This window comes from Phacochoerus africanus, chromosome 3, assembly GCF_016906955.1.
Source record: "Phacochoerus africanus isolate WHEZ1 chromosome 3, ROS_Pafr_v1, whole genome shotgun sequence".
Lineage (NCBI taxonomy): Eukaryota > Metazoa > Chordata > Mammalia > Artiodactyla > Suidae > Phacochoerus > Phacochoerus africanus.
Window position 1 is genome coordinate 28,418,507 of NC_062546.1, and position 69,808 is coordinate 28,488,314.

The 69,808-nt window shown below is 50.0% G+C and overlaps 3 protein-coding genes across 5 annotated transcripts in view; 2 read left to right on the top strand and 1 right to left on the bottom strand.

Annotated features, from left to right (window-relative positions):
- Positions 1-13,268: 13,268 nt before the first annotated feature.
- On the top strand, positions 13,269-23,396 carry TRIB3 (tribbles pseudokinase 3). Its single transcript, XM_047771405.1, has 4 exons — positions 13,269-13,520; positions 16,379-16,669; positions 19,242-19,534; positions 21,759-23,396. Exons 2-4 carry the CDS (start codon positions 16,379-16,381, stop codon positions 22,252-22,254), a joined length of 1,080 nt encoding a protein of 359 aa, XP_047627361.1. The 5' UTR covers positions 13,269-13,520; the 3' UTR covers positions 22,255-23,396.
- Positions 23,397-31,363: 7,967 nt separating this feature from the next.
- On the top strand, positions 31,364-48,415 carry RBCK1 (RANBP2-type and C3HC4-type zinc finger containing 1). 3 transcript variants are annotated; one of them, XM_047771406.1, is made up of 13 exons: positions 31,364-31,406; positions 31,812-32,104; positions 33,347-33,491; positions 36,772-36,865; positions 36,972-37,170; positions 38,755-38,876; positions 38,957-39,130; positions 40,278-40,438; positions 41,692-41,803; positions 45,183-45,362; positions 46,164-46,262; positions 46,628-46,771; positions 47,733-48,415. In XM_047771406.1, the coding sequence occupies exons 2-13, from the start codon at positions 32,083-32,085 to the stop codon at positions 47,811-47,813; spliced, it is 1,533 nt and encodes a 510-aa protein (XP_047627362.1). In that variant the 5' UTR covers positions 31,364-31,406; positions 31,812-32,082; the 3' UTR covers positions 47,814-48,415. The 3 variants fall into 3 exon arrangements, with proteins under 3 accessions (XP_047627362.1, XP_047627365.1, XP_047627364.1); XM_047771409.1 differs by having other exon boundaries at positions 31,368-31,406; positions 32,014-32,104; XM_047771408.1 differs by lacking the exon at positions 31,364-31,406 and adding an exon at positions 31,416-31,487 and having other exon boundaries at positions 32,014-32,104.
- Positions 48,416-53,205: 4,790 nt separating this feature from the next.
- Positions 53,206-69,808, bottom strand: part of TBC1D20 (TBC1 domain family member 20) — a 19,732-nt gene continuing 3,129 nt past the window's right edge. The window contains exons 2-8 of the mRNA XM_047771410.1: positions 65,161-65,346; positions 62,145-62,225; positions 58,707-58,893; positions 58,451-58,552; positions 57,102-57,243; positions 55,972-56,159; positions 53,206-55,705 (exon numbers count right to left, since the gene is read on the bottom strand). Of these exons, the coding sequence (XP_047627366.1) occupies positions 55,450-55,705; positions 55,972-56,159; positions 57,102-57,243; positions 58,451-58,552; positions 58,707-58,893; positions 62,145-62,225; positions 65,161-65,346 (1,142 nt within the window). The 3' untranslated portion in view covers positions 53,206-55,449. The remainder of the gene's footprint in view (positions 55,706-55,971; positions 56,160-57,101; positions 57,244-58,450; positions 58,553-58,706; positions 58,894-62,144; positions 62,226-65,160; positions 65,347-69,808) is intronic.

Sequence of the window (69,808 nt, forward strand, 5' to 3'; positions counted from 1 at the left end):
TATTATATATTTGTCTTTCTCTCTCTGACTTACTTCGCTTAGTAAGACCATCTCCAGATCTGTCCACGTTGCTACAGATGAGTCTGGGCATTTCTTAACCTCTCAGTTTCACTGTCTCTAAAATAGGAACAGGGAGTTTCCATCGTAGTGCCTTGGTAACAAAGCTGACTGGTATCCATGAGGACATGGGTTTGGTCCCTGTCCTCCCTCAGTAGGTCAAGGATCTGGTGTTGCTGTGAGCTGTGGTGTAAGTCACAGATGTGGCTCAGATCCCACGTTGCTGTGGCTGTGGGTCAGACTGGCAGCTGCAGCTCTGATTCGACCCCTACCCTGGGAACTTCCATATGCCCAAAGTGCAGCCCTACAAAGCAAAAGAAAGAAAGGAAGGAAGGAAGGAGGGAAGGAAGGAAGGAAGGAAGGAAGGAAGGAAGGAAGGAAGGAAGGAGAAGGGAGGGAAGGGGAGGGGAGGGGAGGGAAGGGAAGGGAAGGAAAGAGAAAAGAAAAGAAAAAAAAAATAGCTGGGATTCAAACCCTTGTCCTGTAACACTAGGAAGCAAAGTTTCTCTCCGCTCCTGTGCAGATATGTTTGTGAGTGAACAGACGTGCGTGGTGAGATTTCCACACTGATGTTCCCTTTGACCTTGGAGACATCACATTCTGTTCCAGGCCACAACCTCACGTGTCTGTTCACAAATATGCTTCATGGGACTGTGTGGTGATGGGACCACTCCCGCTCCAAGTCTCAGCCTGGCTTGGCGTCAACCCAACTGAGGGCTGTGAACTTCCTGTCTCAGCCTCACTGAGTCCCAGAGCACATGACTCACAGCCAAGTCCTGGGCATCAGGCCACCAGGAGCCTGGTGGTGGAAGAACTCAAAGGGTTTCATAAGCATCTGGCCCAGGACACGTGGTCAGGGCAGGGAGGAGGAGGGAGGAAAACAAAGTCCACAGGGTGGGCAGCTGGACGAGGTCCAGGACCAGGTTTGGTAGGAGAAGAGCTGCCAGGACTTGGCATCTAAGAGGCCATCACAGATGCAGGCTGTGTGTGGTGGGGGTTGGGGGGCAGCCCTGCAGCACTGCCCCATCCTGGAGGTCTGAGTGAATGAGTGAAGGGGTAATGAATTAATGATGGAAAGAGAAAGGGAGTAAATTTATCATCTCCACAAGTCTGCTCCCTCTGGGCTGGCCCTGGACTGGTCCTGGGCATGCTTGGTGAACAGGGTGGGTACAGTCCTGCCTTGCCAGCTGAGAGCTCGAATGGGGATTGGAGGACCCTTGACCCGCAGAGTGGCTCAGCCAGTGGGAGCAGTCAGCGTGCTGGGGGAACAAGAGTGTGCCAGGGTACATGGCTGGAGTGGAAGGAGTGAGATGGGGGGAGGAGATGACTGAGAGGGGGTTGGGGGGCGTGTCTGCTCCTGAGAACCCGCTCTCACAGAGAGCGAGTGATTGGCTGATTAGAGGCTGAGCGGGGATGATTCCAGCCCAGGTCTGTCTGGGCTGCCACGGAGACCCATCCATGCGATACGCACCAACTCTGCACCCTGACCCACAACAGGGGTATAGGCTTGACTGAAGTAGCCTAAACGTTTTCCCTGGTTTCCTTCTTTCCTCTCTTTCTTCCTTCCTTCCTCTCTCTCTCTCTATCCCTTCCTTCCTCTTTTCCTCTTTCTTTCTTCTTTTTGGCCATGTCCATGGCACATGGAAGTTCCCAAGCCAGGGATAGAACCCATGCCGCAGCAGTCACCAGAGCCACAGAAGTGACAAAGCCAGGCCCTTAGCCACTGAGCCACTAGGGGACTCCTCCCTGGTTTCTTGAGGGGCCAGGTAGCAGGGTTGGCCTTCCAGAAGCTCTGGGCTTGGGGAAGGTTAAACAGCAGGAAGAGGAAAAGGGCTTCCTGAGGAAGGGGGTGGGAGCTCTGGGGTGGCCCATGGGGGGGCTGAGATGGGGGAGATAAGGGAGACAACCCACGGGTTCATCAGGGAGGAGGTGGAGAGCTGAGAACAGGGGAGGCAGAGGGAGTTGAAACTGTTCTTAGAGGCGCAGCCCCTGCCAGGCCAACCACCTGGCCTCCTTTCACCTTCTCCGGGTCACCTCCCCAAATGGGGGGCTCACGGTCCACCGAGGCAGCCTGGGCAGCACCAACCTTGAGAAGTTCCTCTTCCACATCTCAGTAGCCATAAAATGTGAAAAGATGCATCTGTCAGGACAAGAGAAACATACAAAAGCTTCAAGAAGGCACTTTTCATTTTGGCCAAGTCAGATGGGTAAAGATCAAAAATCTTGATAATACATTGTGCTGTCAAAGTTGTGGGGAAACAGGCTCTCCCATGCTCAGCAGCAGGAGGTTGACTGGCACAATCTTGATGCAGCATCATTCAGAAATCGCCACTAAAAGTGAAAATGTACAGACTTTTTTTTTTTTTGTCTTTTGTAGGGCTGCACCCAAGACATGTGAAGGTTCCCAGGCTAGGGGTCTAATCGGAGCTGTAGCCACCGGCCTATGCCAGAGCCACAGCAACGCGGGATCCAAGCCGCGTCTGTGACCTACACCACAGCTTACGGCAACACCAGATCCTGAACCCACCGAGCAAGGCCAGGGATCGAACCCACAACCTCATGGTTCCTAGTCGGATTCATTAACCACTGAGCCACAACGGGAACTCCAAAAAACTTTTTTTAAATATATTTTAAAATCTCTCCTCTTAAGGAGTTCCTGTTCTGGCACAGTGGAAACGAATCCTACTAGGAACCGTGAGGGCCTCCCTCAGCGGTTTAAGGATCTGGTGTTGCCATGAGCTGTGGTGTAGGTTGCAGATGTGGCTCGGATCCAGTGTTGCTATATCTGTGGTGTAGGCCGGCAGCTGCAGCTCTGATTCAACCCCTAGCCTGAGAACTTCCATATGCCATGGGTGTGGCCCTAAAAGCAAAGAAATAAATAAAATCTCTCCTTTTGAAAGTGCCATGTTCCCACACATTTTCTGCTCCCAGTTAAATTCTGTTCCTCTAGACAGAACATCCTGGAAGAGGAAAAAAACAAACAAACAATCCTTTTTTGCTAAGACAGGAGGCCCAGGTGTAAATCCTGGCTCCATTGCTGACTTATCCTGTGACCTCAGGCAAGACCCTTGCCCTCTCTGCTTTGCACTAGATGACACCCAGACACCAAGGCAATGTCCCCAGCCCTTGCATTCTGTGTCCTCCTGCTTAGACCAGGCACCTGGAGGTCAGGCACCCTGTCTTCTTGCTCTTTAATTCGTTAAATTCACTAAAACTCAGTACCTACCATGGGCCAGATTCTGGGTTCTCCATTACTTTCCCTCTAACCCTCCTACCCCAGGGCCCAGCATGGGAATTGGTCCCCTGCAGGGGTTCAGGACAGACTTCTTAGCTTACGGGTGAGGAGTGGATGTTGGGCAGATGTGTGGTGAATGGTGGATGGACAGGGAGATGGGAGATGGTGGTTGAATGGATTGGTGTGTGGATGATGGATGGATCTTTAAGACAAGAGCCTTCCCTTGATCCGGCAGCCTTCCCACAACTACCATACCATCCTTTTTTTATTTCTAACTCCCCTTTGTAGCAAAGGTCTTAGAAAAAAATCATCTATATTCACTGTCTCTGACTTCTCTCCTCTCTTAAATCTATTCCAATCATACTTCTACTGCCCCCCTCCTTCCCCATTGAAACTGCTCTTATCAAGGTCATCAAGTTGCTAAATCCAATGCTCAGTTCTCAGTCTTCATCTTCTTCTTCTTTTTTCTTTTTAGGGCTGCACCTGCAGCATATGGAAGTTCCAAGGTTAGGGGTCAAAATGGACCTGCAGCTGCAAGCCTACACCACAGCCACAGCAACATGGGATCCGGGCCACATCTGCCACAGCTCACACCAATGCTGGATCCTTAACCCACCAAGCGAGGCCAGGGATCGAACCGGCATCATCATGGATACTAGTCAGATTCATTACCGCTGAGCTACGACAGGAATTCCTCCTCAAAAGCCTCCAAATCTCCAGATAGTCTGAATCCCCATTTACCTCTCTAATCTCCCACCTCTTCCCCTCACTTGCTCCACTCCAGCCACACCAGTCAGGCTTCCCCTTGGAGCCTTTGCATGAGCCATCTCCCCCCCGCCTGAACCGTGCACCCTCCAGACAGTCTCATGGTATCCACTGGACCACCCTACTCATGGCCTGCCTCCCCCGCCGCCCCACCCTCCTGATCCTCTCTCCCCATTCTTTCACTTTCATTTTTTCTTTTTCCCCCTAGCACCTATCTCCTTTTAACATGTCCCATAGTAAGTATTTCCAATGTTGATTATTTCTTGTGTATTTTCTTTCTACTGGGAAGTGAGCACCATTTTTGTTATTTCATCATCTGTTACATCAGATATACACATGTTATTGTCACTGCAGTATCCCCAGCCTTCAGAACAGGGCCTGGCAAGTCCGAGGTACTCAGTAAATATTTGTAGAATAGATGAAGGCATATAGAAATGGTTTGATTGATGCTGGAAAGATGTAGAGGTGGTCGGCGGTTGGATGGATGATGGTTGAATGGAAGGTGGATGGAAGAACGGAGAGATGGTAAGAGGAAGTTGAATGGATAGATGGCAGGGAATGGGTTACAGGTGAATGGTAAATGGATGGATAAGGGGTGAATAAATACGTGGAGGGATTGAATTCGTTCAGCTTCTATTTCCTGAGTACCTACTGTGTGCTAGGTACTATATCGGGTGCTGGAGACATACTGGTGGGTTAAATCCTAAGGATCTGGTGCTTGCCCTAAGGGAGCGTACAGCTTAGTGGGGGTGGCAGAGAGATATACTTAAATGCATATGTAATTCCAAAGTATAACACATTCTATGAAGGGAAAGAATAGGATGTTCTGAGAGAGAATAATATGGATGAACGATAGAAAAATGGGCAATAAATGGGAAGACGGAGGTAGATAGGACTGGGACTTAGCTACTTTATTTTTTTTAATTTATTTTTTTGTCTTTTTTTTTTTTTTTTTTTTTTGCCCTGCACTGTGGCATATGGAGGTTCCCAGGCTAGGGGTAAAATCAGAGCTGTGGCCACCGACCTATGCCACAGCCGCAGCAACGGGGGATCCTTAACCCACTGAGAGAGACCAGGGACCGAACCTGCGCCCTCATATATACTAGTCAGATTCATTTCTGCTGAGCCAGGATGCGAACGCCTAAGCTGCTTTATTTTACTGGTCCCAGCCCACGTACACCATCTGTTTCCAGACCCAGGGCGTGCCCCACCCCCACCCCACCCGTATCTCTAACCTCAAAGACACTGTCCTCCCTCTCCCCACACTGACTCAGCACCTGCCCCAGCCCATCCCCAGTGGCCCTGTCTGACTCCCCACCCTGCTGAGTCACCCTCTTGGACTAGTCAGAGGACAGCTCCTCAGGGGGCCCCCAGTTCAATCCAACCCCATGGCCATCCCCAACCTGGGAGGGGGGGTAGGACCACCAGAAGGAGGCCAGAGGGGCCAAGTTCTTGATGCCTGTGCCTGAGCACAGCCCTCTGGATTCTCAGGAGAGCATCTTGCCCAGACCTGAGGTGAGAGCTGGGGCTGATCTGGACACTGGGGTCAAGGGGAATGATTAGAGTTAAGTCTGTCTGCAGGATCTCAACTCAGTCAGGAGCTGGAATTGGGATTTAGGTCAGGGGTCAGGATGGGAGAAGGTGGGGGCCCAGTCTGTGACCAGGTCAGCACTCAGTCTGGGATGAAGGTCAGGATTTAGCCATGGCTGGGGGTGGTGATCAGGACTCAGACGACATCCAAGGTTTCAGATCAGGGTTCAGTCAGAGTCCACAGTCAGGGAAGAGGGCTCAGTCTGTGACCAGAAAGGATCAGAGCTCAGTCAGTGTCCAGGGCACCAGCCCAGCCTCCTCTTTCTCCAGGGAAGATCTGAGGGGCGAGGTGGGTGGGCTGGACTGACAGAGAAGCATCTTCCAGCCTAACTTCCATCACCCAGGTGAAGGAGCAGCACCTGCCTCAAAGCCTCCCCTCCATCCTCTGGCCCTGCCCAGGTCATGCCCCCGGGGGCCAGCCTGGCTCAGTGTCCCCAGCAAAGCCTAACCATCCTCATTCTGGCATGGGGTGGTGGTGGGGTGGGGGTAGGGCTGAGGGGCAGGGCTCCAAGCCGACCCAGGAGGGTGCCTTGCGCAAGGCTTTCTGATGCAACTCGATGCTGGCCAAACACCTCGGCACCCCCACCCCGCACCCCGCCAGCTTTTCTCAGAAAGGGCCGGCCAGTGGCCTGGATTCAACACACATAATCCCTTTCTTTCCCTGGCCCTGGTGGCTTCAGGACTGGCAGGAGGCAGGCCAGAAGGACAATTTAGATGACTCAGCAACTCAACTCAGCAGCCACTCCAGGACTGGGTCCCTCTCTCCGCAACTGGAAGGTAAAGGAGGGAATCTAAATCCCTGGCAGTTCAGGGAGTTCCAGACGTGGCACAGGGGAAAAGAATCCCACTAGGAACCATGAAATTGTGGGTTTGATCCCTGGCCTTGCTCAGTGGGTTAAGGATCCAGCATTGTGGTTTAGGTCACAGACGTGACTTGGATCCTGCGTGGCTGTGGCTATGGCTGGCAGCTGTAGCTCCAATTTGACCCCTAGCCTTGGGTGTGGCCCTAAAAAAAAAAAAAGAACCCTGGCAGTTCGGAGAGCTCCACCCCCAACACACGCAAAAAACAGTAATTATGTGACTGAGCTCAGAGGAGTGGAACCGGAGGCTGCCCAAGGTCACCCAAACTGTCAGAGGCAAAGTTAGAACCAGAAACCAGCTTTTTTCCTGGTTTTTTTCCAGCTCCTTCCACCACAGGTTGGGGTCAGGACCTCTTACACTTGAGGAGGAAGGGCCTGGGACTTCATCAGGAACTTTCAATCATTCTTTTTTTTTTTGTCCTTTTAGCGCCACACCTGCGGCATATGGAGGTTCCCAGGTTAGGGGTCTATTCGGAGCTGTAGCCACCGGCCTACACCACAGCCACAGCAACGGCAGATCTGAGCTGCATCTGCAAACTACACCTCAGCTCATGGCAACGCCAGATCCTCAACCCACTGAGCGAGGCCAGGGATCGAACCCGCAACCTCATGGTTCTTAGATTCATTTCCACTGTGCCATGCGGGAACGCCATCATTCTTCTTGAGGCTCCTCAAATAGTGGACCGACATGCGCTTTGCGACCACACAGACCTGGGTTCAACACCCTCCCTGCTCCCCACCCCCAGCCCGGCTTACTCTGTGATCCTGGGCACATCACTTCCCTCTCTGACTCCTGGTTTCCTCACTTATAAAATGGGCATAAAGTCCCTCTTTGGTCAGGATTACCAGAGAAAGCAGAGGAGGGCACAGGCCAGGCACACCACACACAGGCCATCATCTCTCAAGGGCTGTGTGTTTGGGGCAGGGGTGGTAGCCAGGGCCCCATGGAAATAATCCTTGTCACTTATCATCATGCGCTGACCATGCACCAGGAACTCTTCTAAGCTCTTTACCTGTAATGAACTCCTGGAACTCTCCATTTAATCCAATAATAGTTCCCCACAACAATAGGCAGTTCAGCAGGAGGGTGCTCTCCTCGTTCCATTTATAGATGAGGCCGTTGATAGCATAGTGGTGAGCAGAGCTGCCTTCCATTTATAGATGAGGACTCTTGGTCTCAGAGTAGCTAAGTGACTTGCCCCTCAACTAGGACAGGCCGAGGAGGTGGTGCAAGGCTGTGGGCAAAGACCCCCCAGGTTTTCAGCCAGACCTGGCTGCTCCAAATTCCACTGCCCTTCTCTCCCCAAGCCTTACCCAGTGATATCACCTCTCTGAGCCCCAGTTTCTTCATTGTCTCTAGGGATGAAAAGAGCCACTTGCTGGGGAGGTTTGTGGAGGCAGGAAGATGATGTAAGGGAAGCACCTGCACAGGACCATGCTGGAGCCACAGGCACCACAATCACGTCCTTCATGAAGAAAACCCAGGCCCACGGGGCAGAGCTGGGCACCTAGCATGGCCGTGGCTGCCACTGGGCCACCACTGAGCTGATGCTGTGCCCGGGCACTGGCCTCCCTGCCTTCGCTGGGGCCCAGCTTGAGCCAGATTCAGATGCTGAGGGATTTCTGGAGAACCCCTGGGAAACTCCAGAGAAAGGGGAGGTGCCAAGATGCCCGACAGAGGCTCCCCAGGAGGACCACAGGCCTGGAGCTGCAACTCTTGAATCACCCATCTTTTTCCCCAGAATTGTTTGGCCTGAATTGATCTACTCATCTGTATTTTTAGTTCCGTAATGCTTTTCTTTTTTTCTTTTTTTTTTTTTTTTTTTTTGCTTTTCAGGGTCACACCTGCGGCATATAGAGGTTCCCAAGCTAGGGGTCTATTCTGAGCTGTAGCCACTGGCCTACACCACAGCCACAGCAATGCCAGATCCAAGCTGAATCTGCGAACTATACCACAGCTCATGGCAACACCGGGTCCTTAACCCACTGAGTGAGGCCAGGGATCGAACCCGCAACCTCATGGATCCTAGTCAGGATCATTAACTGTGTGAGCCACGAAGGGAATTTCCATAATGTTTTTCTTTCAATGGGCTCATTAAAAAAAAAAAATTAAATAAAAAAACTGGACTTCCCGTCATGGCGCAGTGGTTAACGAATTCAACTAGGAACCACGAGGTTGAGGGTTCGATCCCTGGCCTTGCTCAGTGGGTTAAGGATCCCACGTTGCTGTGAGTTGTAGTGTAGGTCAAAGACTCAGCTCGGACTCCGCGTTGCTGTGGCTCTGGCGTAGGCCAGCAGCAACAGCTCCAATTAGACCCCTAATCTAGGAGCCTCCATATGCTGCGGGAAATTAAAATAAATAAATAAATAAACTTAGATAAGTTCATCTACAAGGAAAATTTATATCACTGACCTCAAATGAAAAGCCACCATCTTTTGCCATAGAGAGGAAGTAACTGTAAAATCAAATGCAAAAAAAGCAAAAGCAACATTCTTAAATCCCATCTGAATCCCGTTTCTTGCTGAAGGCTCTGAGGGGAGCTCCGCTCTCCCTTCCTGGACAAGCAGTGCGTTAAAAACATAGACGCTGTTATATGAGACTTTCTCCTCCAGTAATTGCAGGAACTGGAAGAAAATCAAAAGGAAATGCGTGTATCGTGATATGATTCAATGTTATTTAATAGTCATGAGAACTAAAACCATCTGGCATCCTACCACTGCTGTACGTAACATACTTGGGAAAACCCTGAGCCAATCCCAGTCTCTTCTTATTTTACACATAAGAAAACTAAGGCCCCCAAAGAGGACATGACTTGCCCATGATCTCACAGGTCCGTGGCTTCAGCCAGACCTGGAATCCAACCGGAATTCTCTTTAAGGCATTGTTTCACTCTTGTGGGGAAAATCTATAAAGACAAGGGTATTAAGGACACCAGTGGTGGAATTTCAGGCATACAGCAGGCAACAGCAGCCCCTGGGTGGAGAGGACGGACACAGGCGGGGCTGCCATCACAGCAGTCCTCGGACCCCACCTCCCTCCTCCCTCTGAGCAGGGCTCTCTGAGTTAGTTCCTTCCACAGTGCCAAGGGTCCTCAGAACGACAGCAAGGAGAAAGGCAGCTTGCCCGGCTCAGGCACCTGGGTGGAATGATGTCTTGAGCCTGGAGAGAGGAAAATTCATAAAGCCAGACTCTCCAGAAAAGTGCACATTTTTGCATTTAATTCAAGGACGGAGTGTGGGTCGCCATTTGTTTTCTCACTTTTAAACAAATGCTTATACAGCATGTATGTTCCAGGCACTTCACAAATACTGTCATTTAATTCTCAGGACAAACTGATGACGTTGATACTGTTATTATGTCCATTTTACTGATGAGAAAACTGAGGCACAGAGAGTTTAAGTAACTTATGCCAAATCCCCCACTTGGAAGCGGTAAGACTTAAACCCAAGAAATGTGGTTTGACTATGCCATGAGGATGTTTCAGTGTATTTAATTCTCCAAACTACAATGCAAGGGAGGTATAATTAATCCCATTTTATAGATGCAGAAACTGGAGTTCCCATCATGGCTCAGTGGAAATGAAACCGACTGGTAATCATGAGGTTGTGGGTTTGATCCCTGGCTTCGCTCAGTGGGTTAAGGATCTGGCGTTGCCGTGAGTTGTGGTGTAGGTTGCAGACTCAGCTTGGATCTAGCAGGCAGCTGCAGCTCCAATTAGACCCCTAGCCTGGTAACCTACATATGCTGCAGGTGGGGCCCTCAAAAGACAAAAGAGAAAATAAAATAAAATAAAAATATAGATGCAGAAACTGAGGCTATTTGACATCTGTGTTGTTGATCCAACAGGCTCTTCACTTCTTTGCTATACTCCCCAGATCTTGTGCCAGGGATTCTTGGTCTAGGGTATACTACCAATGCGGTAGCCATTTGCTGCAAGTGGTTTATTGATTATTGAAACTGTGGCTAGTGTCACTAAGAAACTGAATGTTTCACTTTTTGGAACTTTAATTTTAAAACAGTTGAAACATTTTATCCATTAAACACAACTTAATTGTTTTGATAGGACATTTTACTTTAGCCACTGACAATGTAGCTTCCATGCTGATTTTTAGCCAACCATGCCAACAATTTTGAAGACATGTGTATGAGAAAAAATTTAGGTTATCTCATCAACAATTTTTTTTTTGTCTTTTTGTCTTTCTGCCATTTCTTGGGCTGCTCCCTCAGCATATGGAGATTCCCAGGCTAGGGGTCTAATCGGAGCTCTAGCAGCCGGCCTATGCCAGAGCCACAGCAACAGGGGATCTGAGCCGAGTCTGCGACCTACACCACAGCTCACAGCAATGCCGGATCCTTAACCCACTGAGCAAGGCCAGGGATGGAATCCGCAACCTCATGGTTCCTAGTCGGATTCGTTAACCACTGAGCCACGATGGGAACTCCCTCATCAACAATTTTTATCATCTGTTGAAATGATAATATGCTATATATACTGGGTTGAATAGAATATATTATTAAAATTAATGACATTTGTTTCTTTTTCTTCCTCTTTAATGTGTAACTAGAGACTTTTAAATTGAGTATTTAGGGAGTTCCCTAGTGGCCTAATGGTTAAGGATCCAGTAATATCACTGCTGTGGCTCAGGTCACTGCTGTGGTGTGAGTTTAATCCCTGGCCTGGGAACTTTGGCAGGCCATGCACATGGCCAAAAAACAAACAAATGACGCCCCCCCCCCCCAGAACATAATATTTGGCTCATCCTATGTTCTATTGAAAAGCACTGGTCTAGAGAATTGGAATTCGATACCTCTAACTGTGATAAGGTTCCCAAACCTGGGGTCCATGCCCAAGGTGCAGTTGCAGTGACCACACCCACAGGTCTCAGAGGAGGCTGCTGGGTTGAAAAGACTGTGAAATGTCCTTGGACATTGTGGGCACTGGAGTCAGCTGCCCTAGGTTCACATCTCAAATCTGCCTCATCTAATAAGCTGGGTGGTCTTGGGTAAGTCCTTCACCTTGACTCTTTCATAGAATAGAAGTGACATGGCCCATCTCACAGTTCCTTAAGTGCCCCAGGGCCTTTTCACTTACTTTTTCCTCTGTATCCCTTCAAATCTTTTTTTTTTTTTTTCTTTGTAGGGCCACACCCACAGCAGATGGAGGTTCCCAGGCTAGGGGTCGAATCGGAGCAGCAGCTGCCAGCCTACGCCACAGCCACAGCAACACCAGATCTGCGCTGTGTCTGCGATCTATACCACAGCGCATGGCAGCGCTGGATTCTTAACCCACTGAGTGAGGCCAGGGATGGAACCCAGGTCCTCATGGATACTAGTCATGTTCATTACTGCTGAGCCACAACAGCCCCTCATGTCTTTGCACTCCTCACTCCTCCTCTTCCTTAAGATCTTAGTTTAAACATCACCTTCCTGATAAGCCCTGCTGAAAATAGCTACTTCCCAGCCATATCTTATAGAGAATAAATCTATGCTATTTATTCAAGAAAATATATGACACATCATCTATTTGAAATTATCTGGGCCTACTGATTTTATTTTCTTGAGAGTGCTCTGTCTCCCCACTGATTTATAAGATCCCTGAGGACGGGGGTGAGTCAAGCTTGTCACCACTGTCATCCAGCAATTAGAACAGGGTCTGACACAACATGAAGCAGTTAAGAATGCATAAGTCAACCCAGCACAATCTTGCTTCAGTGAGGTCCTGGAGAGACAACATCCTGCCTTTCTTTGCCTCTTACGGCTGTAGGAGAGCCCAGTCAGTCTAGCTCCTGGTGTAGAAAATGAGTTCATTCATCGCTCCAGGCTGGGGGAGTCTCCAGGGTTAAATCAAATCCCAGAACCTCCTGGTAGGCTCTAGGGCTCTGACACACACACACACACACACACACACACACTCAGAGGAGGTGATCCCTAAGGTTCTGCAACTGGGGAAACAAAGCTAACTCCACCCACCTCCCCTTAATCTCTGTCTGGTGGAGTTATTTTTTGACACTGGTGAACTCAGACATCAAGGCCTAAAGGGGATTGGACCCTTGGGGCTGCACAGGGATGCTTCTCCAAACAGCTAGTGGCACCAGGGCTTCCCAGCCCAGGCGTGCAATTCCTGTTATAGGTGCCGGCTCTCCTTGAGCCTACAGTTTCCACTCCGTTAGTATCTACCAGATGCCAGGCCGCACAGCTCTAAGCGTTTAACATGTGTTAATTTATTCAATCTATTTCCTCAGGTAACACAGTGGGCATGCTTTGGCCCACTTTTCTTACCTACAGGGCTGAAGCGCCTCTATTATATGCATGCTGTGAAGGCTACCCCACCCCAGTTCTCCCCGGGGCACAACAATGGTTCTATTGAGCTCCTAAGTCCACGGCCTTTGCAGAGCTCCCCCCACCCCGTAGCTGGGCCTCAGGCTGCCCCTTAGTAGAATGGGGAGAATGGAGCTTTCTGCCCACCCAAGGTTCTCCTATACTGTAATGAAACAATGGCGGGAAAGTGCTTTATAACCCGGGAAGCACGCAGAAAACTGTCACTGTTCTTTTTCTCTTCAGGCCCATCCTGAGAAGGTAGGATGTTCTTCCATTTCACAGGTGGGAAAACTGAGGCCCAGAAAGGCAAAAGGCTGTTTCCAAGGTGAAAGGGAAAGTCTGTGGCTTGCCCGCGGACCACACACGAGGAGCGGGGCGGGGCGCGCTCTAGCGGGGACCTCGGGGGGGCGGGGCGCAGGGGATGGTGCAATCCCCGGCCGGAGGGCATCAGGCGGCGGCTGATTAGCTCAGGTTTACATCACCCGGGCTGGAGTTGAAGCCCGGCTCCCTGCGCTCCCGAGACACTCGCGGCGGAAGCGGCAGCGACTCGGCACACATTCCGGCTGCTGGGGACCCGGGCCAGAGCCCCATCCGGAGCCGACCTCAGCCGGGGCCGAGCGGCCTGGGCCATCGTGGGTGCCTGGCGACTCTTGAGCTTGGCCGGCACCAGGACCCCGCCGCTGGCGAGGGCAAGGTACCTGGCGGGTGCGGGAGGCGGTGGATAGAGGGGCGACCCGGAGCCTCCGTCCAGTCCGGGGGGCGATCTAGGCTGAGTGTTCCCGCTCGGACCCGGTGACGCGGCCCCGCGGGGCGTAGGGTCGCCGAGTGTAGCCGAAGCGAGCGGGCGCCGAGGGTGCGCCCCGGCGGGGCGTGGCAGCGTGTCGCCGGGCCGGAGGGAGTGGGGACTGTGTTGGCCCCACGCCGCCCCCGCAGGGGTGTGTAGTGTCTGCGTTTGCTGGAGTGTGGGGCGGGCTGGGGAGCTGTGTGGTTGGGTGAGGGAAAGTCGGTGGGGTCCCTGGGGGCCAGGGGGCCTCTGTAACTGTGGGGTGTGCCGGTGCGGATCTGAGTCCGCGTGGGCCAGTGGGGTCCTGATGAGGCTGTGTCTCCGGGGGTCACGCGAGTTGTGCGGAGGGCTGGGCGCCCGCGGCAGGTGCTGGCGGAGTTGTGCGGTGACCGGCCGGGGTGCTCGCCAGCGGGGCAGGCGCAGGGTCAAGGGCTGCCGGCGCGCGGCGTGCGGGCGTGGCTCGCAGGTACACTCTGCCTGGAGGCCCCGGTTCACACGCTGTACGGTGCGTGCGTATTCCGTTCCTGCCGACTGTGTGTGTTGTACCTGGATTCTGGGGTGAGGGGGGAGCGAGGCCTCTTACCCCAGACCCGGGGCCCAGTCGCCTTCCCTTTGCCCAGTCCCTGCCCCGCCGCCGACCCTCGGCTCCCGCTGAACCTTCTGCCCCGGGACGCTCGCCGCTTCCGCTCCCACGAGAGGAGCCCGGCTGCCCAGGCTGGGGCGAGGCCACCTACTTCTTTCGCGCTGGGGTCGTGGCGGGGAGGGAGGGTCAGACGAAGCCTGTGGCCTTGGTAACTGTCCCGCAGTCGTGAGTACATAGTTAGAGCTCTGCGGGCTTGTGTATGCACATCTGCCCTTGGAGGGCGAGATGTGTGTCACTTAATGATGTGTGCACCCCTCTCTGACCTGCATGTGTGCCTTGACTGGCTGAGGGGCGTGTGTACACCTGTCTTCCCTGAGTCATGTGAGTTATATGCGGTTGGTATGACCCGCCCTTGTTCTCTAGAGAGCGTCAGAGAACAGCAAGAGACAGATACTAGCGGCTGCCTGCATCCTGCTGCAGATTCTAGTCTTGCCTCATGACCTGCAAATTTCCCTTGCTTATCTATAGACTCAGTTACCCCACCTGTCCAGTGGAGCTTCTCCCAGGTGGTACCAGACTCTGAGCCCCGGATAAATCCAAAGCAGCCTAGGGTGCTGAGGTGGCCACAGGAGGAGGTGGAGTGCGTAGGGGTGGGTTACAGGGCACAAAGCATCCACACAGCCAGGAATCATTTTACTTTCCAAAGAGCCATTGCAGCGAGAAGTGTCATCCTAGCCTTATCCCTGGAGAGATTTCTGAGACTCCCAAGGGTGGCACGTCAGCATATTCAGCTATTAATAATAACAATAATAATAATACTGAAATTCAAAATTCCCTTGCCTCCCTACCAAATCCCTTCCTCCCAGGAGGCCAGAAGCTACTGTGGCCAATTTAGTCTGAGTCCTTCCAGACCTTTTCCTGTGCATTTCTACACCTATATATACAAATATGGAGATACATCATCTTATATGATGGTGGGTTTTTATATGTAAAAGAGATCTCAGGTATATCATTCAGCAGCTTGCTTTATTCACTTGACAGTGCATATATTCATTCCAGAACATTCATATGTACATTCAGTGTACACTTCATTCATCATCCTTTGTCATCCATACTCCTCCTCTCCACCTTCCATCCTTCTCCCCCTTTCATAGGAGGGATAGACACGGTACTCAACAGACATAGTGTAACGTCTCTTTTCTTTTTCTTTTTTGTCTTTTTAGGGCTGCACCTGCAGCATGTGGAAGTTCCCAGGCTAAGGTTCAAATAGAAGCTGCAGCTGCTGCCCTACGCCACAGCCACAGCAACGCTAGATCCAAGCCATGTCTGCAACCTATGCCGAGGCTTGTGGCAGCACCAGATCCTCAACCCACTGATCAAGGCCATCGATCAAACCCAGGGATCGAACCCCCCTCCTCATGAATACTAGCTGGGTTCTTAACCCACTGAGCCACAACGGAAACTCCCTATAAAGTCTCTTTTCTTCCCTCTCACCAACCATCAAGTCTATCTCTCCACTTTACTTTTTTTTTTTTTCCACTTAACAGTTCACTGGCCTATACCACAGCCACAGAATGCCAGATCCAAGCCATGTCTGCAACCTACACCACAGTTCATGGCAACACCAGCTCCTTAACCCACTAATGAGGCCAGGGATCGAAGCTGCATCTTCATGGATACTAAGTGGGTTCTTAACCCGCTGAGCCACAACAGGAACTTCTCACATGTTTAATTTTTTTTTTTTGTCTTTTTAGGGCCTCACCCAAGGCATATGGAGGTTCCCAGGCTAGGGGTCTAATTGGAGCTGTAGCTGCCGGCCTACGCCAGAGCCACAGCTACTTGGGATCCCAGCCACATCTTCGACCTACACCGCAACTCCTAGCGACGCCGGATTCTTAACCAATCCACTGAGCAAGGCCAGGGATCGAACCCGCATCCTCATGGATCCTAGTCAGAATTGTTTCTGCTGAGCCATGACGGGAACTCCATTTTTCGATGAGTCTTTTAATTGGAGGATAAGTTCCCAGAAGTGGGCCACCCAGGCAAATGGGTATGTGCACTTGTCGGTTTCATGCACACTGCCAAGTCGCCCTCCATAAGGGAGTGCCAGCATCCTCCCACTGGCAGAGGAAGAGAGGGGCCACCACACAGCCTTGCCTCAGGGCCTTTTTCCTCTTCTTTCTAGATGCGAGCCACCCCTCTGGCTGTTTCCACTGGAGCCCCTTCCAGGAAGAAGCGGTTAGAGTTGGATGATGACCTAGACCCTGAGTGTCCCACCCGGAAACAAGCTCGAAGTGAGCCCCAGCCCAGGCCGACCCCCTGTCCACTGCCTCTGAGCCCACCTCCTGCTCCAACCCACACCCCTGCTGTGACCGCCACCTCCAGGCTTGGACCCTATGTGCTCCTAGAGCCCGAGGAAGGCAGCCAGACCTACCGGGCCCTGCACTGCCCCACAGGCACCGAGTACATCTGCAAGGTACATGTCCCAGGGGGCACTCTGGTACATGCATCATAGGGGGCCGGGCAAGGGCCTTGGTTCTAAAGGATTGCCTGGGCTGAGGGATCCTGATATTAATTTAGTTCTGTGTTTATTAAGGAAGGAACCAGTGAGTCCTCAACTCTCTGTCAAGCCCCAGGCTAGACTGAAACTAGAGAAGTTAACCAGATGGGTCCAGCCCTGGGGCATTCTCAGCTTAGGCCCCACAGTGTGATAAATGTTGCCAGGGTGGAGCTTATGGGCCAAGAGAGCACGGAGAAGCCTCTAGTATATTCAAAGGCAGAGTTAGAAAAGGCTGAGTGGGAGTTAGCCAGAGAGAGGCAGGAGAAGGGAGTTCCGGGCAGGGGAAACAGCTGTGCAGAGGCCTAGGGGAGTGAGGGCGTGGCACCTCATCGAATTAAAAGAACTTCATAAAAAAAAAAATTAAAAAACAAAACAAGGAGTTCCCGTCGTGGCTCAGTGGTTAACGAATCCGACTAGGAACCATGAGGTTGCAGGTTCTATCCCTGGCCTTGCTCAATGCGTTAAGGATCCGGCTCAGATCTGGCATTGCTGTGGCTGTTAAGCTCCGATTGGACCCCTAGCCTGGGAACCTCCATATGCCATGGGTGCAGCCCTAGAAAAGACAAAAAAAAATAGTAATAATAATAAAAGGAGTTCCCTTTGTGGCTCAGCGGTAATGAACCCGACTAGTATCTGCGAGGATGTGGGTTCCATCCCTGGCCTGGCTCAGTGGGTTACGGATCCGGTGTTGCTGTGGCTATGGCATAGGCTGGCAGCTGCAGCTCCAATTCAACTCCTACATATGCTGTGGGTGCGGCCCTAAAAAGCAAAAAAAAAAACTTCATGGAGTTCCCTGGTGGCTCAAAGGATTAAGGATCTGGCCTTGTCACTGCTGTGGCTTGGGTCACAGCTCTGGCACAAGTTCAGTCCCTGGCCCAGGAACATCCACATGCCACAGGCATAGCCAAAAAAAAAAAAAAAAAGAAGGACTTCATTATGGTTGGGGGTGGAGGGGGGTTACAGAACAGACCAGGAGATGACAGTTAGCAGTCACTGGCTGTAAAAGCCTTGAGAAGGAGCCCTCACTAGGCTGTGGGGAGCCACTGAAAGTATTTACATAGGGAAGGGCAAGATATGGTAGAACTCTTGGGACCCCAGAGGTCATTGGGCCTACTCAGGACCATTTTACAGATGGAGAGACTGAGGTCAAGAGAGGAGACAGGCCATGAAGCCACATGGCATCGGACCTGGATCCTAGGGCAAGGTCCAGGGTTCCTGACAGAAATCAGGGTTCTTGGAAGAATCCAGGAAACAGGCAGGGGCAAGTGAGTCATGCAGGACATTGCCAGGCCAGAGCCTGCAAGGACAGGGATGAGAACGCATAATAGTAGGTACTTACTGTGCCCCTGGGAACTGTGTTGCTTGTGTAGTCTGCATCATCTCCTCTAATCTTCACACAGTCATGAGGTGGTTCCTCTTATTGGGCCCATTTGATGGCTAGGGGACAGGCTCTGAGGCACAGAAAGCTGTGGTTACTGGCCACATCACGGAGCCAAGAGGTGTCATGGCTGAGACCGGATCCTGCCTTAGGGCCTTTTTACTGCTATGCCTCCTGCCTGAAAAGGTGATTCCTCAGGTGCCTCAATCATTCAGGTCCCCTCCCCAGAGTCCCTTCTAGACTACACTTTCTCAAATAGGTGCTCCTTCCAAAATATTCTGTCATCTAGCATTCCTTTGCACTGCTTACCAGAATTTGTAAATATCTAGTTTTGTGGCTCCTTTGCTGTCTCATGTATTGGACTGTGGGCACCAGGAGAACAGGGACCACTGCTGTCAGTCAGGTGAGCCAGCGCCCGGTGGCTGGCACAGGTTGGCATTCAATTGCCTGCTTGCGGAATGAAGGAAAGGGTGGGTGGGCAGTGGATTCTAGAGAATGGTAACTATGGTGGTGATCAGCATTCCCCTGCTTTGGGGGTTATTTTTCTTTGGGTTACCTGTTATTTTTGAATTATCTGAAGTTGAAGGCCATCTAAGGTCGCAGTTAAGAGCACAGATGACAGGAGTTCCCGTCTCGGCTCAGTGGTTGACGAATTCATCTAGGAACCATGAGGTTGTGGGTTCGATCCCTGGCCTTGCTCAGTGGGTTAAGGATCCAGCATTGCCGTGAGCTGTGGTGTAGGTCGCAGACGCGGCTTGGATCCCCTATTGCTGTGGCTCTGGCGAAGGCCGGTGGCTACAGCTCCGATTCGACCCCTAGCCTGGGAACCTCCATGTGCCACTGGAGCAGCCCTAGAAAAGGCAAAAAGACAAAAAAAAAAGAAAAAAAAGAAAGAAAGAAAAGAAAAGAAAGAAAGAAGGCGCAGATGACAGAGGACATAGATTCAAATCCCAGCTCTGCCCTTTGCGGGCTGCTTGGCCCTCTTTGGTCAGGGTTGAGTGAAGTGAGGCTGCAGCGCTCAGCACAGGGCACCGTGGTGTCCCCAAGGCTGGCCTGCCCGCCACCACCCCGTTGTCCCCACCTGCGTTCACGCCTTGCTCGGGTCCACAGGTATACCCGGCCTGCGAGGCCCTGGCGGTGCTGGAGCCCTACTCGCGACTGCCCCGCCACCCGCACGTGGCCCGGCCGTCGGAGGTCCTGGCGGGCACGCGGCAGCTCTACGCCTTCTTCCCGCGGCCACATGGGGACATGCACAGCCTGGTGCGCCTCCGGCGTCGCCTGCCCGAGCCGGAGGCCGCCGCGCTCTTCCGCCAGATGGCCTCCGCCCTGGCGCACTGCCACCAGCACGGGCTCGTCCTGCGGGACCTCAAGCTGCGGCGCTTCGTCTTTAGCGACCGGGACAGGTGAGTGTGGCCACGGAGAAAGCCTCTCAGTGTCGACTTGACTGATGTTCTGGTCATGGTTAGACGGAGGTGATGCATTTGGGGCAAGAACATGGCAGAAGCCATAGGGCCTCCTCGGCCCACTGTATCCGGAGATACAGGAAGCTGATACCCATCTCTGTGACAGAACCTCAATCTCTAGTAAGGTGTGGAGTTTCTCCCCTTGGAAGTTTCCTCATTTATTTCCTAATTACAAGTAATGAATTACTGGCTTGAGGGACATGGAGGCTTTGCTTGTGGATGGATATTCTATTTCTCCTCAAACTTTCACTCACTAATTTCAGTGCCGTCCATTCTGCCTGTAGCAGTTATTCACATGATGTCTAAGGGTGGTTTTCTATTTCCTTCTACATTTCATACAGAAATGAACATGTTTTTAGTAAGAAGTAAAATGTAAATTTTATAACGATGTTTAAGCTAATAATACTCAGCTTCAGGTAATTTTGAGTTTAGGGTAAGTTCAATGCCCCAGACTTCCCAGAAGTGAGCGAAGTGCTTTCTGGAGTTCTTGTTGTGGCTGCGGTAACAAATCTGACTCATGTCCATGAGGATGTGGGTTCGATCCCTTGGCCTCACTCAGTGGGTTAAGGATCTGGCGTTGCTGTGAGCTGTGGTACCAGATGCAGCTGGGCCCCTCATTGCTGTGACTGTGGGTAGACCAGCAGCTGTAGCTCCTATTAGACCTCTAGCCTTGGAAACTGCATATGCTGCGGGTGTGGCCCTTAAAAAAAAAAAAAAAGTGCTTTCTTCTCTTTTCAAGGCAATAGTTTGAGAAGCACCACTGGTAGATGAGGGACAGTGGAGTCAGACAGACCTGGGTTCAAATTCTGTTTCTCCCTTTTTTTTTTTTTTTTTTTTTTGCCAAGCCTGCGGCATGTGCAAGTTCTGGGACCAGGGACAGAACAGAACTGAGCCACAGCCGTGACAACTGCCTGATCCTTACCCACTGCACCACCAGAAAACTCCTGGTTCTATTTTTTTAACTTGCTCTTTGGCCTTGAGCAGTGGCTTCACCGGCCTGAGCCTTGATCTCTTGGTCTGTAAAATGAGCCAATAATACTGACACCTCAGCCCACCCTCTGTGCGGTGAGTCACAGGACTGGTCAGCGTTTTCAGACAGGCACCCAGGAAGTGGTGTCATAGGAATAAGATTAATAGCAGTGGTAATAGAATGCTGACTCTTAAAGTAGTCTAGAGTGCTCTGTGGGAGCTGTTTTAAGCAGAAGTTGCAAATGGGGACTATATACGCCTTTTTTTTTTTTCCCCTACATTTTTGTTTGTGTTTTTAATTGAAGTTGGTTGCCCACTTTTTAAAAACTGAGATTTTTGTCATTAAAAATGATTCTGGGCTTCTCTTGAGGCAAAATGGGACCCCAGAGCTACTGAGGGAACCATGTGAGTGGCTCATAGCACTGGCTCTGGGTGGGTGAGAGTGGGGTTCACATCCCAGCCCTGCTCCCCGTGGCTGCAAAATGGCATCGTATGAGCGTGAAATGAGATGAGCCAGGTACCAGCTTAGCCCAGGGTCAGGTACACAATGGACACTCCAAACATTGGCCGAATGCTGTTAGCAGGGCCTTTTAGGTAGGATTTATGTTGAGGTGTTTGACACAATCTCCATATCCTATTTTTCTCATTTTGTCACCTGCCTTGACCCTAAGTTTGCCTCTGGTTTAAGAGGGGCTTAATGCCCTCAGCCCCCCTCAGTCCCCCCGCCCCAGGGACTGTTGGGAAATGTGTTCCTCCTGTTCAAATGTAATTGCTCCATGACTTTGAGAAATGACTTAACTTCTCAGAGCTTAGACTTCCTCATCAGTAAAATGGGATCAATGACACAGCCTCACAGGACTGGCTCAATCAATCTGGCAAATGCCAGCAGGCATTTGGGAGGTAGATGCCATTAAGGGTGCCAGGATAGGGAGTTCCCATAGTGGCTCAGCGGGTTAAGAATCCAACTAGGATCCATGAGGATGCAGGTTCGATCCCTGGCCTGGCTCAGTGGGTTAAGGATCCAGTGTTGCTGTCGCTAGGTCAGCAGCTGCAGCTCCCATTTGACCCTTAGCCTGGCAACTTCCATATCCACGGGTACAGCCCTAAAAAAGAAAAAAATAAGGGGGTGACAGTGTGGGGTGTTGGCATGGTGGTCCCTTTAGCTAACCCCTCTGCTTCTCCCCTTGCTTTTCAGGACAAAGCTAGTGCTGGAGAACCTGGATGACGCCTGTGTGCTGACAGGGCCTGACGACTCCCTGTGGGACAAGCACGCATGCCCTGCCTACGTGGGCCCCGAGATCCTCAGTTCCCGGGCATCCTACTCAGGCAAGGCGGCGGACGTCTGGAGCCTGGGTGTGGCGCTCTTCACCATGCTGGCTGGCCACTACCCCTTCCAGGACTCAGAGCCTGTCCTGCTCTTTGGCAAGATCCGCCGTGGGGCCTTCGCCCTGCCTGAGGGCCTCTCAGCTCCTGCCCGCTGCCTGGTCCGCTGCCTCCTCCGTCGGGAGCCCGCTGAACGGCTCACGGCCCCGGGCATCCTGCTGCACCCTTGGCTGCGGCAGAATGCGGTCCCCACGGCTCCCTCAAGCTCTCGCCTCCGGGAGGCTGACCAGGTGGTCCCCGAAGGGCCGGGACTGGAGGAGGCGGAGGAGGCGGAAGAGGCAGAAAGAGATGTGGGTCTCTATGGCTAACTAACGCACAGACTCTCAGCCGCACACGGCGGGTTGGGTTTGGGGTATCTCCATGCTCTCTCCTGCCTCTTTGAACTGAGCTGAACCTTAAGTGCCTTCTGGGAGGGAGAGAAAGGAGGTGTGCACGGAGCGTGCCAGATGCACAACCCATGGTTCTGCATGCCTGTGCCCATGAACTCGTGCCTCACTGGGTCCTCTTTGGGTGCTCACTGTGCCAAGCCCTGATCTGGGTGCTGAAAACACAGAGAACGACAGAGACAGAACTCTTGCCTGCAGAGTGGACAACACTTTCCATGTCCAGGGGTCAGTGTCTATACACTGTGGGTGGCTCCCTCAGTGCAGGTGTCAGCATCCACTCGTGCTGGTGCCCAGGTACCTCTGACCTGGGACAGTCCCTTTCACAAACAACCCAGCTGCCTTTGTATCTCGCACCTCCTTAGAGAAAGGGAAGCATCACTGTGCCAAAGGCTCCAGGCCTCTCTCCCATAACTCAGGACCCTAGAGCTCAGACTATGCTAGGAATTGTGCTCCCAGCAGCTCTGTCCTCTTGGTCAAGGGATTCTCCATCCAGACCTGAGCCAAGAGTTTAGGCTGGAAGGTCAAGAGTATAAACTGCGAGGCTGAACCTCATCTAACTTAAAGAATGGTTTGGAATGAGGGGTCAAGCCTGTTCATGTCAGTGGCCCCTGACCTGAGCACCAGAGTTGGGGAGCAGGATTAGGCAAGGTCTTGGAAGTCCCAAGCTCTGCTCTGGGGACGCTTGGGGTCCAGGATCCTAAATCAACGCTATGGGATTTGAGATGTCATGAATACGTATTGTTACCATGTGCCTGATAGAGGAATTATGAAATACTGTCATTTCTCCTGGATATTTCACCCATCTTCTCCTCCCCCACCACTTATGAGTTTTCTCTGCCTCCAAAACCAGCCCCAGGGTATAAGCTGGAGGCCTGGTGTCTCAACTTCACCTGAGTGGTTCATGAGAACAGAAGAGCCAGTGTGCCTTCCCTCATTCCCTCTGTTCCTTCTGGGTGTCTTAGTGTCTCAGGGGACTTTTTGGCTGCAAGTAACTGATATCCTAAGTCGAAGTGGCTTAAAAAAGAAGAAAAGGGGAGTTCCTATTGTGGCTCAGTCGTAACGAACCCAACTAGTATCCATGAGGATGTGGGTTCAATCCCTGGCCTGGCCCAGTTGGTTAAGGATCTGACATTGCCTTGAGCTGCAGTGTGGTCGCAGACACAACTGGGATCTGGTGTTGCTATGGCTGTGGTATAGGCTGGCAGCTCTAGTTCCAATTCGCCCCCTAACCTGAGAACCTCCATGTGTCATGGGTCCGGCCCTAAAAAGCAAAGAAAAGAAAAAAGAAAAAAAGGATTTCATGTGGAGCAAGAAGTCAACAGCCTGGGGTGGGGGCTGGGCTTCAGGTCTGGCAGATTCAACTCTCAGAACTGTTAGCAAGGACCCTGGCTCCCTGGACTCATTCTATTGCTTTGCTCTGTTGTCCCAGGTAACTGCTGGCACAATGGCTAGAGCAGTCCCAGGTGTCACATTAGAGAGATCCATGACCAGAGGAAGAAGGTGGGTGGCATGGCAGTACTTGAGACTCTGTACCCTGGAGTCAGGCTGCCTGGAATTAAATCTTGGCTCCAACTCTCACCAGCTATTTGACAGCAAATTTCTTAACCACCTGTGCCTCAAATGCTTAATCTGTAAAATGAGGGATAATAGTACTTAACTCAAGAGAATTGAATGAGTTATTTTATCTGAAGCACTTAGAATAAACAGTGCCTGACATAACAAGCCCTCAGTGTTAGTTGTGTTCTTTCTAAAGCTCTTTCCTGGGTTGGGGATACCTTTTCCAAGAGCATTCCTAATAGACTTCCCATATATCTCATTGGCCAGAACTGGGCCACATGCCCTTTCCTGACCAATCATCAGCAAAAGAAATGCATATATGTTAATTATCACACCAATTCTCTAGCTGAGTCTCATGCTACATGTTGGGGGGCGGTGGGAGGATGGGGAAGTGATGCCTGAACAAAGTCAAATTCTGAGAGGGAGGACGTAGTGGGAGAAAGTATGAAGAAGAGAGCAGAGGTACCCTGGTCAATAGCCTGCTAGTTGCAGACAGGTGAGGAAAGTCACCCTAGATCACCCAGCCACCAATGGAACCACCAGCTGATAGCAAATGCAGAGTTCAGTCAGGCTGACCCAGATCAGAATTCTCCAGCTGACCCACAGAATCATGGGGTCAGTAAAATTGCTGTTTTAAGACATTAAGTGAGTTCCTGTCATGGCTCAGTGGTTAACAAATCCGACTAGGAACCATGAGGTTGCAGGTTCGATCCCTGGCCTTGCTCAGTGGGTTAAGGACCCGGCGTTGCCGTGAGCTATGGTGTAGGTTGCAGATGTGGCTCGGATCCCGAGTTGCTGTGGCTCAGGCATAGGCCGGCAGCTATGGCTCTGATTTGACCCCTAGCCTGGGAACCTCCATATGCCACGAGAGCAGCCCAAGAACTGGCAAAAAAAAAAAAAAAAAAGGCATTAAGAGTTGGGTGTTTTGTTATACAGCAAACACTATCCGATACAGATGGGGACAAGTCAGCCTCATCTCTGTGCACCCAGCATCCCGTAGACAGGGCCCAGTTGAATCTAGAGTCTCATGGAGCAGCCCCCAACCTTTTCCCTCCCCACACCCAGCCTCCAACAGACTCTGTCCCAGCTCACTGGTAAGCTGTGTTTTCCCTGGTGCTCAGGGAACAAGGGCAAGACAGAGGGACAACTCATATAACATGGGGGCTTCCAAGTGGCAGATCTTTATCTGCATCACACAGAGACTCATCTACAACTCCTGACAACCCCATGAGACAGAGGCTCTTGTCATTTCACAAATAAGAAAATTGAGGTTTAGAGAGAGAGCAGAAGACTGGTCCAAGACCACTCACAGAGAGAAAAACTCATCTGGTTTTGCCTTGACACAGCACCTTTTTTTTTCTTTTTATAGCCACACCTGTGGCATATGGAAGTTTCCAGTCTAGGGGTTGAATCAGAGCTGCAGCTGATGTCTACACCACAACCACAGCAACACTGGATCTGGGCCATATCTGCAACCTATGCTGCAACTGTGGCAACATCGGAATCCTTAACCCACTGATCGAGGCCATGGATTGAACCTGCATCCTCACAGAGACATCAGGTCCTTAACCTTCTGAGCCACAATAGGAACTCCTGAAGGAGGAAATTTTGACAAGGCCACTCTGAGGCAGGTGCATGAAAACTTTCAAATAATAATACATATCCAGGGAGTTCCCATTATGGCTCAGTGAGTTAAGAACCTGACATAGTGTCTGTGAGACTCAGGTTCGATCTCTGGCCTCACTCAGTGGGTTAAGGATCTGGCATTGCTGCAAGCTACAGCACAGGTCACAGATGTGGCTCAGATTAAGTGTTCCTGCGGCTGTGACGTAGGCTGGAAGCTGCAGCTCTGATTCAACCCCTGGACAGGGTTTTCTTTCTTAAAAAAAAAAGAAAACAAATCCAGAGTTCCCTTGTGGTGCAGCTAATTAAGGATCTGGTGTTGTCACTGCATTGGCTTAGTGGCTTGAGTTGCTGCTGTGGGGTGGGCTTGATTCCTGGCCCTGGAACTTCCATATGCCTAGGGCACAGCTAAAAAAAAAATTTTCAAATCCACTCTCACCAAGTAATGCATGTAATCATACCCCTGAGTGCAATTAATGGGGATTTCATGCTCTTTTTGTATTCATTGATCACCATATAAGAGTTTTACAGCATCAAAGGTAAAACATATATATTACTGGGAGAGAGGAACTATTAGAAATGTAATTGGGGGAGTTCCCATCCCGGGTCAGAGGAAACTAATCCGATTAGCATCCATAAAGAAGCAGGTTCGGAGTTCCCATCGTGGCTCAGTGGTTAATGAATCTGACTAGGAACCATGAGGTTGAGGGTTCAATCCCTGGCCTTGCTCAGTGTGTTCAGGATCTGGCGTTGCCTTGAGCTGTGGTGTAGGTCGCAGACACAGCTTGGATCCTGCATTTCCGTGGCTGTGGCGTAGACCAGTAGCTACAGCTCCAATTGGCCCCCTAGCCTGGGAGCCTCCATATGCCACAGGAGCAGTCCTAAAAAAAAAAAAAAAAAAAAAAAAAAGGAAAAGTAATTGGGGAATTTCTCTGCAACTGGAAGCTAATTGCGAAAGACCACAACGTGGCCTACCAGATCATTTGTTCAGTCAGCAATTCAACAAATGTTAAGAACACCTGGGGAGTCCCCTTGTGGTGCAGCAGGTTAAGGTTCCAGCGTTGTCACTGCTGTGGCTCTGGTTACTGCTGTGGCACAGTTTGGATCCTTGGCCCGGGAACTTCCACGCAGTCAAAAGAAGAAAAAGAATGCTTACTGTTGGGCAGGCCCCTTGTGAAACAACACAGTTCCTGCCCTCAAGGATTCAGTCTAACAGAGGAGACAGATGTTACACAGACCGCCACATGAATGAAGAAAGTCATTTTATCTGTGATATGTTTGTAGCTGAAACGTGCGTGGCCTCTGTACACTGGCACCAATTAAGTCTCGAAGACAGAGGTTTGGGTGAAGCAGAAAGAACAGCTTTATTGCTTTGCCAGGCAAAGGAGGCCATGGCAGGCTAACGCCTCAAAACTGTGTCCTGCCTTGAGAGGGGACAGCAAAGGGTTTTATAGGTTTAGCTCAGAAGACAGGGTTATTGATTAAGATGTCTATATTATTCTTCATCCATAGATCATTTCAGAGTTATCAAATTCAGCGTGAGTCGGTCCAGTGATGGTTTCTCATTGTCTTCGGGGCTATCATTTCTTGACCTTTTCTCTGGAAAGAAGATTGCTTTCAGGGAAGGGGTGTTAGGGAGTGTTTCAATTACAAAAAACAAACAAACAAAAAAAAACAAAAAAAACCACAAAAAACGAAAAACACGAGGTGCAATATAACTCTAACTAGGAAGTAAATATTAGGGAGTTCCCATTGTGGCTCAGCAGTAATGAACACAACTAGTGTCCATGAGGACTCGGGTTTGATCTCTGTCCTCAATCAGTGGGTTGGGGATCCGGCATTGCCATGCGCTGTGGTGTAGGTGGTAGACCTGGCTTAGATTCTGCATTGCTGGGTCTGTAGCATAGACCAGCAGCTGCAGCTCCTATTCCACCCCTAGCCTGGGAACTTCTGTATGCTGTGGACACAGCCCTAAAAAGCCTTGGTGTGCCCTCTTCCCCCCTCAACGAAAACAATAACTGATACAGGTCCTCAAATCAGCTCTGAGGGAGGGACAATCATGATTGCCATTGACAAGAGGGAGAAATTGAGGCCCGGGGGAAATCTCTTGTCCAAGGTCACAAAATAGTGAACTGTGGAGCTAAACACAGGTTTGAAGGTTTGAATGATTACAGAGTCTACTCACTCAAGTGAAGGATGTGCAAAGTGAATGCCAGCTCTGCCCTCAAAGGGCCAAGGCTAAGACCAGAACACTTGAGAGAATATATCTGCCTCCAGTATAAACTGGTGCAGGTGACCTCAGGGCTGAAAAAAAATGACCATCATAAACCAACAGGCTCAGCAGAAGAAAACAAGGCCATAGAAGTGAAAACACGAAGAAATAGACACTCAGTTCAGACAGTGGTACTATCAGACAGGTTATAAAACAAAGGTTTAGCATGTTTCAATAAATACAGAACAAGCTTGAACCTATGGCCAAATATAGGAAACTAGCAAGTAACATCATGGATTTGAAAACCTAACAGAATTTCGAAAGCAAAAAACACAGAAGTTCTTGGTGTGGTGCACTGGGTTAAGGATCCAGTGTTGCCATAGCTGTGACGTGGGTTGAGGCTGTGGCTCAGATTCTATCCCTGGCTTGGGTACTTCCATATGCCTCAGGTGTGGCCATAAAAAAATTAAAAAAAAAAAAGGAATACAATAACCAAAATAAAAAATTCAACAGATGGGTTAAACCATAGACTAGGTGTGACTAAAAGAGGGAACTAGTGAGATAGAAAGCAAACGTCAATCACAGATTCAAGAGATTCCATAAATTTTTACACACATTCGCATCATGATGAAAATGCAAAACATCACAGAAAAAAATCTTAAAAGCCCTTAGGAAAAAAAAAAAAAGGAGTTCCCGTCGTGGCACAATGGTTAACGAATCCGACTAGGAACCAGGAGGTTTCGGGTTTGGTCCCTGGCCTTGTTGCTCAGTAGGTTGACGATCCGGCATTGCCGTGAGCTGTGGTGTAGGTTGCAGACGTGGCTCGGATCCCGCGTTGCTGTGGCCCTGGCGTAGGCTGGCGTCAACAGCTCCAATTAGACCCCTAGCCTGGGAACCTCCATATGCCGAGGGAGTGGCCCAACAAATGGCAAAAAGACAAAAAAAAAAAAAAAAGCCCAGAGAGATGACTTGCAAAAGAACAGCAGTACAACATGAATGAACCTCAAAAACATTGTGCTAAATAGAAGAAACCAGTCACAAAGAGTCACATATTATAAGATTTAATTAAAATGTCCAGAATAGGGGAGTTCCCACCGTGGTTCAGTAGAAACTAATCTGACTAGTATCCATGAGGACCCAGGTTCAATCCCTGGCCTCCCTCACTGGGTTAAGGATCCAACATTGCCACGAGGTGTGGTGTAGGTTGCAGACAAGGCTTTGATCCGGCATTGCTGTGGCTGTGGCATAGGCCAGCAGCTACCGCTCCAATTCAGCCCCTAGCCTGGGAACTTCCATATGCTGTAGGCGTGGCCTTAAAAAGACAAAAATAAATAAATAAATAAATAAATAAATAAATAAAGTGTCCAGAATAGGAAAATCTATAGAGACAAAAAATAGATTATTCCCAGGGAGTTTGGACAGTAGGAGATAGGGAATGGTATAGGGCTTTTTAGGGGGTGATAAAAATGTTCTAAAATTAGATTTTGGTAATAGTTGTACCACTCTGTAACTGTACAAAAAACCATTAAATTGTACACTTTAAATGGGTAGATCTTATAGTATATAAATTATATCTCAACAAAGCTATTTAAAGAAAGCATAGTGTTTAGACTGACAGATGATGATATCTCAACAGCAATCATGGAAGCAGAAGACAATGGAATTCTATCTTCAAAGTGCTGAAATGCCAACTAGAATTTTATACCCAGGAAAACTATCTATCAAGAATGAGGTCTAAATAAAGACTTTTCAAACAAAAACTGAGAAGGTTTGTCACCAGAAGAGTCCCCCTACAGAGAATTCTGAAACAGCAATTCTCAAACTTGGCTTCTCATTACATTCACCCAAGAACATTCAGAAGTCCTGATGCCTGGGCCGCTTTAGATACTCTGCATCAACTGACTGCAGATGTGACCCGGGTATAGTATTTTTATAAGTTCCCCATGTGATTCAAACTGTATAGCTCAGGCTGAGAACCTCTGTCCTCTGGAACATATTTCAGGCAAGAGATAAGTGGTCCTAGATGAAAGTCTGAGATTCTTTCATTCATTTAACATAATCCTTGAGCACCTGTTTTATGTTGGGTCCTGGTCTAGACACCAGGACACAGCAATGAGCAAAACAGGCAAAAGTCTCCACCCTCTAGAGAAGGGAAACAGACAAAGAAAGATAAAGAAGCAAAATATGTTGTTCCATAGTAACATATGCTTTGGGAAAAAGTGAAGCCAGGAAAGAGACTATAAAATACTGGATGGAGGAGTGGCCGTCGTGGCTCAGTGGTTAACGAATCTGACTAAGCATTCATGAGGACCCAGGTTCGATCCCTGACCTTAATCAGTGGGTTAAGGATCTGGCATTGCTGTGAGCTGTGGTGTAGGCCAGCAGCTACAGCTCCAATTGGACCCCTAGCCTGGGAACCTCCATATGCTGTGGGTGTGGCCCTAACAAGCAAATAATAATAATAAAATAAAATATTGGATGGAGTTCCCATTATGGCTCAACAGTAATGAACCCAACAAGGATCTATGAAGATTCAGGTTAGATTCCTGGCCTTGCTCAGTGGGTTAAGGGATCAGGTGTTGCCATGATCTGTGGTGTAGGCCAGCAGCTGCACCTCCCATTCAACCCCTAGCCTGGGAACTTCCATATGCCGCATGTGCAGCCCTAAAGAGCAAAAAAAACCCCAAAACAAACAAACAAAAAACCAAACTAGATGTGTGTGTGTGTGTGTGTGTGAAATCTCAGAGTGGATAGGGAAGACTTTTGCGTAAAAGGGTGAATCTGGCATTGTCACTCTGCTGTGGTGTGCATTCTATCCCAGGAACTTCCACATGCCCTTGGGCACCACCACACACACACACAATAAAGGGCAAGAACAAACCATGAAGATATTTGGGCTATGGTAAGTGCAAAGAACCTGAAGTGGGAGTGTATCTGCTTTGTTCCAGGACCTAGAGGCCAGTGGGGCTTGAGTGGAGTGCACCAAGGGGAGAATAGTCAGAGAAGCAGCAGGGGCAGGTTGTAGGCCTTGGGAGGACCTCAGCTTTACTTTTGAGATGGGAGCTACTGGGAGTGTTTTGAGGAGTGGCATAGTTTGATTTACAGTCTAACAAGACCTCTGGCACCTGGGTATAAAATAGACTGTAGTGGCCAAAAGGGGAAGCAAGGATCCTAATGAGGAGGCTGGTGCAGGACACCTGACGAGAAGGATGGAGATGGAGTGGGATGGGACCTGGAGGAGATGAGAGGTGACAGATTTTGGATCTGTTCTCCAGGCCAAGCCATAGGATCTGCTGATGAGGGGTGGGGAAAAGTTTCGGCGTGGGGAGACTGGAGGATGCAAAGAGCTTCCAGCTGTGCTCGGCGAATGCAAACTTCATTTGTGGCCTAATCAAAGGGTGGAGAGTGACTGCCGAGAAGCGGTGTTCGGCTGCCTAAGGGTGGGATTCTGAGCCCATCCGACCTGGATTGAAATTCGGCTTCCTGGCCCCAGGCAGGTCAGAAACCAACAGAATTTTGACTTCTCCTGCAAAAGAAGTGAGAATCTTCCCGCGCACAAATGTGGTGGTAGTGGGGCTGCACAGGGGCGGCCTCGGCGCCCCGCCCCACCGGCCCTCCGCCCAATCCCCGCCCCCGGCCCCGCCCCGCTCCCTCCCGCAGGCCTGCCAGCGCGGCTGCGCAGGTGAGTGAGGGTCACGGGGTCCGAGTTCGCCCGGGAGGGGAGTGGGAACGCCGGGCCTGGCGGGACGGAGCGCTCCGGACGGTTGTGTCCCCGGGCGGAAGCAGCTGCTGGGTGGCCAGCGGGCGGGCGCGGGGCGAAGGGGCGCGGGTCCCGAGACAAGCTTCCGAGGCACTTCCGGGGCTGCCACTTTCACTTTCTTTTCCGCTGAGGCGGCTCCGCTCTCTCTCCTGACTGACAGGAGCCGCCCTGAGGGGAGGGAGTTGGGCTAAAATCCCGGGCGCCGGGGGGCGCTCCTGGTCCCAGCAGGGAAAAGGGGCTCCTCTCCGGGGACGGCTAGCACCCGGGCTGTGCGGCGTCGCTCCAACCCCGCCGGGCCTGGCCTGTTTCTTCTGTCGCCTTTTGCAGGCTCAGCCTGGTGCCCCTGCCATTTCACCACCCACTCGGGGGCACCCGGCCGGTTCTCTATCCCAGGCCCCCATCCCTAGCCTTCGGGTAGAGTGATGCTACCCGACTGGCCCCGGGGACACCGAAGCACAAAGAAAGCTCGGACCGCGCCAGAGGCCACCGGCCGGAGCTGAGTTGCTCGTGGTGGCCTGTCCTCTACCAGGTGACCCAGGGACAGCATTTCCCCGGAGCTGCAGCCCCCGCCTGGGGGGGATGGGCACAATCACACGAGATGGACGAGAAGATCAAGAAAGGTGGGCACAGGCTGGAGGCGACTGAGAAACTTTGGGTGGGAGGGGGGCCCTGCCAGGACCAGGCCTCCCCTGCTCAGAAGGGCATTAAACCTCCCCTCCCATTGCCCTCTTGCCCCTCTCTTTCCTCCCTTGGGGCCCGGTTGCTTCCGGAGGCATCTTGTCATTCATTTATTTGATGCCTCTTGAGGCCTCCTGGGCCAGCTATGCTGAGAAGGGAGTGAGGAGTTCTCAGAGGAGACAGGAGACCTCCCCTGCTGTGGGGAACAGACTTCTATTACCTGAATACTAGGGGTCCTTGCCTCCTCTCTGGCCCCCTCTGCTCACTGTGGTAGAACTTAAGTTAGGTCATGTGACCATCCTGCTCTTGTACCCTCCTGTGTTCCTTTGTTCTTAGGACAAAGCCCAGGGCCTTTGGGTAGCCCACAGGCCTGCTAGCTTCATTGGCCTCAGGGTCCCCCCATTTCCCCCCTTATTCTGCTGGAGCCCCAGGGCTTCTGTTCTAATCCACCCATTTCTTGCTCAAGACCTTTCCCTTTCTCTCCACCTGGAACGCTTTTCCCCAACTAGGTCTTCGAATATCCAGCTTCTCCTCTTTTCCGTCTGAGCTTCAGTGTCACCTCCTCCTAGAGGCCTTCCCGGATCTCCTCACCCTGTTCATTTCCTTCTTCAATTTGTTAATTGCTTACTGGGCTAGGAGACCCATGAGAGGGACCCTTATTATTTTGTTCACTGCCGAATCCTAGTTTCTGAGGCATTGATGCATCCATTAAGAGCTCGATAAATGTTTGTTGGGAGAGTTCCCCTGGTGACGCAGTGAGTTAAGGACCTGATGTCACTGCTGTGGCTTGGGTCACTGCTGTGGCACAGGCTCCATCCCAGGCCAGGGAACTTCTGCATGCCACAGTCACGGCCAAAAAGAAAAAATACAATAAAACTGGTATTGCACAATACAAAGATAGGTACTAAAAAAAAAAATGTTTGTTGGATAAATGAGTGTAAGTGTGGGAGACCTGGAGTATGAAGGGAAAACAGAACTAAATGAGCAGGGAGGGAGTCGGGGAGTATCACAGAAGACCTCCCAGAGAAAAGGGACTTTTAAGCTGGATGCTGAAGGATATGTGGGAATTTATCAGGAAGACAGAGGAAGCAGCATGTACCAGGGATCACATCCTTCCTCAGCTCCTTATCCCTGGCTCCTAAAAAATAAACCCTGTGCTAACCTGCTTCTTCTGTGGATTTCAGCCGAGGAGATGGCCCAGAGGCTCACCCGAGCAGTGGCTGGTGGGGATGAACAAGTAGCTATGCAGTGTGCCATCTGGCTGGCAGAGCAGCGGGTGCCCCTGAATGTGCAACTGAAGCCTGAGGTCTCCCCGACACAGGACATCAGGTGAGGAGTGTGTGGCTGACCAGGGACTGAGGGCTTCCTGAACCCCAATGGGCTGCATTATAATCTTGCCTATAGAACAGTTCTTCTTCTTCTTCTTCTTTTTTTTTTTTTTTGGCTTTTCTAAGGATTTGTTTGTGCTGAGCCATGACGGGAACTCCCTACATCAACATTCTTATCAGCAGAAGGGAAGAAGAGCACCCTCCACCCACTCTCAGAAAGTTGCACACACTTCTTTTACTGAACCCCCATGGCCAGAACTTATTCTCACAGCCACTCTCAGCTTGAAGAGAGGCTGTGAACTAGAATTCAGGGGTTTTCTTAGCAAGGGCAGCAAGGGAAAATGGACACTGTTAGTCTGCCCTGGAAGGCTTAAACTTGATACTGAAACACTTAACACATGTTAATCACTTAATAAACATTGGTGGGGTTTTCTCTGCATGATGTGGGGCCATGTTCTAATTTCACTGATTTACCTTTTTATTTTTTTTTCTGCTGCATAGTAAGCTAGTAGTTTTACAGTTTCTGATTTTCACTGGTAGGTCCCATTTGATTTTTTTTTTTCCTTTTTTTCTTTTTAGGGCTGCACCCGCAGCATATGGAGGTTCCCAGGCTAGAGTTCAAGTCGGAGCTACAGCTGCCAGCCTACACCACAGCCATAGCAATGCTGGATCGCAGCCGTGTCTGCGACCTATACCACAGGTCACGGCAGCACCAGAGCCTTAAACCATGAGCAAGGCCAGAGAGCGAACCTGCAGCCTCATGGTTCCTAGTTGGATTCATTTCCGCTGCGCCACGACGAGAAATCCCCCCATTTGATTTTTTAAAAACAATTTTTTTGAGATACGATTGACATATTTAACAGTTTAAAGAATTCAGCAATTTAAAGAGTTCAAAGCTTTAAGTGTATTCACAGTTGTGCAGCCATCACCACACCCAATTATAGAACATTTTCATCACCCCATTAAGAAACCCCGTACCAGTTAGTAGTCACTCCTCATCTCGCTGCCTTTCCCCAACCCCCTAACCTTAGGCAACCAATAATTTCCTATCTCTCTCTAGAGATTTTCCTGTTCTGGAAATTTCATGTAATGAAATCGTATGCTGTATGGCCTTGTGTGACTGGCTTCTTTCACTCAGCATCATGTCTAGATTCATCCATATTGTAGCATGTATCAGAACTTCATTCCTTTTTGTGACTGAATAATAGCCTTTGGATATACTGCATTTTCTTTATTAATCAGTTTATTGACATTTGGATCATTTCCACTTTTTAGCTAACGTGTAATGCTGCTATGAACATTTGTATCCAGGTTTTTTTTTTTGTCTTTTGTCTTTTTAGGGCTGCACTCACAGCATGTGGAGGTTCCCAGGCTGGGGTTTAATTGGAGCTACAGCTGCCAGCCTATGCCCCGGCCACAGCAACGCCAGATCTGAACCATGTCTATGACCTACACAACAGCTCATGGCAATGCTGGATCCTTAACCCACTGAGTGAGGCCAGGGATCGAACCCGAAACCTCATAGTTCCTAGTGGGATTTGTTTCTGCTGCACCACAACGGGAACTCTGTATCCAGGTTTTCATATGGCCATATTTTCCCTGTTTTATTGAGATATAATTGAGTTCGTTTAAGGTATTGTGACTTATAATAAGAAATCTAGGAGTTCCCTGGTGGTTCAGTTCCCTGGCATTGTCACTGCTGTGGCTGTGGTTACTGCTGTGGCATGGGTTTAATCCCTGGCCCTGGGAACTTCTGTGTGCCATGGGTGCAGCCAAGAAAATACACATATATTTTATATATATATATATATATATATATATAATTGATATATATGTGTGTGTGTATATATATATAAAACATATATCTTCTTTCTGTTCTTGGCACAGAGCTCCTGTTTTGTTTTTTTATAGTTGGTTCCTGGTAATCAGGAGCCAGATGAGATTGACACATAGCGTTTCTTAATATTGTCTGAGTTTCTTTTATTTGCATTCCCTGTTTTTATTTTATTTATTTATTTATTTATTTATTTATTTATTTATTTTTGCTTTTTAGGGCTGCACCTGCAACATATGGAGGTTCCCAGGCTAGGGGTCTAATTGGAGCTACAGCTGCCAGCCTACACCACAGCCACAGCAACACAGGATCTGAGCTATGTCTGTGATCTACACCACAGCTCACAGCATCACCAGATCCTTAACCCACTGAGTGAGGCCAAGGATCAAACCCGCAACCTCATGGTTCCTAGTCAGATTCGTTTCCTCTGTGCCATGACAGGAACTCCTCACCTTCCCTATTTTTAGTGCCATTAGTTTTTTTAAGAAACCTGGTCTTTGGCCCCCAGAATTTTCCCACATTCTCAGTTTATGAATTATCTCCTCATGGTGTCACTTATTATCTCTCACTTTCCTTGTAAACTTGCAGTTGGATCTAAAGGTTAGGTTAGTTGGGAGTTACTGCTAAATTTCCAGGAACTCTTCCTCATTTTCTGTTTCTTGCTGTTCTTGCTTTATGGATGCAGCGTTTTCACAGATCAATCTGGAGGTTCTATGTGGACTTGACTGTTATTGTTTTGTACCCTAATTTTTCTGTTTCCTGGGGTCAGTTCTGTTTTTTCATTTTAGCCCTCCCTTTTCGTGCTTTTGTTCTTCCAAAAAAGTTTGAGCATCTTTGAGAAGATTGGTGTTTAAACCACTTTCTCTGGAATAATATTGTTTGGATTGAAATTCTGCATCTAACAGTTAATAATTGTGTACTTGGCAGAGTCAGTGTCACCTCTCTGTGCCTCCTCTTTTGTTTTTTTGGCCCCTCACGTAGGCATATGGAAGCTCCTGGGCCAGGGGGGAACATGAGCCACAGCAGTGACAACACTGGATCCTTAACCACTAGGCCACTGGGGAACTCCTGTGCTTTCTGCTTTTATCTGTGAAATAGGGGTAAGCGCAGTACCTGCCTCATGGGTTCATTGAGAGGATTAAATGAGTTGATACAGGTTAAGTGCTTTGGAGAGTTTTGGCATAGAGTTAATACTAACTGCTGTGTCTTGGCTAAGGCCCGAGGGAGAGGGTAATAGAAGTGACTGGAGAGATCGGGGCGTGGCCGGAGCGTGGAGGCTCCTGTCTGGCACAGTGAGCTTGGATTTTATCCTAAGAGCCGAGTGGAGCTGTTTCAGGGGCCTAAGCAGTGGGTTCGGATACAGAAGGAGGCCCAGGGGCGTGGGAATCCAGGAGCTAGCTGGTGGCTGAGGTGGGACCTGCAGCCAGAGCCCTTGCCCTCTCTGCAGGCTGTGGGTGAGCGTGGAGGATGCGCAGATGCACACGGTCACTATCTGGCTCACAGTGCGTCCTGACATGACGGTGGCCTCCCTCAAGGACATGGTGAGTGAGGGGGCTGAAGGGAGACATCGGGGTGGAGGTTCTCTCTTAGCCTGGTCTCTCTGCTCTGGACTTGTCCCCCACGCTCCCTCTCCTTCTCCCCTGCCAGGTGTTCCTGGACTACGGCTTCCCGCCAACCCTGCAGCAGTGGGTGATTGGGCAGCGGCTGGCTCGGGACCAGGAGACCCTGCACTCCCACGGGGTGCGGCGGAACGGGGACAGCGCCTACCTCTATCTGCTATCAGCCTGCAACACCTCACTCAACCCTCAGGAGCTGCAGCGGGAGCGGCAGTTGCGGATGCTGGAAGGTGAGGCTCTGCTCCTGAGTGGCTTGGACTCACCTGAGGTCGTAGGGCAAGAGGGAGCAGGGAGCAGAGCCCAGTGACTTGGACTTGCCTGGAGGACCTTATCCATTGTGGGGAAGAGAGGACAAAGGACATCCCAGGAGGGCTGTCATTTCGAGAACCATTTAGAGAACAGCCAGCCTGGGGGAGTGGGGCTGAGTTCAGTCCTGGGCCTGGCCATTTATCAGCTGTGTGACCTCGGACAAGTCCCTTCCTGTCTCTGCTCCTCAGTGTTCTAAATCTATAAATTGGATATGATGATAATAGCTGGTTTTTATTCTGAAATTTTGACTTCTTGGAGTTCCCTGGTGGTTCAGCGGGTTAAGGATCCAGTATTGTCACTGCTATGGTGCAGGTTCGGTCCCTGGCCTGGAACTTCCACATGCTGAAGGTGTGGCCAAAAATGAATGAGTGAATGAATAAATAAATAAATAAAACTTTTACTTCTCATTTTGAAGTATTTCAGACTTAACAGAAAAGTTGCAAAATTATACAAAGAATTGTATAATGAGTTCCCGTGTGCCTTTCATGTGGATTCCCCAGATATTAACATTTGATCATATTAGCTTTGCCTTCTCATTCCCTCTGTATAAAGCTATATATGCATACATAATTTTGAGGAACTGTTTGGAGGGTACGGTGCGGACATGATGTCCCTCTTTCCCTAAATACTTTAGCGTGTATTTCCTTTAAAAATGGGTCATTTTCTTACTATGTATAGTATCATGTTTAGGAAGCTAACATGGATACAGTCTACTATCTCAGGTACCGAGCTTGCTCACATTTTACCAGTTCTCTCACTAATGACCTTTCTAGCAAAAGACCAGGCCATCGGCCGTGGTGTCTCTTAGTCTTTCTCAATCTTTGGTCTCCTGTCTTCTCTTGACTAGCCTGATGTTCGAAGTGTCCAAGCCAGTTTTGGTTTTTGTTTTTCTGTCCATTGTGTCCTCATGAATGGATTCAGATTCAGTATTTTGGCAGGACCACCTCAGAAGTCTTGTTTGTTCCTTTAGGTGTGACACTTAGGAGCACAGGAGATGGGTTTTCAAGCAGAGGTGTTTTTTTCTCCGTTTAGGGCCGCAGGTGCAACATATGGAAGTTCACAGGCTTGGGGTCAGATTGAAGCTACAGCTACTGGCCTACACCACAGCCACAGCAATGTGGGATCTGAGCCCTTCTGCGACCTACACCACAGCTCGCGGGCGACGCCAGATCCTTAACCCACTGAACGAGGCCAGGGATGGGACCCGCATCCTCATGGATACCAGTCAGATTCGTTTCTCCTGTGCCACAATGGGAACTCCAAGCAGGGTTTTTTAAGCCGGGAGGACCCTGGAGGATTCGTGGGTGGAGGAGGGACTCTAACCCGGTAGGAGCGGGGACACTCAGCCAGGTCTGGGCCCACCTGTCAGGAGCATGCTGGTGATTCCTCCAAGAGAAGGGAGAGGACAGTAGCGGGGTCAGTGCAGGGCTGCGGTTCCCGGCTGGCAGAGGGTGTAGATGAAATGGGCTGCATGGATCTGCCATCCCCTGAACCCTCCTCCCCAGATCTGGGCTTCAAGGACCTCACGCTGCAGCCACGGGGCCCCCTGGAGCCGGTTCCCCCGAAGCCTGGGGCCCCCCAGGAGCCCGGGCGGGGGCAGCCCGATGCCGCGCCGGAGCCCCCGCCGGTAAGCCGCCCCGTGCGCGCCTCTGCGCCCCTGACCCGCTGGTCTCGGTCTCCCTGCACTTACCGTCCCTCCGCCCCCAGATGGGCTGGCAGTGCCCCGGCTGCACCTTCATCAACAAGCCCACGCGGCCGGGCTGCGAGATGTGCTGTCGGGCGCGGCCCGAGGCCTACCAGGTCCCCGCCTCGTACCAGCCCGATGAGGAGGAGCTAGCGCGCCTGGCCGGCGAGGAGGAGGCGCTGCGCCAGTACCAGCAGGTGGGCGCGGAGGTCCCGGGACAGACACCTGCAGACTGGACGGGGGAGGTGTAGGCCGGGAAGGAAGGCACCTCCACATGGCCGCCCGTGGCTGCCCCTCCCCCGTGGCCGTCCCCTCCTGATCACACCGCTGGTGGTGACCTTGTGCTTGACTGCGACCGGCCTCTTCCGAGGTCATCCTATCGCTAAGACCCTGCGCCCTGGGAGTGATGCACATCCGCGCTTTCGTGCCCCGCCCCCACGTGAGCCGTGGGGCCGCCCCTGTCTTTGGCTTAACTCGCCCGAGGCTTTGACTTACACGTTGTGCACACCAGAGTACCTGGCCCTGACCCCTACACACTAGCTGAGACGCTGACCACGCCCCAATCTGCCACCCCTTTGTCCGCTTGTGACCTGGCTCCTGCCCCACTCAGCCTTGACCTTACCCTGAATCCTACTATTCCTACCTCCCCTTCTCCCCTGCTGTGGCCCACCCTGACTTCCTAGGACCCTGGACCTCGCCCGGCCCGGCTCCGTGGGAGGTTGAGCCCGCCCCCTTCCTGCCCCTTACACAGCCCCGCCCCCACCATGACAGCCGCACGCACTGATTACTCAGATCCCTAACCCCCAGCGTTCCCCCATTCTGATCGGATGCCCCCACCCCTCACTTGTGTTTCCCTTGGACCCAGTGCTGCCCTTGTCCCACCCTCGCCATGATCTCACGGGTCTCATCTACAACCTTGGCCCGGACCTCGACCTTTCCCTACTTGCTCTGCTCCCTTGCTTTACACCACCCCCCCATACCCCTGTCCTGTTCTGTGATCTTGACGTGGCTCTGCCGTCACCCCCAGGCTCCAGCCCTGCCCTGCTTCTTGGCAGGGATGGGAGCCCTGCAACCCTTGACTCTGCCCAGACCCCCTTCCTTTCCCGACACTCTCTCTGTCTCTCTCTCTCTCTTTCTCGCCTGGCTTTGCGGCTCTAACCTGCCCGTGCCTGGCCCGCCCCTGCCACTGCCTGCCCCAGCCCCACCCCAGGATCCTGCCTTTCCCCCAGCTTTGCCCCTGCTGAGTGGTCTGACCCATCCCCTGGTCCTGCCCTCTTCCTGGTCTGGCCCGCCCCTGAGACCCTGACCCTGACCCGTCCCACGGCCCTGCCCCCGTGTGCCCAGCGGAAGCAGCAGCAGCAGGAGGGGAACTACCTGCAGCACGTGCAGCTGGATCAGCGGAGCCTGGTGCTGAACACCGAGCCCACCGAGTGCCCCGTGTGTTACTCGGTGCTGGCGCCCGGCGAGGCTGTGGTGCTGCGCGAGTGTCTGCACACCTTCTGCAGGTGCGGCCCCGACCCCACCCTCAGCGACCTAGCTCCTCACGGCCACAGGTTACCCAGGGCTGAAAGAGGGCGGGGCTCGACCGTCTTTGAACGCCCACGAAAACCTGTGAGGTAGGCGAGGTCTCACCGTTTTGCGGAGGAAAACTGTGAGGTGCAGAGAGGCCAGCAACCTGTTCAAAGCCACACAGCTCAGGGATTTTGGCGGCACGGCTTGCGCCCTTCCCAGGCCCATGCAAGGCCAGTGAGGCCCTAGCCTGACAACCTGCACCGTCGCCACCCCCCACCTCGCTGGTGGATGGATAGTCTGCCCTGTGAGGCTCCGCTGCTGGCCCTGGGCTGTGAAGAATGCGCTCCCCTTCACAGCCCACATTTGATGAACTTCCAGGGTGCCAGGGATTGGGCTGAGCCTGGGGATCCATGAATGAACAAAAAACCCCAGTTCCTGCCTCCTGGAACTTACATTCCCACTGGCAGGGCCCGTGTTAATCAGATCATCACTGATGTAATCGTAAATCATGTCAAAAGCAAAGCACCGCTGGAGTTCCCACTGTGGCACAAGGGGATCAATAGTGTCTCTGCAGTGGCAGGGATGTGGCTTCAATCCCCGGCCCTGCCCAGTAGGTTAAAAGATCCAGCGTTGCTGCAGCTGTGGCATAGGTCACAACTCCAGCTCGGATTCCATCTCTGGCTGGGGAGATCCATGTGCCATGGGGCAGCCAAAAAGAAAGAAAGAAAAAAAAAAAAGCTAAGTACCACTGGATTATGATAAAAGCAACAGGGACCCTGCCCCAGGAGGGGGTCAGGAAAGTCCCTAGGAGGCCTCACTGGGGCAGACCAGGGAGGCCAAAGTGGGTGTGTGCCTGGGCTGCTGCGCAGCAGGGCCTCACTGGGACTGAAGCAGAGGGACGGAGAGGGTCGGGCATGGGGACAGAGAGGTAATAGGGAGGGCAAGCCCCGGGGCTCTTGGGCTTGCTCTGGATAGCAGGGGTGGGGGGGACATGGTAGACCCAGAGAGCCCAGTGAGGAGGCGCCAGTAGTCCCGCAGGTGAGGGGAGATGGGACCTGGGCCAGAGCGATAAGAGTGCAGTGGGGTGGACAGAAGGGAACGTCTTGGTGGCATGTCAGTGGACAGGAAAAGGAAGGGAGGTTTTGAGGAGAAGACCTGGAATCGGCCTCACCAGTGAGGGGTGGATTCCTGGGGGATGGGGATCAGACGACCCTAACCTTCACCCCATCCCCTCCTCCCTCTCCAGGGAGTGTCTGCAGGGCACCATCCGCAACAGCCAGGAGGCCGAGGTCGCCTGCCCCTTCATTGATAACACCTACTCGTGCTCGGGCAAGCTGCTGGAGAGGGAGATCCGGGCGGTAAGACTAGGTCGGGGGGCACAGCCCCGGCCCGGGGAACTGGGCCCTGACCTGGCACGTGGGAACTGATTTGGGAGACCCAGTCTCAGGCCCCAGATGCTTATTAAGAGCCTTCTCTGTGAGCCTTCTCTGGAGGCTCAAGCAGTGGGCAGGACGGGAATTGGGGGAAATAGGTAGTAAGGAAACCAGCCTTATGCAGAAAAGAGAGCAGAGCTGTTAACAGGGGGGATTTCTGGGGCCAGAGTGGCCTGGGCGACCTCAGGTCAGATGCGCAGCCTCTCTGTGCCTCAGTTTTCTCATCTTGTTTGGAGTCAAAGAGTTAGCTTTTATTCTATTTCTATTTCAAGGCTTGTGACGATTATAGTAGGAGAATTTTATAAAGAATTCAGAGTGGAATTTCCATTGTGGCACAGCAGAAACGAATCCGACTAGGAACCATGAGGTTGTGGGTTTGATCCCTGGCCTCTCTCAGTGGGTTGAGGATCCGGCGTTGCCGTGAGCTGTGGTGTGGGTCTCAGACATGGCTTGGATCTGGCGTTGCTTCGGCTGTGGTGTAGGAACCTCCATGTGCCATGGGTGTGGCCCTAAAAAGCAAAAAAAAAAAAGTAGTAATGGATACATTTATATGTATGACTCATTCATTTAGTTGTACATCTAAAACTAATACAATATTGAAAGTCAATTATACTCCACTAAAACTAAAAAAAAAATTTCAGAGTATTGCTTGATGTATGGTAAGCTCTTGTATCAGTTAGCTGTTGCTGGGTAACAAGTCACTCCAGATTTAAAACAACCACAATTTATTTAGCTTAAGAATCTGAAAGTTGGCGATTGGGTAGGGCTTAGCTGGATGTTTCGTCTGGTCCAGGTTGGTCCTGGCTGAGCTCCTCTGGGCTTAGCTGGTGGCTAACTGTGGTGGTCTGGTTATTGATGGTCTTATCTGTGATGCTGGGGCCCCTTTCCTCTTTGGTCTCATCCACCCCAAGCTGGCGAGGGCTCCTCACATGCTGGTATCTCAAGGTTCCAAGAGCAGCCAATGCAAAAGCACTCCCAAGGCTGCTCACTTGCTGCTCTCTCATTGGCTAAAGCAAGTCACATGCTTAGGCCCAGCGTCTGCATGGGAGGGGACCACTCAAAGACGTGGGATTGGGGAGACATGTATAAATTGGGGCCACTTCTCCAGCCACCTTTCACAGTGCTGTATGTGTGCATGTGTGTGTCTGCTGTTATTATTAAGGTTCCTATTGAGCTTTATGCCCCTGATTGCTGTGGTCCTGAGTAAGTGCTTTCCCTTCTCTAGGCCTCCATTTCCCCATCTGTAAAGTGGACTGTTAGATTTGATCAGTGATTTTTTAAACTGCTGGGGAATGGCCTTCCCAGAATTGGGCATCTTGGGATTTCCAGACCAAAACACGAAGGCAGAGCCAAAGGTGGCCAAGGTGCAAATGGAAGATCCCATGGTTTCTCCACTTCACTTCTGCCTCTCTTCTGTGATACTGCTTAGAAGCACATGCCCCCAAACCTTACCAAGTATTTCCTGGAGCCCAAGGGATTCTGCCTCAGGGGGAAAAGGGCCGACAGAGAGGGTAGACTGTTGGAACTCCCAGCCATTACACTAAGAGCAGCCCCATTTTTAACTGCTATTTGTGGGGCGTCTGAGAAGGGCAACTCTGGGTGGATGCTGAGGTTTCTGTGGGAGACCCCAAGACCCTTCCATACATCCATAGGTCCATACATCCTGGCATCCGTCCACCCTGCCAAGGGGCATTGTGATGGGGCCAAGGAGCTGCAGGGCTTAGGCTTCCCTGGAGCCCCTGGGAGTTGACCCAAGCCTCAGAGAATGGTCAGGTGTAGCAGAAATTGAAAGGGGCAGGGACCAGCAGAGTAATGCAGTAAAGGTTGTTTTTACCAAAAACATGCCTAAACCTCATGGAACCAGAACAGAAATCAAAGAGGAAATCACCCACAAGCTGCCGTCCCAGACAGTCTGTACATTTTCCCCTGTTTCCTTTGGTGCCTCTGGGCAGACATGGCTTTTTTTTCTTTTTCAATCAGCTATTAAGGTATACTTTACACACAATAAAATTCATCCTTTGCGAGCATGCAGTTAGGTGAGTTTTGACAAATGTAACTCATGACTACCACCCAATCTGGATATAGAACAGAGGCATGATTTTTTCTTTTCTTTTCTTCTTCTTTTTTCTTTTTTTCTTGCTGTGGCATGCAGCGGCTTGATGTGGGCTCTGAGTTCCCAGACCAGGGATTGAACCTGGGCTGCAGTGGTGAAAGTGTGAATCCTAACCACTAGACTACCAGGGAACTCCCAGGATAAACTTGTAGAAGTAGAATAAGTCTCAAAGGGTCAGGAAAGTTTGGGACAGTTGAAACATGATTGCCTCACGGCTTTCTCAGAGTGCAGTGTACCAGGAGGTGTAGTTTAACCACATCTTCCAGCATCACTTACTATTTTTGTCCATTTTTTTCCCTTTAAAAAATTGTGGCAAAATATAAATAACAAAACTTACCATTTTAAGCACTTTTGAAGTATACAGTTCTGTGGCATTAAGTATAGTCACACTGCTATGCAGTCATCACCACCCTCCACCTCAAGAGGTTTTTTTTTTTTTAGGGCCTCACCCACAGCATATTGGAGGTTCCCAGGCTAGGGGTTGAATCAGAGCTACAGCTACCAGCCTACACCACAGCCACAGCAATGCCAGATCCAAGCCGCACCTGTGACCTACACCACAGCTCATGGCAATGCCAGATTCTTAACCCATGGAGCAAGGCCAGGGATCGAACCCACAACCTCATGGTTCCTGGTCAGATTTGTTTCTGCTTCACCCCAAGGGGAATTCCACCTCAAGAGCTTTTAATCCTCTTTCTTTCTTTCTTTCTTTCTTTCTTTCTTTCTTTCTTTCTTTCTTTCTTTCTTTCTTTCTTTCTTTCTTTCTTTCTTTCTTTCTTTCTTGTCTGTCTGTCTGTCTGTCTTTCTGCCTTTTCTAGGGCCGCTCCCTCGGCATATGGAGGTTCCCAGGCTAGGGGTCGAATCGGAGCTGTAGCCACCAGCCTACGCCAGAGCCACAGCAACGCGGGATCCGAGCCGCGTCTGTGACCTACACCACAGCTCACGGCAACGCTGGGTCCTTAACCCACTGAGCGAGGCCAGGGACCGAACCCACAACCTCATGGTTCCTAGTCAGATTCGTTAACCACTGAGCCACAACGGGAACTCCATTAATCCACTTTCTGAATCGAGTTTTTAAACACTGCTAGGTTGGCCTTTATGGGTTGGGGGCTTCCTGAGGGATGTTTGATGGTAAGGGGGCACAGAGCAGTCTTCTGAACCCTGAGCACCAAGGTTGTGGTCTGCTGGCAGCTCCTGAGCCCTGAGGACTACCAGCGGTTTCTGGACCTGGGCATCTCCATCGCGGAAAACCGCAGCGCCTTCAGCTACCACTGCAAGACCCCGGACTGCAAGGGGTGGTGCTTCTTTGAGGATGATGTCAATGAGTTCACGTGCCCTGTGTGTTTCCACGTCAACTGCCTGCTTTGCAAGGTGGGGACAGGGACCACACTGCCTGGTCCCTCTGGTTCTGTCCGGAGCTCACAGCAGTTCCCTGCTCGTTCTCCTGGGACAGGAGCTGTCCCACTGACCTCGTTGCCATGACTTAGAGCTGCGTGCTAGCAGCTGGGCCTGGCTTGGGCCCTGAACTGAGCCTAAGCCTTGGACTTGAACCTTGCCCCCAGCCCACACCTGGCCTCTGATGGAATCTCAACCTAGACTGAGCCCTGCCCCTCTGAAAAACCCTGGCCCTAGACTGAGCCCCAGACCAGGCCTCTGATTGAGACCGTGATCTCAGTCACAGACCAGCCACAACCCTGGCTCCAGACTGAGTGGCAACCACTGTCCTGAACTGAGCCCTGCCTGACCCTTACCTGCCCATCCCTGCCTCTCAGCAGGTGACCGCTACAGAGACTGGTCTCTGGCAAATAGACAGGGCGGAGCCTGGCTGCAGCCTAAGCAAGCGCACACTCAAGAGTGTTAGGCCTGCCACGGGGGCAGAACCTGGCTGGGGACAAGGGGCTGCAGTCCTGGGGAGGGGGTGATGTAGGGATTTCTGTGCCCATCAGGACTTGGCATAAATAGGTATATGTGATTATCATCATCATATGACTCCACTTTCCTGGCCTCAGTGTCCTCTTCTCTAAAATGGGTGTGTGGTTTACAAAGGAAGACTGTCACTGACAGCAACAGGAGGCCTTAAGGACTGTGTGGATGCCTGCTCTGGCCCTCACCTCCCCTGGCTTCCTAACCTCTGGGGAATCCTCTTACCTCGAGCCCCTCATCCTGCTGCAGGCCATCCACGAGCAGATGAACTGCAAGGAGTACCAGGACGACCTGGCCCTGCGGGCTCAGAATGACGTGGCTGCCCGGCAGACGACAGAGATGCTGAGGGTGAGGCTGGGTCAGGGCTGAGGGCTGGGGGGTTTGAGTTTGAGGAGTTACTGGGAGAGATAGGGGCATCTCAGAAAGGGCTGTGCTTCACACAGCCATGGAGGCTCTGAGCTCCTGCTGGCTTCAATTCCATCCAGAGATGGGACTCAGGACAAGCGGTCAGGTGGCGAGCAGCAGGGAAAGTGCCGGGGGAGGGGGAGGGAGGAGGCTGCAGATGCAGAGAGAGGAGGTGGGATGCTGCCAGGCCTGGGCGGCGCAGCCTGGAGAGTGATTCTGAGATCCAGGAGGGTGGCAGGTTTCTCTCTACAGCGGGGCAGGGGCCAGGGAGCAGGCTGGGCCCAAGATCAGCACCTGCTCTGCTCTAGACCATGCTGCAGCAGGGCGAGGCCATGCACTGCCCACAGTGCCAGATCGTGGTGCAGAAGAAGGACGGCTGTGACTGGATCCGCTGCACTGTCTGCCACACTGAGATCTGCTGGGTCACCAAGGGTCCCCGCTGGGGCCCTGGGGTGAGTCCCCGGGGGGCAGAGGGCTCAGGTGTGCTGTGGGGAGGGTGCCCGGGGAGTAGGGACAAGTCAGCCCACTGGCCAAATCTGACCCCATCACCTGCATTTGTACAGCTCCTGAACAAAGAACTTTTTTTTACATTTTAAAAAATGGTTGGACATATAAAAAAAAAAAAGACTATTTCATGACTTGTAAAAATTGTATGAAACCTAAATTTTAGTGTCCAATAAGTAAAGCTTTATGGGAGCCCCACTCATTCATTTGCAGACCGTCTGTGGCGGCTTTTGCACTTCAAAGGCACAGGCCACCAGGCCAGTACAGCTTAGATAACTGTCTGGCCCGTTACAGAAATGTCTGCCCAGCCCTGCCCTGGAGGATGGTGGCAAAGGGTGCAGGCGGGAGTCACAGGTGGAGGAGAGGGTTCCTGGCTGAGGCCCACGCTGATGTGCGGTTAGGCTGTTACCCCTTCTCTGAGCCTCAGTTTCTTATCTGTAAAATGGAGATGAGAGCAAGGCCTAGCTCAGGCTCACTGGCAGAATCAAATGAAAAAAAATATAAGAGTAGCACTTAGTACATATGGTGCCTGTCACATGGCACACACGGCCGTGGTGGCTGTCATCGTAGGAGTGTGGCAGACAGATATGCAGGCGACAGTGAGACGGGTGGAGGCGGAAAGAGCCAGTGTGTTGACCCATCCTGAAGATGCAAAGATCTGTCAGGTCCTTTCTGGCTTTGGGTCTAGGGGTGTTTCGATGGAGACTACCTCACTGGGGCGCTAAGGGAGCCCAGAAAGGCTTTAACAGCTGCTTCCGCCCAGTAGCTGAAGCCAAGAGGGCCGTTCTCACGGGAGGCGCGGCGCAAAGGCCCAGGGTGGGAGTGTGCACTTTGGGGGTGTGATGGAGTGCCGGGATGGGGCGCTGTCCTTGCTGCCCTGACCTTCTCTTCTCCCCACTCATCCTCTAGGGTCCAGGAGACACCAGTGCGGGCTGCCGCTGCCGGGTGAATGGGATTCCTTGCCACCCCAGCTGTCAGAATTGCCACTGAGCTGAGGATGGCCTGGTCCCCATGCTGACCCAGCCCCACATCTGCAGGCTGCTGTGGGACAGAGCTGGTGCTTTGGCTCTGATTTCTGGCCTGGGAGGTGCCTTTGCTCTTGGCTGAGACAGGAGCCCTGAAGAGGCCCGGGCCTTTGAGCTGCGTGGATGGCCTTGTTTGCTGTGGGTATCGTGGGGGGCCTGCCTGAGCTGGCCGTTGTCCACAGCCCCATCTGTCCCAGTGCCTTTGCCCTTCCCCAGGGGCCTGCCAGCCAGACCTTTCATCTCCTCTCTGCGGCTCCCACTCTGCCTAACCCAGCCTTAAACACAGCCCTGGCCAGAGGCCTTGCTGGATGGAGTCCACAGCCCCCATCCACCCCCTTGTCTGTTGAACCCTGTGCATTCACAGCCCGCCACCTCCCCCGTCAGCTTTCTGGGGGTGACTTTTTTTGGCTTTGCTGTTGGAGGCCTGGGGCCTCTTAGAATTGCTGCTAATCCTGCTCAGAGCCAGGAGGAATACCTGGCAGTTTCCAAAGCACAGCACAGCCGGTCCGGCTTCCGTGGCTCCGTCTTTGCCGCCTGTGTAAGCTAATTAAAATGGTTTCCCAGGAAGGGATGTGCGATGTTGTGAGAGGCAGTGAAGGGGTCGTGGGCCGGGACTCTACACACGGTTCCCCAAGCTCTCCGGGAACTGCAGCCGAAAGATGATGCATTGGTCCTGTCAGTGCAGAACGAGAGTCGGCTAAGCACTGGGGTCCTTGCGCCAGATTTGGCACCTGCATGCCCTCTTGAAGTCAGCATTAGCCTGGACAGGTGACTTGCAGAGGTTGAGAGCCCACAAGGCAGGGTGTGCAGTCAGCCTGGGCTTCAAGGGGAGGGAGGGGCTGAGGCAGCAGCTCAGGCTGGCAGGAAAGCCTTGCAGCACACGTCTGGCCTCTCCGTGGGCATCCAGGGCTGGAGAACAGAGCTATTTCAGGAACAGCTGAAGCTGCTGCAGTTGCAGGGTGAGGTCGTCCTCCTCATTTTTAACATCTCAGTCCCGGTATCGGTCCGGGACTCTTTACTAGGCCCACACTCAGAGATTAATGACACACAGTTCTGGGTGTCCATTCTGTAAGTTTTTACATCATTCTCAGGCCCCTCCTTCCCCCCCCCCCCCCCCGCCCCCTGCCCATGTTGAGATCTGGTCTTTGAAAGGCCAGCAAGCTGTCTGAGCTGGATCTGGGTCATCACTACAACAGGCGTCTCTGCGGTTCAAGGTCTGGCCTCCAGGCTCCAGGAGTTGGGCCATGTCGTTTGGTCGGGTGGGAGGTGGGGAAGGGCTTCTTCTAGACCCTGGAAAGGTACCGCCTCTGTCCTTGGGAGCCAAGCCTCAAAAGAGCTGGACCCCAGGATCTGGGAGCAGAGATCAGAGAACATGAGTGTGTCCTGCTCGGCGGTCTTGGCTGATAAGGGCATCCCCACCTGGGGAGCAAGAACGAGGCAGGGCCGCTGACCGGAGGAAAGAGCAGGCCGAGCAGAGCGGGGCTGCAGCAGGGTGCGGGGCCCCTGCTCTCAGCGGCTCCTCCCGCCTCCCTCCCCTGCCAGGGCCTGTGTCAGCGTCCCTCAGGGGCCTGCGCGGGAGGAAAACAGACCATTCTCTCGGTGCACAGATGCAAACTGGTAAGCCACAGGCTGTAACCAGTCTACCCAGTGTTGTCTCAGAATTTGAATTGGTTGCCAATACACACACACACACGTTCACATATACATATATATATATATATATTATATTTTTATCTTTTAAGGGCCACACTTGCAGCACATGGAAGTTCCCAGTCTATGGGTAAAATCGGAGCTGTAGCTGCTGGCCTACACCACAGCCACAGCAATGGTGCGTGTCTGTGAACCGCATACACCACCGTTCATAGCAACACCAGATCCTTAACCCACTGAGTGGGGCCAGGAATTGAACCTGTGTCCTCATGAATACTAGTCAGGTTCGTTGCTGGTGAGCCACAATGGGAACTCCAGTTGCCAATATTTTTAAATTGGAGAGGCTACATCAAAATCTAGATTCCGGAGTTCCCATCATGGCGCAGTGGAAATGAATCCCATTAGGAACCATGAGGTTGCGGGTTTGATCCCTGGCCTTGCTCAGTAGGTTAAGGATCCAGCGTTGCTCTGAGCTGTGGTGTAGGTCGCAGACGTGGCTCGGATCCTGTGTTGCTGTGGCTGTGGCTAGGCTGGCGACTGCAGCTCCGATTGGACCCCTAGCCTGGGAACCTTCATATGCCACAGGTACGGCCCTAAAAAGACCAAAAAAAAAAAAAAAAAAAAAACAAAACTAGATGCCTAGCTTCTCTTGAAAAAGTCCAAGTCCGGAGCTTCTCGGTCCTCGTTTCCACCTGGCAGGTCCTGTCACGTGATGTCCTCCTCACCGGCCCACTCCTCCCTCGAGCACTCCAGCGCCCTTGTACTGTTCCTTTTCTAGTGACTACTCGGTATTAATGACACATTTCTTTACCCTTGGCTGATGGAAAGTGAGGACAAGACCGGCAGAGAGGGGACCACGTGGGCTGCGCCTTTTCCTTGGCCCACTCCATTCACATCAAGGTGGGCAGTGAGTGTGTGTGTGCTGTGGCCAGATCGGGGGTCAGGAGGGCAAATGGAGGGGTGCAGAGCTGTCCCGGGGTTCTAGCCTTTGGTGCCATGCCAGCAGCTGAAAGATGGGCAGGCTCACAAGTGCTCCCTACTGCTGTGTCAAGCGGAGGTGCCTCCCACTCCCAAAGGGTCACCCCATGCCAGGCCCCAGCCCCAACTCCCCAGGGCAGACTTGAGCCAAACCCCATGGGCTTTGGACCGGGGCCTGCTGAGGAAGCAGCAGGAGGTTCCAAATGTTCTTGTACCACAAAGTCTTTCTCTCCAGGGGCAGAAGGCGAGGGGAAGCATGTTGCTCAGATAAACAGCAGCTGCTGTGGGCAGGAAGTGGCGTGTGGGCCCTGCAGCTCGTGCCAGAGTAGCACGTGTCTTCTAGTGTCTGGGGCTGCCACGAAAGCCGCTCGCTTATAATGCAGGAAGCTGGAGGCCAGCCCACGGCCTTGCCAGCTCTCAAAGGCTGCTGGGCAGATTCCACCATATCTAAGTCTGGAGAAAAGACACTAGCAAGTAAATGGCCTTTGTGAGGACAGGGGAAAGGCAGCAGGAGCTACCAGCAGCAAACATAGAGGGGACAGTAGGGCAAAGGGCAGAAAGCAAGCCAGGCCGATTTGGCAAAAGCCTCCAGCCTATTCTTCTTTCAGTCACCACGTAATCTGGGGCCCAAGTGCAAGGCAATTATAGATCAAAAGATGTTCACTGAAATGGGAACAAAACACTCGCACAACTTCAGTTTGTAAAGCATTTTCACAACATCAGTTCATTAAACTGCCCATGTGGGATGGAACTATCCCTATTTTATGGCCACTGACAATGAATTTTAGAGATGTAGTGACTTGGAGAAGCTCACACAGCCAGGAAGGAATATATTTGCCATCCTGTCACCAGTACCCTCTCTCCAAACTCAGTTTTGATCACGGCCCATCCTCACCCCCAAACTGCCCAGAGAAAGAATCACAACTCCCTTCCATGGAGCTAAAAGCTCTCCCTGGCCTGAACCCCAAGTACCTTTCCATTGGTATTGCCCATTCCAGTTCTCAACAAAACACCCACTTTTTATTCAGCTATTATTACTATTATTTTTTTTTGTCTTTTAAAATTTTTTTTTAGGGCCCCACCCACAGCATATGGAAGTTCCCAGGCTAGGGGTTGAACTGGAGCTGTAGCTGCCAGCCTACACCACAGCCAGATCTGAGCCTCGTCTGTGACTTACACCACAGCTCAAGGCAACACTGGATCCTTAACCCACCTGAGCAAAGCCAGGGATTGAACCCACATCCTCATGGATACTAGTCAGGTTTGCCAACCGCTGAGCCATAAGGGGAACTTCAGCTACTATTTTTACACTATTTTCCCTTCAGCCTTGCATGTTGTACAGTATTTTCCGACACCACTTCAATTCTCCAACTGGGTGTCCAACAACTCAATACGGTTCTGATGCGAACTACCCAGAGTTAGCATCAGATGCCCCAAGTTAAAGGGCTCAGGCCCACAAGGCTGACCCACTTCAGACCCACCTGCAGATGGGGTGCCCAGACCCCCGACACTGCTGCCTGCCCAGCTGCAAACTCAGTGGTTTCTACAAAACCCTCTCGTGTTCAACTTGCTAGAAGGGCTTATAGAACTCAAGACAACATTTTACTGGAGTTCCCATCGTGGTTCAGTGTGGTAATGAACCCAACTAGTATCCATGAGGAAGCGGGTTCGATCCCTGGCCTCACTCAGTGGGTTATGGATCTGGTGTTGCCGTGAGCTGTGGTGTAGGTCGCAGATGCGGCTCAGATTCCGAGTTGCTGTGGCTGTGGCTGTGGAATAAGTCGGCAGCTGTAGTTTTGATTCGACCCCTAGCCTGGAAACTTTCATATGCTGTGGGTGTGACCCTAAAAAGACAAAAAAAAAAAAGAAAGAAAACACTTTACTTATGTGTACTGATCTATTGTAAAGGACACAACTCAGGACAACCAAATGAGAGATGAATAAGAAGGAAGGGGGAAGTGGGTGCGTTTCCCCCAAGCCCTCTCAGGCTTTGTCATCCTCTTAGCACTTTGTTTTGTTCACCAACCCAGAAGCTCTCCGAATCTCAGAACTCAACTCGGAGTTTTTGTTTTGCAGAGCTCCATGTCCAACCTCCCCTCCCTTCCCAGGTCAGTGGATGGGGCTGAAAGTTGCTCTCTCTGGTGACCTGTCCCACCCTAAGGTTATCTAGGGGTCCTACCTTAAGTTACCTCATTAGCATAAACTCAGGTAGGATTCAAAGGAAATTTTAAACAAAAGACACTCGCATCACTCAGGAAATTCTAAGAGTTTTAGGGGAACTGGGGACAAAACCCAAATATTTATTATACCACACACACATACCTTTCCTTCAATTTTCCATTTATCAAAATTCTCCTTAGAGTCAATCAACTTCTATGAAACTGCTGCTGAAAACAAACTGCCCCTTCAGTGCACCTCACTGCTGTCCTGGCCAGCCCTGTGTCCTCCACAAGTCAAACCAAAGGACAGCACAGGCAGCTGGCCTGTGGTGGTGGGTCACGGTCAAGGAAATGAGTGATGCCTGCTCAGCCTTCAGCCCCCTCATGTCTCCCCTCTGGGTCAAGGAAACAGTAAAGAAGGTGAAACAGAAACAGGACTGCAGGTATTGTCCAAGCTCTCAGACAAGTCAAAGCCAACCCAGAGTCCACAGAGCATAGCACAACTCCAGGTCAGGGTGGACAGCAAAGGACATCAAGCCACTCTCAACAAGAAAAGAACAACAGAAGAGATCAGTAACCATACATGGCTATTTATTTCATACAGGGCTCTGTACAAAATATTTACACAGATTCTTTACAGAATAGTAAACCACCTGAAGGTAAAAAGATAATGCTTTCTTCTCAATGGCAGGGGAGAATCCTGTGGTTAGCAAAGCTATGAAACAAGTGAACTTTCTCCTTCCTAGGCCACAACGGTAGCAAATGCCACCTGCTTCCTGGGATCCAAAAAGCCCTGGCAGAGTTCCTGCTGTGGCGCAGTGGGTTAAATGGGTTGCTGCAGAGGTCTGGGGTTCTACCCTCAGCCTGGCAAGTATCCAGGGTTGCTGCAGCTGAGGCTCGGATTCAATCCCTGGCTTAGAAATTTCCATATGCCACGGGTGTGGCCATAAAATGAAAAACAAAAAACAAAAAGCTGTGGCCTTGGGCTCCTGATCACATGCACCCCCTTTCCTCTTCCCCATCAATTCCTTATCTACAGACAGGCCCAAGGGTCTTCGGCAGGGGGGCTGATGCCGTCCATCTGGAAAGAGGACGTGAGGACAAACTTACTGTGGGAGAACCTGTCACATCATCTGGATCCTAGCAGAATTTCCTTTGTCTTGATGGATCTACCATTTTCTAGATTAATCATCGGCATCACACTCAGCCCAGTTGGGACTCCTGCTATGGAGAATGATCCATCACTTTGAGCTTTTTTTTTTTTTTGGCTGTAAAGTGCTTAGTGTAACTCAAGGGTAGAGAGACGCCTCTCCTAAGCACTCTGGGCTAGCGGCTCTTGCCAAACCAAAGGCCCTCCACTCTGCACACTATGGGTGTACGGGGGGTAAGCAGAGGTCTGACTGTGGTGGGTAGTGTGCTTCTGGCACGTTTAAGAAAACACCTGCCAAGAGAGAACAGTGCCCGCAACAGACCGGAAAACGAAAGTACACGGCTGCTTCATGCTGTACACCTCAATTCTTCAAAGCAGCAAAAGGCACTTTTTTTTTCTTAAAGCCACAGTTAATCTAAAACAAACCTGGCTTGGCTTACAGGAAAAGCTGTACTGAAGAAGTGAATGATCCGTCTTGTTCCCTAAGGCCTAGAGAGTCCTCAGGAAGCCTGTGGGAGGAAGCTGGCTGTCCCTGGCTCCCACCACACTCTCCAGGCTACAGTTTGTCCCTTTCTGGGCACTGGCAAGTTCCCAATGACATTTCCAACCAGGAAGGAGAGACCAGCAGTTGAGGAGGTGAGTCAAACCCCCGCAACAAGCCAAAGTAGTAAGTAGGTGCCTACTTGAGAGAAGAACTGGAGGAAATAGGAAGGAAGGAAGGAAAGCTGGACAAGGAAGTAGGGGGCTATTCATAAACAGTGACTCTGGCTAAAGTGAGATGTTACACAACTGAGCAGAAAAGAAACTCAGCATTTCAGAAGCTCATCTTTCTGATGAGACCTTTCTTTCTTTTTTTTTTTCCAGAAGGAATTATTTAAAAGTGAGGGTACTTTACATGTTGGCTGTATGTAATTCTAAAAATAGTAGCACTTTACATGTTGGATGTATGTAGTTCTAAAAATAGTAGTAAAAGTGTCTTTTATAAGCATCATTGTGTGGCTTGTGGAAGAGAATAGAAAGAAAAAAAAAAAGGCAAAGCCAGCTGATGTCTGGGCCCTAAAACTTAACATTCCTTTTTGTCTGACTGGAAACACCCAAGTGAGTTCTAGGCTGAAAATAAGATTTACCGAGTAACCTAGTTCACATATGTCGCTTAGATTTCTGACCAGCTAGTGGAGCTATTCTCAGAAGGGGCCAATCTTGCTCCCGGGCTAGTCTCCTCTGCCCCCTCGCCTTCACTCCAAGGTCTGACTTCTTTGTCCAGCTGAAGCAGACAGGACGGATAGAAGGAGCCGCCAGAAGGGCATTCGGTGGTCCAGCTAAGATGCCCCCCGGTGACCAGGCCCAGTGGGTTCCAAAGGCAGCTGTGAGCTGCAGAAACCCATTCCCTCCAATACAAGAGGAGGCCGTGGAGCGCCCGCTCAGAAGCCCACTGTGAGGGAGAAAGAGTTCTGTGCTCAGGCCCCCAGGTGCCCGCGTCACACAGGCTCTGCAATTGGCCTCTGAAGCAAAGGCAACCATGGATGGGGTGGGGGGGAAGGGTGGCAGGAATAGAAAACCCTCGACAGAAACCCTTTTAATAAAGGAAATTCTACCCCCTCCCAGTCGGTCCATGGAAGGGTGAGACCTTGATGTCATGTTAGAGGAAGTATCTTCTCTGGCATTTAGGGAAACAGCTGCAGTTGAAACTTCGGGGCCCATTCCAGGGCACTCTTCACCACAGCCAGAGCGGCCGCTCCAAGTGCCACTGTCAGCCCCATCACCGCCAGCTTCACAAAGCGGTTGGTCCTTGGTTTGGTCAGGACATCTTTTGTTCGATCCTCAGGCCGCAGAAGTCCCCGAAACCGCTGCCTCAGCACCATGTCAGGCCTCTGCTGGGCTGATGCCAGCTCAAAGTCTTTGAAGGTAGAGGCTGCCGTTCTGCAGAGGAGATGGAGACGGAAAGAAGGAAAGAGGATAAAAGAGGAAGGAAAAAACCTAGATTAAACAGTCTGAGGGCAGAGCCATCCACTGCTCCGAAAACTCTTCTTTAAAAGGCCCATGAAGTCATGAGTGGGGATTGTGCTGGCTCAGGCACAGGTCTCTGGAAACAAGCACCCTCAGCCCTGTCCCCACCGGACACAATCTTCCGCATTTTTGCTCACTTAACAAACACCCTGTTCAACCTGGGCCTCGGCCGCACTCACCTCTCGGCCTGCTGCTGGGCAGCTGCCTCCCGAGCAAGTTCGGACGGGGGAAACTGCACAAAGAGGTCTCCTGCTCTACTGATCAGCGTCTCATAGGGCAGGTCCTGAGGGATCTGGGACAACAGGTGGTGGACCGAGGCCATGTCACAGTCACAGTCCAGGACTTCCTGCTCTCGATACAACACGATCTGTGGGGAGCGAGGCCTCACATCAGAGACCAGAACATACAGGGCCTTGGCCACTTCATTTCATTCTCCTTAAAGATGAATTTAAATTGGTAATGAGCAGGGCTCACTTCAAGTACTCAGCAAAGTCTTGTATCCATCTGGGAAGTAATGACGTACGTATCTGAGTGTTTTTCCCACTGGCTAGAGCTTCCTGCTAAGAGGCAAAACTTCCACCCTATGATGTGAAAGGCTGACCTAATTACATGAAGGCTGATCTTTTAGGAGGAAGGAAGGAGAAGGATTACTGGAGATTCCTGGAACTCCAGCACAGATGGAGCAGTTCAAACAACATAGAAAGAATGGTCTTGCTCCCTTTAAAGAACAATGAAGAACACTGTGAGCCCCCACCTCCAGCCTCATGCCTGACGATTCAGGGCCTTCTAACAACGGAAGTCCCCAACCCTGATAAAAGACATCTCAACTTTCTATCATAATACCCAAACACTTCTTTTCTTAAACCCAGAGTTGGCCCTTTCTACTAGATCCAGGCAATGTCAAGAGAAACCCTGATAGGAGTTCCTGCTGTGGTGCAACAGGTTAAGGATCCGGCATTGTCGCAGCTGCAGCTCAGATTCAATTCCTGGCCTGCGAATTTCCACAGGCCATGGGCATGGCCAAAAAAAAGAAACACTGATAATTCATAATGCACATCATTTTAAAGGTTCAGAAGATCAAGCAGTAAACAAATCTGCTTAACTTTGTTAACCAGCATTTCCCAAAGTTAGTTTTACACAGAAGACGTTTTTCTCCCATTGCCATTCTACAGAACAGTGCCCAGGGACGCCAGCCTGCCAAGTGCTGTCTTTTGCATCTTTCCATAACCACTGGGCATCTCTTTAGGGAAAATGATCAAGCTGGACTGGGGGGTGCACACCTAGTGACTGGCTCATGGTCTGTACCTACCACAGCTGCAAAGTAAATGGGCATCAGCGGGTGGCAGGCCAGGAAGAAGTCGTATAACCGCACGACGTGCCTGAAGTCTGACAGGACGTGCCCAAACCAGGTGATGAGCCAGCTGAGCGCAAAGATGGTCCCCACCTCAGCACTAGGAACAAGGAAGTCCAGATGTTAGCTTCCCTTTTGTGTCAAGCCTTCTCCCTCCCTGTGCCTTCTTTGTTCTCAGTGCTGTGAGAAGAAGGCATTTGGGAAATGCGCTTTCTGGAAAATTCAGCCACCTACAAATCAAGCATCTTCTCTTCACAAAATAGAAAGTCCTTACAATAGGAGTTCCCTTCATGGCTCAGCAGTTAATGAACCCGCCACGATCCACGAGAATGCAGGTTCGATCCCTGACCTCGCTCAGTAAGGATCTAGCTTTGCTGTGAGCTGTGGTGTAGGTCGCAGACGTGGCTTGGATCTCCTGTTGCTGTGGCTGTGGTGTAGGCCGGCAGCTATAGCTCCGATTCAACCCCTAGCCTGGGAATTTCCATATGCCGCAGGAGCGGTCCTAAAAAGAAAAAAAAAAAAGTGTCCTTACAATATACCCAACACCATGACACTCATACCACACTGGGGCCCAGGTTGCCTTATCTCCCCGGAGGCTCTCCTAATGGCCAACAAATGTCAAAAATGTCAACTACAGGAACAGGAATCAGCTGTTTCCAGAGATTATACCATGATTTTCCTTCTGAAAAAGTCGCTCCCTTTTGGGAGGGCACAGGCAATATTCTCAGGCCTGAAAACCGTGTTAATTTTATAGTAAACATGAGATGAATGAAACACCTTAAGACACAGCCATTATTTAAAAGAAGAGAGAGAGAGAGGCAGGCATTGGCCAAGGACACACTTTCAACTAAAGAGAAAAGTCACATAAGATTTGCAAAGAAGTATTTCTTCTCTTTGGTATGAGGTGAAGGAAACTACCCACGGATGGCCTTGTCTCTCTCACCTGTGGATCCTACAGGACTTTGTGCTTCTCTGGCGGCAATAACCTCAAAGTCTACCTCTGCATACTTACCTTGTCCACCTCTCCCCACTAGATGTAAACTCCTCAAGGGCATGAGCTGTGACATCTCCTGTATCCCTTAAAGAGCACAGCACCCACAAAGTGTTCCAAGACTGTGTACAGAATTGACTTATCCAGAGTGCTGGTAACTGGAAAGGACAATTCGGAAGAACTTAACACTAATCAACATAAATGGATGATACAACTGAGCTAGATTTGTGAGGAATAAACAAAGGCGAGGAGGAAGCTGAAGGGGGGGGGGTGTGTGCATGTGTGTGGACACACATAAATGCAGACACATATATACCTCTGCATGAAGTCATGGAGTTCTGGATTCACCTGGTCAATGATGGGCATCAGATAGTTTAATATATGCTTGGTGTTGTCCATTGTTGGGTCCATGAAATCCCTAGAGGGAGACAATCCAATGAGCTTGGTCAGACCAAACATTAAATCAGGGGTGGGGGCCGGCAGGGTGGGGTGGGCCTCGAACTAGAAAATGGGCCGGGCTGAAGAGATACCGCCAGGGGGGCTTGAGGAGCGAAGCTCCTTTGTGCTGGTACCTGAGGTGGTGGGTAGACAATTTTTCCACCAGGGATGTGGCCAGCCTCTCGCCTACCACCAGCAGAAACGTGACCACGATGTCGTGGTAGCCCTGGTAGTAGTGCAGCTGAGGGTTGCGCTCCAGGATGAGGAGGATGATGTCGATCAGCTCTTCCTGCAGCCCTTCTCTCTGCTCTTCTGGCATGCCTGGGGAGGGCAGGGCAGGGGAGATGCACCTGAATACGGCAAGCAGCCTAGGAGGCTAGGAAGCTCGCTAGCAAGGCTAGGAAGACAGCCACTGGTGGCTTTGCAGAGAAAGTGTTCAATGAAAGACAATAAATTACAACTGGGCAACCCATTCCAGGTCCACACACTGTTGATACCATCTGGCACACAGGAAAGATCCACAGACCAGCAACCTGACAGCGGGGGACCCAGCCAACACCACCTTAACCAAGTCGCCACAGTTCACACTGCCAGTGGTGTGGCCACTGGACAGCATGTGCCTCCTGATGCCTGTAGTGAAGAGAACTCAGCATCGTGTCAGTGGAATTCCTATCAAGACACCTCAATCTTTGAAGGGGGAAATACCAGACAGACCCAAACTGAGGGAAACTTTATATGATAACCGGCCTAGCATAAACTATAAAGGAACTATGCCAGAATAAAGGAGGCTAAAGAGATAGGAAGACTGAATGGGAAAGGCATGAATTGGTATTTCCTTTTCCTATAAAGAAATTATTGGGATAAGTGGTGAAATCTGAATAAAATCTGTAGACTAGACAGCAGTACCTTTCAATGTTGTTACTGACTTTAATTGTGACTATGGGTGGTTTTTTTTGGTCTTTTTAGGGCTACCCTGGCGGCATATGGACGTTCCCAGGCTAGGGGCTGAATTGGTGCTGCAGCTGCTGGCCTACCCCACAGCCACAGCAATGCCAGATCTGAACCCAGTGAGCGAGGCCAGGGATGGAACCTGGTCCTCATGGATGCTAGTCAGATTCATTTCTGCTGAGTCACAATAGGAACTCCAAGCGTGATTATAAGAGTCGGGGATGGAGTTCCTGTGGTGGCGCAGTGGTTAACGAATCCAACTAGGAACCATGAGGTTGCGGGTTTGATCCCTGCCCTTGCTCAGTGGGTTAACGATCCGGCGTTGCTGTAAGCTGTAGTGTAGGTCGCAGACGCAGCTCGGATCCTGCATTGCTGCGGCTCTGGCGTAGGCTGGCAGCTACAGCTCCGATTCGACCCCTAGCCTGGGAACCTTATATGCCACGGGAGCAGCCCAAGAATTGGCAAAAAGACAAAAAAAAGAAAAAAAAAAGAGTCGGGGTTCTCTGGGGGTTTTTTTGGCCACATCTGCATGCCAGGTATTGAACCCATGCCACAGCAGTGACAATGCTGGATCCTTAACCCACTCAGCCACCAGGGAACTCCTAAGAGCTTTGTTAAAAAAAACAAAAACAAAACCAAAACCAAAAAAAAACAAACCTGAAATATTTAGGGATGAAGGAGCACCGTGTATGTAATTTATTCTTAAATAGTTCAGAAAAAAATTATGCGTGTGTTTGGAGAAGGAGAGAGAGAAAGTAATACTAAAGCAAATAGAGTAAAAACATAGAAGGAAATCTGGGTAAAAGCTACCTGGGGAGTTCTTTGTCCTATTTTTGTAACTTTTCTGTAGTTATAAAATGACATAAATACAAAAAATTTAAGAGATGCATGTTCCCCTCAGAACCAAACTAAATATCATAGTTAGTACTGATCTCTTTGATCCAAAGATACAGCTGGAAACAGGGGAGCCCATCCTGGGAGCCCTTTCTGAGAATGCACCCAGTTCTGGCAGTGGTCGGCATGGCTCCTCAGCTCACTTGGCTTTCAGCATAAAAACGCCAACCTCAGGCCTCATGACCTGCGTTTGAAGAACGGCACACAGCACAGCCTTCCTACACCATTAGGTTTTCCAGTCAAAAATAGATCTTGTGAGAGAAAAGAGCTAATGCAAGGCCCAGACTAAATTGAACAAAGGTTTTTAGGTGGAAGTAAAGTTCATTTCTTGCCATATTTTGCCCCACCCCTTCTTAAAAAGGCATACTCTAAAAGATAAAAAAGAAAATGGAATAAACCAAGCACTTGGACAGGTACTAAGAGGAAAAAAAAAAATCAAACCTAATTTGAATTTTCAGTACAAAAAATGGTCAGCCAAGCTCAGAACATGAATGTGAAAAGAACATGAAACCACATGGGAAGTTCAACCTACAGGAAGATCATAGACTGATGTCACATAAAAGGAAGAGGAATAAAGGGTTCAGAGAGAAAACAGTTTACCTGGGGAAAAATATGGGATGCATCTGTCCTATGAGGTCTCCTCAAGACCAGTGGGACAGGAAAAGGGGACTGGACCCTAGGCATATACTTTATCACAACCAAGATGGTTCGACCACTTTGGAATACAAGGGCCTTTCCAGGGCTCAAGGGTGTAGGCAGGAGAGAAGACCCTTTAACAGACAAAATCCAGCGCTACAGCATAGATTCAGAAGAGTGAAGCAGTGGGTTTAGAGGCTCCTGTTCTCTCTAGCAATTCTCCTTTCTTCATGGCCCTAAAGGTGGAATTGCCCAAGGAAGAGAAATTGATTATCAATATGGGTTTACTGGAGTTCTCACTGTGGCAAGGAGAAATGAATCCGACTAGTATCCATGAGGATGCAGGTTCAATCCCTGACCTTGCTCAGTGTGAGCTATGGTGTAGGTCGCAGATGCAGCTCGGATCTGGTGTTGCTGTGGCTGTGGTACAGGCTAGCAGCTGGGTCCAGCTCTGATTGGACCCCTAGGGTGGGAACTTCCATATGCCATGAGTGCAGCCCTAAAAAAAAGTAAAAAAACAAAACAAAAAAACACGGGTTTACTGCCTGGTTTCCTTCATTGTGAAAGTAATTACTCATTACTCCTGGGAACGAGGAGGCAATTTTAGGCACAGACTCTCTACCACGTAGTGACTGGCTTTCCGTCCAGGCCAAGGGCCCCAATATATGTATATGTAAGACACCACTATTTATAAATCTAAGCAAATGAAGATATTAATAGTTCTTGTGAGTGACCACTTCCAAACCATTCTGCTCTTTAAAGCCAGACAGACTAATGGCTGTCTCAATTCCTATAAAGTCTTTTCTGTGGCTCTGAAGTGGGGGAGAACCCCCCTCTTCTCATTCACCACCTCTAGGCTAAGAGAAATTATTTTTGGCTCAGGCCTTCACAGTGGGGGTCCAACAGACTGGATTAATGCAAGAATGACTCAGCAGACTGGGAGCACAACAGGTCCCTGAGGAGGCAGGATCCTGCATGTGGTCATGCTCTGTGCTGGGATGGAAACTTCCCGGGACGAGCAATCACCAATACAGGCAAGTGAGTGCGACTGAGACAGAAGCCCCCTGCCCAGGAAGACCCAGAGCACGTCTCACCAGGAGGGAACCGCCGTAGAGACCGCCGAACATCCAGCAGCACTTGCTGGTAGTCCTTGCTCAGCTGTCGCAGGTTCTTCCCTATTGGAGGAAAAGGCACACGTTACTGCTGGAACGTCTTGGAAGTCGAATTAAGGAGCAAAACATTCTGACACAACCCAAGAGGCCTGGAAGACAACTGCTGCTTTTTCTTGAAGAGCACATGACTCAAGACACATTTGAAGAGGGAGTCCTTGGTTCAGTTCCAAACATGCTGTTTCATGCAAGTCATGATGACAGTAAGAGGAGGGAGCAGAGCTTATCCAGGAGGCAACAGAATGAGGTGGAAAGAGCGGCGCCGAAGCCAGGAAGCCAGGAGCCCAGTGCAGGCTGCCACTGTGTATCACTGGGAGCTGCCCTGAATTTCAAAGCCCACCCTGTAAAATGGTGTGGCTCTGCAGTGGAGCCCTCTCGGATTATTATGTGGATCAAAGAAGATAATGAATGTGGAAACCACTGGGAAAATTCTAACATCTGTAAAGTCTACAGAGCACTGACCTGTTCAGAAAGGAGTATTAAGGTAAACTCAAAGATTCTATGGGACTTCCTGTCGTGGCTCAGTGGTAACGAACCCAACTAGTATCCAGGAGGACTTGAGTTCGATCCTTGGCCTCGCTCAGTGGGTTAAGGATCTGGCTTTGCCATGAGCTGTGGTATAGGTTGCAAACGTGGTGTAGGCCAGCAGCTTTAGCTCCAATTAGACCCCTAGCCTGGGAACTTCCATATGCTGCAGGGGTGGCCCTAAAATGACAAAGAAAAAAAAATTTCAGATAAACTCTGAAATTCTAAAACTAAGACACTGCAAAACAGGAGAGACTACTTGTGCTCAGATGCTAAGCCCGATACGGGGTGAAAATAAGGAGGCGGGCTCTAGCTGTTACCTGTATAATGAGTGTACATTTCCTTCATAACTGAAATCAAAACTCACTAGAGGAGCCTGTACAATACAGGCTTCACACACAGACTTCATCTTATAAAGATATGGGAAATTTGGAATCTGACAGAACAGCATCTCAGGATTTAAAGTATGAGTATGGCAATGCCTTTTCCTTCCAACCAAAAAGCTCACTGCTCTGAGGCAGCCTGGTTCCAAAGATAATAACAATAACGACAACAGTATAATAATAAGTGGCAACTTAAAATATCTACTCAGCTGTACCACGACACTGTGACAGTGTGAACTTTATTGGCAGAGGCTATTGGGTTTTTTTTTTGTCTTTTTAGGGCCACACCAGCGGCATATGGAGGTTCTCAAGCTAGGGGTCTAATCGGAGCAATAGCTGCCCACCTACGTCACAGCCACAGCAATGCCAGATCTGAGCCACGTCTGTGACCTACACCACAGCTCATGGCAACGCTGGATCCTTAACCCACTGAGCGAGGCCAGGGATCGAACCTGCAACCTTACGGTTCCTAGTCAGATTCGTTTCCGCTGTGCCACAACAGGAACTGCCGGCATAGGCTGTTTTAATCATCTCTAGTACTTACACACGTTAGGAGCACAGCTAGTACTTGCCAAATGAACGAAAGAATCCCTACCACCTGGACTTTTGCCAGGAAAGCAATAATGTTTGTGGAGTGAATGAATGACAATGTGGATCCATTGTTTGAAAGTACTTCCTTTTGTTTTTTGCATTGTATTCTAAGAAACTATTTTTTTTAGTACAAGGGCCTTGCAAATAAGTACACCTGTCCCTTGGTATTCAAGGGGGACTGGTTCCAGGACCACCAAGGATACCAAAATCCATGGATGCTCAAGTCCCTTATATTAAATGGTATAGTATTTGCATATAACCCCTGCACATCCTCCTATTACTTTATTTTTAGTTGTTAAAACTTTATTGGAGTACATTTGATTTACAATGTTGTATTAGTCTCAGGTGTACAGCAAAGTGAATCAGTTATATACATACACACATCCACTTTCCCATACAGGTCATTACAGAACTTTGAGTAGATCTCCCTGTGCTATACAGTAGGTCCTTGTTAGTCATCTCTTTTACACATAGTAATGAGTATGTGTTAATCGCTTCCTCTTCCTATATACTTTAAATCACCTCTAGATTACTTATAAAACCTAATACAATGTAAATGCTATGTAAGCAGTTGACAAAGCAAGACAAATTCAAGTTCTGCTTTTTGGAACTTTCTAGAGGTTTTCTTTTTTTTTTTTTTCTGGAATATTTTTGATGCATGGTTGGCGGAATCCTCAGATGTGGAGGGCCAACTGTAATAGCTTTTCACAGAATTATAGAATTTTAGAATTCAAAATGGTCTTAGTATTTCCTTACAAAAAGCTTTTTTTTTTTTTTTTTAAAGGACTGGAGTGGTATTATCTCTCCCCATAGGTCCATATTTCTCAAAACGTAGTCCATCTGCATCAGAATTAGGTGGAGTGCTTGTGAGAATACAGATTCCTACAACCCACTTTCCACCCCCCGCCTTTTTAGGGCTACACCTGCGGCATATGGAAGGTCCCAGGCCAGGGGTCCAATGAGAGTTGCAGCTGAGGTCTATGCCACAGCCACAGCAACACCAGATCCGAGCCACATTTGTGACCTACCTCCAAGCTTGTGGCAATGCCAGATCCTTAACCCACTGAGTGAGGCCAGGGATTAAACCTGCATCCTCATGATATTAATTGGGTTCTCAACCTGCTGAGCCACTGTGCGAAATCTAGATTCCTACAACCCACTTTTAAGTGAATGTAAACTGGAATATGCATTTTTAATAAACTCCCCTACCTAGCCAGTAAAAGCTACCTACTCACCTACCTAATAAAGGCTCATTCCATTTTTTAATAAAATTCTACATAGCAGTTTGGTCTTATTTTCAGAGTAGGCCCAAGTATATCCTAAAATGCTAGGTTTATTCATCTACTCTTGCTTTGAAATGAGCATAAAAAACAAAGACCCTGGACTTCTTTTTCCCTGCCTCCTAGACAAGCTCCCCTCATAGCACTCCCTTCCCGCGTTACCTGATGTAGGAGGTGGATCACTGGTGTTGACATTGAGGAGCTTGGGCCACACTTTCCGTCTGATCTCATCAGTCAGCAGCCCTCCTTCACTGATAGCCATGCGTCTAAGGGCAGCCACATCAGTGGGGTCACTGTTCAGAGCCTGGTAGATCTCTGCCACTTTCTTTTTCTTTTTGGCATTAAAGTCTGCAAAACAAGGAAAAGGGCATTAGGCACATATTCAGCATGTGTACATTTTCTGTTCAGGGCTCTATCTCCTTATTTGGTTTGATGTACAGGTAGGTATATTTAAAGTGAATTTACTGATATTTAATTAGCACACAGTGTGTGAAACACTAAGGAGATATACCATATAAATAAAACACAAGGAATTATAATTATAATAAATGCACAGTATATTCAGGCATATCTAATGGTTATTGTTTATGTTTTCCTAATAGAATGCTTGTGGCTTTCTTAAAACTAAACTTTACAGAGCATACATATCTCCTAATATAATTTTTCCTATTGTTTTTAGAAGAAAAATATATACGTATGTATCATCAAAATTCAATACTACGTTTTTTTCTTTTGTCTTTTTTGGCCCCACCCATGGCATGCAGAACATCCTGGGCCAGGTTTGAACCCACTCCACAGAAGTGACCCAAGCCACAGCAATGACACCAGGCCCTTAACCTGCTGAGCCACCAGGGAACTCAAAAAAGTAACTTTGTTTTGTTTTTTGTCTTTTTTGTTGTTGTTGTTGTTGTTGTTGTTGCTATTTCTTGGGCCGCTCCTGCAGCATATGGAGGTTCCCAGGCTAGGGGTCGAATCGGAGCTGTAGCCACCGGCCTACGCCAGAGCCACAGCAACGCGGGATCCAAGCCGCGTCTGCAACCTACACCACAGCTCACGGCAACGCCGGATCGTTAACCCACTGAGCAAGGGCAGGGACCAAACCCGAAACCTCATGGTTCCTAGTCGGATTCGTTAACCACTGCGCCACGACGGGAACTCCAATAACTGTTTCTTAACAATCATATTAATTACGGATGATCAGGAAGTAATGTTTTAAGCATCTTACATACTTATATGGTAGTTTGTTATTTATACACAGGCATTTTACTGTGTTTAAATTACTCTTTGGGGAGACACTGAGAATTTGTGGTTAATGTGCATCATATTATAATTTTTCTATTCAAAATAATGAGGTAATAGGCTCTCAGAGACTTCATGCAGAAAGTCTAGTATAAAGAACAGAAAACACAAGAAAAATTAAACAAAACACCAAAGAGATGTCACAAAGCAGTGCACTATAATTGCCCAAAAAAGGTATGTGCAGACAGCAAAGAACTCAGAGACTACTGTGGGTCAGGCAAATCAGAGAAGGCAAGAGTGCAATTTCCAAAGAAAGGGTAGGATTCTGAGAGGCTGGGAGAGCAGAAGGAAGACATGGAGACAGGAAACACAGGCTCTTTCGTTAAACAGTAAGTGGGTTCATTAAAAAATATTTATGTAGGAGTTCCCGTCGTGGTGCAGTGGTTAACGAATCCGACTAGGAACCATGAGGTTTCGGGTTTGGTCCCTGCCCTTGCTCAGTGGGTTAACGATCCGGCGTTGCCGTGAGCTGTGGTGTAGGTTGCAGACGCGGCTCGGATCCCGCGTTGCTGTGGCTCTGGCGTAGGCCGGTGGCTACAGCTCCAATTCAACCCCTAGCCTGGGAACCTCCATATGCCGCGGGAGCGGCCCAAGAAATAGCAACAACAACAACAAAAACAACAACAAAAAAAAGACAAAAGACAAAAAAAATTATGTAGCACATACTAGATTCAGGGTACTAGGGCTAGTGTAAAGTGGAAGATAACACTGGGAGGCAGGCTAGGTTTTAGGGAAGACTATCTTTGGAAGTATGTTAGACTTCAGCAGGGACTAACATCAGAAGGCAGATGAGTCTTAGACAGATACTAAGCAGCTTTCCTCAGTAATGTCCTTTTTTTTGTCTTTTTAGGGCCTCACCCAAGGCATATGGAGGCTCCCAGGCTAGGGGTCGAGTCGGAGCTGTAGCTGCTGGCCTACGCTACAGCCACGGCAACGCCAGATCCAAGCCACATCTGCAACCTACTCCACAGCTCACAGCAACACCGGATCCTTAACTCTCTGAGTGAGGCCAGGAATCGAACCTGCGTCCTCATGGATATTAGTCAGATTCGTTTCCGCTGAGCCACAGTGGGAACTCCAGTAATGTTTTATTCTGAGGCAACAGTCTACAAATTGTTGACATGACAAACCCGCACATTATTAACACAAATAAAATTTGGAACTAATGGCCCTGTTTACCTATATATGACAGCTGTGACATAAACTATATAAACAGCGGCACCGATTGGTTTGGAGTTAACTTGCAATTGGAAGTGCAGGCAGGAAAATAATGCAGGTGCATTTTCACCCAGGTAAACCTGTTCTCCTGGCTAGACTGTCATTTCTCCTGGTGACCTAGCAGGTCACCGTCTGTTTCGGCTTGTCTGAGAGATTTCTGGTTTATAGCCATAGTTCTGGCATAACTATTCAGAGCAAACCCCTTCTGCTATCTTGCACTCTCAAAAATGTCCCGAGTTGGACGTGAAATTAAATGGTTATTCTACCTAGAAATCATGAAAAATCAAGTCCCAATTCCCTCTGTCAGCACAGCACCTAACCAGTCAAATGTTCTTCACAAAGTGCTTCAAGTTCTTGGCTTGGGCATGTCTTGCCTGCCATCCATCCATCCATCTATCCACCCATCCATCCATCTACCTGTCCATTAATCTATCTGTTCATTTATCAGCCCCCCAACTAATGTGCATCTACTTGTAGTAAGCACTGTACTGGGAATAAAAATACAAATATGACTCCTTCCCTCCCAGCCCTTGAGAGGCTCACAGTTGGTGGTGGGGGGCACAATTACTATATATGCATAACAGAATCACAAAGAAATATAAAAATCCAGAGGTAAGAATGACTACTTCTGAGGCAATCAGAAAAGGCTTCACCAAGAATATACTCTGGTACCTCCTTAAAGAATAGTTTGCACAAGGACGTGTGTTGAAGGGAGAACATTCCAGAAAGTCTGGTTATCCTACACTCAAGGGGAAGACAGGGAGGGACTTGACTTTGGGTCAAAGGGCCATCCCTTGGAAGAGGAGGCTGTATGTTTTCAAAGAGGGATCGTGAACACAATAGGAAACAAACAAGACTTTATATAACAACATATATAAAGTCTGAGACAAAATATGAGCAGGAATTGAGATAATTTCCAACAAAGAAAAAATTATATATTAACTTAAGAGTGTGCTGGTACTTTCCACACATCATAAATTGAAAACACTTAAATGGCTCAGAGGAAATGAATCTGACTAGCATCCCTGGCCTCGCTCAGTGGGTTAAGGATCCAGGATTGCTGAGAGCTGTGGTGTAGGTCGCAGACGTGGCGAGGATCTGGCATTGCTGTGGCTGTGGTGTAGGCTGGCAGCTGCAGCTTCAATTCTTCCCCTAGCCTAGGAACTTCCATATGTGGCCCTAAAAAGAAAAAAAAAATCACATTTAAGTGGTAATACTAAATATTTCTTGAGTAAGCTGACATTTAGAAATCTTATTAACCTATTTGCTAAGAGTATGGAAAATTTTCCTCATTTTGTCTAGACATATATCCACCCTGCCCCTCTTTCACTTAAGCTATTCAGCAATCTGGGGGAAAAGGAAAATCGTTGGCTTGTGTCTTGGGGAAATAACATTGTTTGTAATCAGCTGGATTTCCAGTGGGTTTTGGTAAATAATATGTCAGAATTTTAAGTACTTCTGAACCCACATTGCAGCTCTGATACTTATTTCTCTAAATGCTCTGGATTCTATTTAACTCCTGCATTTCAAATTTACGATCCTCTTGATTCCAATGCTCTGTGGGAACTCAACACATGTGCAGAACAGAATAAATAATTTAGCGTAGCTATTGTTCCTCTGGAAACACTGGCCTAGAGTAAATGACATTATTTTCCCCATACTACCGTTAAGAATACCCTCACCGTACAACTCTAAATAGATTTGTAGGCTCTTTATCTAAAACCACTGGTGATTCTCAGGGTAGAATGCTGCTCAACTGTGGATTTTAGCTGGTGTCTGTTCAGATCATCTTCTGCAGCCCCATATTTTAGTGATTTAAGTGTTAGTGGTAGATGAAGAAGGCATTCCTACATGTTCCGCCCCCACACCAAATATTGTATTGCACCTAATGTACAGGCTTTCACTGTGACACAAAAAGGGAGGAGAAAATAGAAAACTCAAGTGAGCTGGAGGTGTATAAATTACACAGCGATAAGGTCAACTGCTAAACTACACAATGAAGGAGAAAAAGTGAGCAGGTCTCAAGTGAACAACTAATTTACACATATCCTCTTCACCTCGGAAAGAAAAAAATTAGAGCTATGCTTGGGATGCTTGGAAAAAATGTTAAAAATTAACGTCTAGTTATCTATTTTAAAAGACATTTAAGATATGGATTTTGGGATAGGACACACTTCTGGACTTTGGAATGCTATATTTGGGCTTGGGATAAAAGCCTACATTTCATCTGGAGATAGCATACACGAATCCCTTCTTCTCCAATTTCTTAATTGCCCCACTTATATGACAGATG

Excerpts from the sequence above, each read along its gene's own strand:
- TRIB3 (XM_047771405.1), top strand. The coding sequence starts at position 16,379 with ATGCGAGCCACCCCTCTGGCTGTTTCCACTGGAGCCCCTTCCAGGAAG. Across the intron at positions 16,670-19,241 it reads GCACCGAGTACATCTGCAAG|GTATACCCGGCCTGCGAGGC; the intron begins GTACATGTCCCA and ends TCGGGTCCACAG. Across the intron at positions 19,535-21,758 it reads GTCTTTAGCGACCGGGACAG|GACAAAGCTAGTGCTGGAGA; the intron begins GTGAGTGTGGCC and ends CTTGCTTTTCAG.
- RBCK1 (XM_047771406.1), top strand. The coding sequence starts at position 32,083 with ATGGACGAGAAGATCAAGAAAG. Across the intron at positions 32,105-33,346 it reads GGACGAGAAGATCAAGAAAG|CCGAGGAGATGGCCCAGAGG; the intron begins GTGGGCACAGGC and ends TGTGGATTTCAG. Across the intron at positions 46,263-46,627 it reads AGACGACAGAGATGCTGAGG|ACCATGCTGCAGCAGGGCGA; the intron begins GTGAGGCTGGGT and ends GCTCTGCTCTAG.